This window comes from Protopterus annectens, chromosome 3.part0, assembly GCF_019279795.1.
Source record: "Protopterus annectens isolate FY-2018-M chromosome 3.part0, PAN1.0, whole genome shotgun sequence".
NCBI classification, from domain to species: domain Eukaryota; kingdom Metazoa; phylum Chordata; order Ceratodontiformes; family Protopteridae; genus Protopterus; species Protopterus annectens.
The window spans coordinates 2,128,797-2,200,885 of NC_056731.1; positions in this window are offsets into that span (position 1 = coordinate 2,128,797).

A 72,089-nucleotide genomic window follows, 5' to 3' on the forward strand; every position below is an offset into this window, starting at 1 on the left:
GATGTGGTATCGAGGTGGTAGAGGGGTGCTGTCGCTACTACTGTATTATTATCTTCTTTGTCTCGATGATGCTTTCGCATTTTTAGTGTTCTGTTCCCTTCAGTTCACTACCTCAATCCACCTATGTGCTTGAGGGATACCCAATTGTCGCTGTTTTTTAGCCTGCACATCTTAGGGTTGCCACCTTTTCAAATGCACAAAGTGGGACATTAGTGTTAGGAACGTGGGATTTTGCAGGGCAAAACATACCCACGGCCAGTACAAAGGACAGCAAATCGCTTTTGCCAGAATAGCAACCTATTCTTGTAGCATTTGAGTTGCTTATTCTGTTTATTATGATATTTTGGTGTTTCAGATACAAAATAACTGTTTTATGCTACCATTAAAGAAGATATAGGAAATATTTTTGTCCTAAGATATCAGGACATTTGCCATTTGTTCAGTTTGTTTGCAGGACACAACTGGCCAAGGAGGGAGTGTCCCTCGCAAAGTGGGACAGGTGGTTACCCTAGAACATCTGCGTCACATTTTAAGTGATTCCAATGTTTCACTAACGATATTTTGTCTAATATACCATCTATGTCATATTTATTACCCCATTTTGCAGAATATCTCACATTATGTGCTCTCTGCAATTGCATATACTTCACATCACCCGTCAAATGCGGATCTCACGATCTCTTAGTGCACTAATCTCCCATGTCTTCTACACGACTGTTACGTAACCCTTCTCTCGTACCACATGACATCTCCTTCCCTGTATCCACTGTAGTGTCTACAATGACTATTTACTCTACTCTGTGTTCTCTGATCTATGTCCAAATTTAAAACTACTTGGATTGGTCTTCGACCTGATATCACAACTGTTAACAGAAACACAATGTAGCCTGGTCCATGATCTACAATAGAGACAAAGAGGCAAACTCTCCTTACCTGAGCCTCCTGTTTATGACTGCACGTTTTCTTCTTGGGATCCAGTTTTCCGCTTTTCAGCCACAGATCAGACAGTGGACAGCCTCTTTCCACACAACAATTCAGTCGGAGGTCTTTTCACTCAAGAAGAACCATTTAGGCAAATTCTCCTGCGCAGATGTCTAACCACCCATGCACTCTGACCTGTGGCTTACCATGGGAATTCCGGCTAAGAAGGACCACAATGTCAAATAAGTTGTTAAAACCAGACTGTAGAAATCAGTAGGCTTTTCTAAGTGACAGTCAATAACACAGGAAGCTAGGGTTCACAAAGTTTTAGTAGTGGACACAGGCAGGCAAAGAACTATACAGTCCAAGTATGAGAGTTTTGTCTGACTCTATACAGTAAGCAATTTCTTTATATAGTGTTTACAATCATCATTTGCCCACCTTACTGACGTGGTCAGTCACAGGGCATTTCCATCACTATGGTCCGCAATATTCTATTCATACGAGGGTGCTGAGGTCATGCTTTTAAAATGTTTTCCCATGAGAATAACACAGCCTTGCAAGGCACCTGGTCAATTACAGTGTCCTTCTGTGAATGTTGCTGTTTCAAGGACCCTGGACTGTTCCGATACAATACTCAGTTAATTTCTTAATACGTTCCTTTGTCTCTCTGGTAAGGAGTTGTACTCTATCTTCGATAGAGCTCACAAGGCCATCCTCCTCAGTGGAAGGGAGGATGTTATACATGTACATACATTTATTTTTCTGTAACCCAGCAGATAATTAATGCTGAGAGACATGAGCCTGCTGAACTGGTTACTGCCAGGGTCAGAGTTTGATCACACTGCAGCTAAGCTTCACCAATTACATGCATGATCATTTCTACTGCCATATTGTACAGTACAATTCAATGCATTCTAGAGTATTTTGCTTCTAAACTGGCACTTCATATGTGTTTCTATATATATTTTTCTAACAACATCCATCCGGCCATATGCATGTTGTTCCGTCCTTTACCTTCACCGTGGGTGTTTGGCCGCCCAGCAACGCTACTCTCCACATGTGATGTCCCACCTTCCCCTTCTGTGCCTGTGGCACCCTGTTAGGACGTCCTGTTTGGTAGGCACATGTTCCGCTATATGTGTTTGACCTGTCTGCATAGCTAATCATCGGTGCGGTGGTTCAACATCCCGACTTGTCCACATGTGTACAGTTATGTGCACCGTGGCGTGTGCAAACCTATAGGGTTTGGACGGGTACATACCACATGCAGGATGTACACATTCTGCAGACACATTCACATGCATCCATTTCCATATCTGTACCTGAGGTGGTTTGGTGACATGTGGGGTACATATTTGCCCGCGTGGCACTGCCTAAAACAATACTTCTTACCACATTTCAGGTATGCCCATTGTGTGTAGGTGTGTAGCTGCACAACACTGCTAGCTGGTTTGGGTGCACAGGCGTACATGGGTGGGACTTACATGCTACAATGGGGCTATTGTGTATTACATATGCATGCATGGGTTCTGCTTCTGGATATTACGCTTAGACATACCGTCCTGTGTATGCAAACACGTTGCTGGGTGTGGGACATGTTGCTATGCACATGTTTGCCTGTGTTTAGGGTATCTTGGTTCCTTCCTGTTGTTATGTCGACACGGCTACCCGGCTGTGTACTCTCACTACTGCTTGTGACCATTATGGTTGCCACCTTTTCCAATGCCCATAGTGGAACATCTTTTGTGGAAACATCGGATTTTGCAGGACAACACATACCCACAGCAAGTAGAGATGACAGAACTTCACATTTTTGCCATAATATACACTTATTCTTGTAGCATTTGGGTTCCTTATTCGGTTTCTTATGCCATGTATGTGTTTCATATACAAAATATATGTTTTATGCTACTACTACAGGTATATTGAGGGAATATTTTTGCCCGAAAATCTCAGGTCATTTGCCATTTTTCGATATTTGGCGGGACACAACTGTCACATGAGGGACTGTCCATAGCAATGTGGGACAGCTGGTAACCCTGGTGACCATGTCCATGTCGCTACTAGGGTTGCCACCTTTTCCAATAGCCAAGGTGGGACATTTTCGGGACTCACATCAGATTCTACAGGCCGACACATACCCACGGTCAGTACATAGCATAGAACTTCAACTTGTTTGCCTAGATAAAAGCTTATTCTTGTAGCAGTTTGGTTGCTTATTCTGTTTCTTGTGACATTTGGGTATTTTAGTTGCGGAAATAACTATTTTATGCGACCATTACATAAAATACGGGATATAATTATGTCCTACAATCTTAGCACATTTGCCGTTTTAATATTTTTATCGGGACACAACTGCCCATAGAGGACTGCCCCTCAAAGTGGGACAGGTGGTAACCTTAGTCGCTACTCCTATGTCGGTGCGGCGCGCTGACATGCTGCGGTACATCTTCTCTGGGTATGCCCACTGACGGTGCATTGTGGGACGAACACGGTGTTACGCGTATCCTTTGTTCCTTGGACGGGTACACTTAGGGCTTCGTGGGTTGTGTTTGCTTCTCCTTTTGTTGGGCCGGGTACTATGTTGCATACTCTGCGTGCGTTTCATTCTGCACGGGCCCTGGCTGGTGACATTACTATTATGGGTGGACTGTGGCAGTCAGCACTTTAGGTTGCTCATCGCCTTCCGGTTTAGCCACGCCTCCGGACGCATCCTACTTGGGCTCGCTCACGTACACTACGCACGTGTCTGTGGTTGCGGCGCGCACTCATTACTATGCATATGGCGCTACTACGCCGACTATTCACTGCACCGCCGGCGCAGGCCTTACACCTGCCTTACGCAGAGCTTCATGAATCCCGGGGCATGTTTTAAAAAATTGGGTTCAGGATAGCTGCTAAATTGAAATGCATGAATAGCAAACAGTCTGTGTAAATACATACTGTACAGAATACATTGTAATAAGTTTAAAAGTAATTTGTCAAGTTGTAATATCACTGGTTTTACCCCAGTAAAAGAACTGCTTTCAAATATTTATTATATAAGCCCAGTTCAGTACTTTACCAAGATGTTAATGGGCAGTTCAAAGACATGACCGCAATGTTATGGTTAAAATGACATTGAAACTGTATATTTTCAGTAGTGTATAAATGCTTGCAGTAGCACATGTTTTTTGTCTCTTATAGATATTAGTCTATCTCTAATCTTTTGATATAAAATAATCAATAAAAGTAAAGATTTAATTCAACAAGTTGCAAAGAGTTAATGAAACAGTTCTAAGTCATAAATTAAATTCTGTAATTGCAAAGGAATAAATTAATCAAGTTAAACTAAAGCAGACACAGCTCATAACTGATAAAATATTTTCACAGAATGGTCTGCAAAAGAAAAAGTTGTTAAATACATTCAGTTTGTTAGTAATACTTTATCAATAGACTATATAATGTGATAAAAAAATACATATCAGTATAAAATGTTTTGAGTATGTTTAAAAACAGAGGGAATAGTTAGATATTATGAATTTAAATTAATTATGTTGTAAATATGCTGAAAGAAAAAGTTTGCTTAAATACAGAAACAGAGTTTAGTAATATGTGATCAGCAACCATACTAAATGACTGTGGCTTAAAAAAATAAGGAACTTGCTTATGAGTGTATTACACACACACACACACACATCAAGAAAGCTGAACTTCTTACAGACATGCCAAGAATGTAATCTGCTTTCACTGGACAACAGGACATGCTTTTCTAAGAAAGTTTAAAAATGTGCTTTTCTAATCCACAAGGCGTTTTCTTGAAGACAGTTTACTTATCAGCATTTGAACAAGAACAGATGTGTTAGCATTTGCGTCATCAAGGCAGTATCTTTCCAAAACCAAGAGGGTGTGAGTTTAACTAAAATATGTATAAAAAGTCTGTATTAAATCTAGTTGTTAGGGCTATGGTAGGGACACATTTGGTGTTCTGAGGTAAATGTTATATCTCTCACATCATCTGTACTATATGAGAAGTAAAGTTGGAACAGTACTTTTAAGCTGTAACGTTTGTCCAGTTTGGTTTATTATAAAAGTTATTGGTTACTGCTCTTAAAGACAGGTGCTGCAAAGTATATTCTCTCATCAGTGTATATTCTGCAAATTTCTGTATGCGACAAACTGTGAATGCAAATATAACCAGACTTTGAATTTTAGCAGAATCCAGCCAGCAAGACTAGTGTCTTAAGAAGACTTCAAATCCCACAGCAGTAAGAAGCAGTAAGCAGCAGTAAGCAGACAGCTCAATATATTTTTTCAATCATTGGAACTGCTTGAGTATCCTTCTTCCACATTACTCTGGTTTTAGCCTGTAAATCCTGGTATTTTATGACTTCAGTGTCTTACATACAGAGAGAAACAAAGACATAAAATACCAGGACTTACAAGCAGAAACCGGAGTAATGTGGAAGAAAGATGTCCAGGCAGTTCCAATAGTAGTAGGAGCAATAAATCTTATAAAAAAGAATTTACAATCATACTTGACAGTATGTTACCAATACATGTAACTCAATATGAATTGCAGAAGGAGTCAATTCTGGGCACATTGTGGGTGAAGAGCAGTTCTCGCTAACATCAAAGATTAAAACAATTCTAATTTCATGAACTTTAAGCATCCTTTGACTTAGGATAAATTAAACCTACAGAAAAAAATGAATCAAATGCGGAGTGCACAAACACGGGTCAATGTAAATGAGAAATACTTTTTCATGCCTGTAGGGACCCAGAGAAAGGCTCTGTTGGGATTCAGAATAGCCAGAGAGTTTAGGAATGTTGTCAAACAGTCATACGCAGCACAGGTTTGTAGAATGTCAAATGTGTCTGTGTGACTATGCACTGCACATGAACACAGGAAATACAACCAGAATTCCTTTATTTGTCAAATTATATGCACGTCCTGGCTATACAACAACAGCTGTATTTATTAGATTCTCCTGGCCCTGTTTGAATAAAACCCACTAATTTGAGTCTGGTCCAGCAAACATGCTCAAAACTGCAAAATTTATAACCTACCTTATGAAGCTCCCTGCAATGGGGTTTGGGAAGAGGGGATGGTATGCCTACATATGTTTTGCTGGGTATTCCAGTTTCCTCCCATGTAATGTGAGTAGAGGCATTGGTAATTTTCCAAACTACCAATAGGTTTGTGCCCCCATATGTATTTTTTGTCCACTCAAGCCTCATTACTACTGGCCCAGCTACTAGTCTTCCACTTTCACACTGGTACTACCAGCCATTGTTTTACCCCTTTACTTACTCTGGTGCTCAAGGGGCTGGTCATCGATCTTAAGGGTGTCCTAGAGGCTCAGCCGTTTGTGCTTTCTTCCATATTTTCTGTGTGAGTGTGTGTGTGCGTGCGTGTAACTCTGTTATATCTGCTCTACCGAATTTCCCTTTCCATGCTCCCCACACTCATTGGTCACATCTGGGGTCATCTCCCTTCTTTGGGACACACCTCCCCGTAGGGAGAGTCATCAATAAGCACCCCTGCACTGGAATGGGCAGGCCCATCCTTCACTCACTCTCTGCCTCTCCAGCAGTTGCCTGAGCTACTAATCAAATCTGGGTCGGCTGGACCATAGTTAGGGCTTTATCCCCTATGCCACCATAGAGGCCAAGCTCCAAATATATATATATATATATATATATATATATATATATATATATATATATATATATACACACACACTATATATATATATATATATATATATATATATATATATATACACACACACACACATACACACACATATATATGCGTATGTGGGTAAGCATATCTTGCAGTCAGCTAGCATCCCATTAAAGACTGGTCTCCAGATTGCACTTGTCAGTTGGCAGGACAGGTTTTGTCACCCTTGTGACTCTGAAGTGGATAAAGCAGGTGTTAGAAAATGAATGAATGTTAGATATTAATGGGAAGCCAGCTACATCAAGTTCTGTGGTATTGTGTTTTTGCAAATGTTTAACAAGCTCTGAAGCCAAAGCAGAGATGCAGCCAATATATTTTCAATAATACTTGACTTCACTTTTGCTCACTTTACAATTTAATTTGAAAAACATTACTAAAAAAGCAATAATTAAGCAGTATGACCTCTCTATAAATCGTTCCGTTGTTCGCTCCGTTATCTGTCTTTGCAGTGTGTGTCCATACCTCTCAACCTCTTAGAGCAAGAAATCTGGATAAAGCCATATGTAAAAGTGGGACAAAGGCCCAAAAATAAGGACAATTTTTAAATATTGTTCTTACAAACTTAGAAAGTTGATAGAATAACAGGTTTTACATTAGCATGAATTTTCTGAAGGGTATGAAGTCTGAAACTCAAATGTCTGTCTATTTTCTGACTTCAATCTTTAATGAATTGCCACTAATTTGTCAGAAAACCACAATTTTATGAAAAATGGACCAAAAATTTGAGGAAAAAATTGGACATTCTGCAAAAAACTGTATGTGTGTGTCTTATATTTATTCAGTGTAACATTCAGTGATAGAAGTAATCTCATCTGAAAATGGAAAAAAATGTTTTAAACAAAGCAGGGCTACCAGGAGGGATGAAGCTAGGTACGCACCATGCAGGTCATGTGTACAAATTCATTTATGAGGGGCAACATTTTGTCCTGGTTTAAAGGGCAACTATTTTCTCATTTTTAAACAAATACATTAAACAAAAAAAATAAAAAGTGAGTCTGCAAAGCAGACAAGTTTGTCCCCTGACAAGCGCAGTGTTCGAGATGTAATACTGGCTTCATCGGAATTATTGAGCAAAGAAGTTCAGAACATAAGTTATGAGTCCATTCAACAAAATGCTTCTTTAAAGGCGTGACCTAAGAGCCATGTCTCTTTAAAGTTACTTAGAGTTACGGAGCAGATAAGTGGGCAAGTAACCAGGCAGTGCAGAAAGGGAGTTGGCATACAATTCCAAACATGCAGCTACTAGCACGGTGGTAATGTAACTCGTTTAGTTGATGCTCTTGCCCATTATTTTAATTATAGACTCAGTTGTGAATGTCATACTTCATCAGTTTACACAACGCCGGGTGGTCTGTGCTATAAAGAATGAAATTACTACGTTTAAATTTAGCCTCATCTAGCGCGCGTCAGACATCTCGTTAAGTACTGAAAAATAAGATCACATTCGTTCAGTTTTCTGGTCAGAGATAATGTAAATATACTTACGTTCAATTTTCCTTATAAGATGTTCAGCTGTACGCCACATTGACGAGGTGAAACGTTCACAAAAATGCCTTGGTGCCACACAGACTGTTCTGTCAGAGGTTTCAGGAAACTCGAACACTGTGTGGAAAGAAACCCCTAGTGTTTTCTGGTACTGCCCTTACTCCTTTCCGCTGGACTGGGTGGCAACCTTTACTCCCTTTTTCTTTCCCAAAATGAAGGTAGTAATATCCTGGTGTACTTCACACTCAATAATAGACCACAGCCAAGACAGAGAGGGACTTTCATAACAAAAGAACTTCCGAACCAGTAACTCCAGGACGTTTTCTAGTTCAAGGCTTTACACTGAGGAAACTTAAGCTGCGTTTATCGCGGTTGTAGAAACGTGATCAATTCCACAAACATGGTTATCCCTGGCTATAGAATATATAGAAAAGGAAAAAAATATGAAAATGTTATGGGAGACCTATGCCACTACCTTAATAAGATCCCCCGAACATTTAAATATGAAAACTGTAACTACTGTAAATATATAGCAACAAGAACTAACGTTAAAGTGAATAACAGAACTTTTAAAATAGAAGGGACATACAACTGTAATTCGAAGCCAGTTTATTTTGCTCAGTGTAAGGTGTGCCCTGCGTTTTACATAGGAAAAACTGATAGAAAATTAAGAGAGAGAATATATGAACATATATATATAACATTAGAAGTAATAGAAATGAAAATGCACTAGCCAAACATTGTGGATATTTTCCAGCACACTCCTTTGTGTCCCAGGTATTGGATCAAGTTGTGGTGGATTGGAAGGGGGGTCCATTTTCACTCTTGATGGAGCAACAGGAACTTCTTTGGCAGTTGAGACTACTAGATTCTAGTAGAGATCCTGGTCTTAACGAAACAGTATCTCTTACTTGTATTTTGAAACAAAAAAACCTGGGTAGATAAACTAGAAACATAACCCTTTTTGTTCTAGTGTGAGTTTTTTTGGACTTTTAACTTAAAAAAAAACTACTACAGCTTGAGTTTTTAAATAACAGAAGTACTGTATGAACATTCACAGTTTATATGTAATTAAGTGTGGACAAATAGTTTTAGTTTTATATGTTGGTGAATATAAAAATCTTACACAATTTACAAACTGAGTAATATTGCTGCTCTTGGTCAGTAGGTTCTATTAGTATGCTTTATTATATGTTTTATTATCAGTTAAGCTTTTAAACTTAAAAAAAAGTTTTTATTTTAGTTTGGTACTGGTTTTTACAGTTTGACTAATTAATCAATTTATTAATTAATTTATTTATTAACCTGTATTTATAGAGTGGTTTTGGTGCACGTTGTTTGTCTGAGGAAGTCTGGGTATTATCCCAGGCGAAAAGCACTTTACAATAAACTTTGAGTTGTTCGAGTGTATCCAGCTGTCTTCTTTTGGATAGTTCATCGGGTATGGCAGAACTAGGTGGAGCGCACGTGCGTGAAATTGGCAGGATTAGAAATGCAGCGGCGTTCAGAGTCCTATGTTACTTGATAGAAAGGGTTGCCATCTTTTCAAATGCCCACAGTAGGGTATTTTTTATAGAAATGTGAGATTTTGCAGGAGAAAACGTACGCACGGCAAGTACAAAAGACAGAACTTCATATTTCTACAAAAATAAAAATATATTATTGAAGCTTTTGAGCTGCTTGTACTATTCCATGTAATATTTTAGACGTTTAATTTACAAAATAACTGTTTTTGCAACTATTGAAGAAAACTTGGGAAATATTTTTTGTCCTAAAATCTCAGGACATCTGCCATTTTTTAATATTTTCCCCGCAGGACACAACTGCCCAAAGAGGGACTGTCCTTCCCATACAGGGACATGTGGTAACCTTACTTGAAAGAAGATTACGATTACAGAGGCTCCTAGAGTGGCTAAACATAGTCTCTGAGGAATTTGTTAAAATTGTGCAAAACATGAGTGCAAAGTGCTAATGGTAAATATCAGTGACCGTGTACAGTGTTTGCAAAACATAATGAACTCTAACTATGTTTTGTATCCGGGATTTATTCAGTAGTCAAAGTTTTAAGTTCCAGATGACATACCTGTGGAAGCATGGAGTGTTTAGGTGAAATGGCAGTGGAGTTTTTAACTAGATTGTTTAATGAAATCTTGGAAAGTTAGAGGATGCCTGAGAAATGGAGAAAAAGTGTTTTGGTACCAATTTTTAAAATAAGGGTGATGTGCAGGACTATATAACTACAGGGGGATTAAATTGATCAGTCACAGCATGAAGTTATGGGAAAGAGTAGTGGAAGCTAGGTTAAGAAGGGAGGTGATGATTAGCAATCAGCAGTATGGTTTCATGCCAGGAAAGAGCACTACAGATGCGATGTTTGCTCTGAGACTGTTGATGAAGAAGTACAGAGAAGGTCAGAAGAAGTTGCATTGTGTCTTTGTGGTCTTAGAGAAAGCATATGACAGGGTGCCTAGAGAGGAGTTGTGATATTGTATGAGGAAGTCGGGAATGTCAGAGAAGTATGTAAGAGTGGTACAGGATATTTACAAGGGTAGTGTGACAGCGGTGAGGTCTGCGGTGGGAGTGACGGATGCGTTTAAGGTGGAGGTGGGATTACATCAAAGATCAGCTGTGAGCCCTTTCTTATATGCAATAGTGATGGACAGGTTGACAGATGAGATCAGACAGGAGTCCCCGTGGACTATGATGTTTGCAGATGACATTGTGATCTGTTGTGAGAGTAGGGAACAGGTGGAGGAGACCCTGGAGAGGTGGAAATATACTCTAGAGAGAAGAGGAATGAAGGTCAGGAGGACCAAGACAGAATATATGTGTGTGAATGAGAGGGAGGATAGAGGAATGGTGAGGATGCAGGGAGTAGAGGTGGCGAAGGTGGATGAGTTTAAAATACTTGGGATCAACAGTTCAGAGTAATGGTGATCATGGAAGTGAGATGAGGAAGAGAGTACAGACAGGATGGAGTGGGTGGAGAAGAGTGTCAGGAGTGATTTGTGACAGACGAGTACCAGTAAAAGTGAAAGGTAAGGTCTGCAAAAGGGTAGTGAGACCAGCTATGTTATATGGGTTGGAAACAGTGGCATTGACAAAAAGGTAGGAGTCAGAGCTGGACGTGGCAGAGTTAAAGATAAGTTTTGCACTGGGTATGATGAGGGTGGACAGGATTAGGAATAAGTACATTAGAGGGTCAGCCCAGGTTGGAAGGTTTAGAGACAAAGCCAGAGGGGCAAGATTACATTGGTTTGGACATGTGCTGAGGAAGGATGCAGAGTATATTGGGAAAAAGATGCTAAGGATGAAGCTGCCAGGTAACCAGAAAAGTGGAAGGCCTAAGATAAGGTTTATGGATGTGGTAAGAGAGGACATGCAGGTGGTTGTTTGTGACAGAGCAGGATGCAGAGGACAGGAAGAAATAGAAACAGATGATCCACTGTGGTGACCCCTAACGGGAGCATCCGAAAGAAGAAGATATGCCTCTCAACCTCATAGAGCAAGAAATCTGGACAAAGCCATAAATAAAAGTGGGACAAAGACCCAAAATAGGGACAACTTTTAAATATTGGTCTTACAAATTAGAAAGTTGATTGTATAACAGGTTATGCATTAACATGAATTTTCTGAAGGGCATGAAGTCCGAAACTCAAATGCCTGTCTTTATTTTCTAACTTTAATATTTATGATTTATCACCAATTTGCCAGAAAAACACAAGTTTATGAAAACAAGGCCAAAAATATGAGGCAAAATTCCAGACATTCTGTGAAAATCTGTACAGTTGAGAGGTACTGGTGATGGTTGGGGAGGGGTGAAAAAAAAGCAATGATGACGCTTCACTGAAACACCCAAAGCATCAGCACGGTTTCCTAAGTATTACAAGCATGTAAAAACATGCTTCTTTAATCTCATTGAACACTGAAACTCTCAAGCACCTCCCTTTACCCATATTGCCTTAGTCACTTATACCTAAGATCTTGTTTGCTGCTATAGCATTCTGACGTGGTCGCTGTAAACTTCAAGTGAGCTTTCACTGTGTTTTTTGTGAGTTAAATTTCAGATTATAATCTTCTATATATCTTTGCACTTTCCTCCCTTTTAAAATTCTTAGGAAGTTATTTCTTAATCCCTTTCTACCCCTTTTTTTACATTACTGTTCAGAGTATTCCTTAATACCATCATTGGTAATCTGTCTCTTACAGTCCTTTGTTAGTACTCTTTTTAATTACCATCATTGGTAATTCTCTGATTTTTTGCTATCTATATAAAAGAAATTCTCAATTACTCTACATTTGCCTGCATTATGTCTGATAAACCTTCAGGTTTTAAAAAATGTGTGGCCTGAGGCCACAAAATTCCCAACTCGATGCACATTCAAAGTGCAAATAATGTTTAGGGCCTACTTACCTTGATGCCGACTGTGATATCTGTAAGGGGTTTAATACCCATGCCTTGATTGTTAGAAAAAAACAAGTTAATTCTTAGGTGCTTGCTGCCCTCTAAACCTGCTTCTGCAGCCTCTGGGGCTCAAACCCCCAAAAGAGTAGACAAAAAAGGAAATTCTCAGACTAGTGAGTCTCATAAAAGATCTCTGGAGCTGACAAAGTCTTCTGTTTTGGCTCCATCATCAGAACCTACTTTTAAGCATGCCAAAAAGTCAGACCCAACAGCTTCAGATTTAAAACCTAGACCAGCTAAATCTCCACAGATCCACTCACCTCATATATTGTCAGATCCAATCACATTCCAGGGAGGTCCAGTGGCACAGCAGGTACATTCTCCTACCTCATGAATAGTCTCTCAACAAGAAAGTGGCAGAAATGATATTTCGTCAATGGGGCCAGCCTTGCTGCAATCATTTTGTTTCTCCTCTGAACAACAAATGCAGTAGTTACTCTGCCCTAATCCCCCCAAAGGGGGAATCACTGAGGGAATGCTCCACTTCAAAATTGGCCTCACAATCTACTTTATGCCTACCTGCCGATTCCATTAATTTGAAATTTCGGCAGAAAGCTTTCAAGTTGAAGGGCAAAGTCATCCTCATTGTACCTTACTGGCCTTAACAGGTTTGGTTCCCCTTCCTATGGCCTCAAATACTTTACCAACTGTAGATTCTGGATCTGATTCCAGACCTCCTTTCCCACCTGACAGGCATGATACACTCAGACATCTCAAACCTCAAGTTTATGGCCTGGTTTCTCCAATTTCGTTAATAGCCAAACAACCAATGCTGTCTTCTCCTGTCTGCCATATCCTTTTATCTTCCCATAAACCCTCAACACAAAAGCATTATTCAAGTACATGGAAATGATTTATTTGCTGGGCCCAATGAAATCATATTGATCCCCTTTCAGCTCTGATACATAGCATACTTGAATTTTTGACTTTACTTTTTAAAGAAGGGGCTAGTTCCTCTACCATTTAGGTTCCATTAGCAGCAGCACTATCTAATTTCCGTATTGGATTTGAAGGTTCTTCAGTAGCCTCTGCTAAACTGTGCAGAGGATTCCTAAGAGGAACTCTTCTTTTGAGACCTCTGTTTGAAGACCCTACTCCACCATGGGACCTGAACTTGCCACTGCAGGCATTAATACATTCCTCCTTTGAACCACCGGCTAAATGTGAATTTAAATGTTTAACTTGGAAAAATGTCCTTCTAGTAGCCATTGCTTCAGCTAGAAAAATTTCAGAAATTCAAGCCTTGTCTTCAAAATCTCCCTTCTTGATTTTTCATAAGGATAGAGTTATGCTACAAACAAATGCTTATTTCCTTCCTAAGTTGGTGTCCAAATTCAATTAATTTGCCGGTATTCTTTTCTAAATTCACAAATAAGGGTGAATACACGTTGCATTTATTAGATATTCACAGGCAATTAGGCTTTTACTTCCATAGGACAAACAAAATCAGAAAAAACAGACTAGTTGTTTATTTCCTACTTTGCAAATTTGAAATTGGGTGAACCAGTTGCAAAAGTAACATTAGCCAGATGGTTAACTGATTGTATTTATTTTATCTATAACAAAATGTGTCTTACCTTACCAAAACCTGTTAAAGCCCATTCGACTAGGTGCATGGCAGCTTCTTCAGTCTTTCTATCCAGAGCTTCCATGGATGACATATGTGCAGCAGCAACTTGGGCTACTCTTTATACCTTTATAACTCATTACAAATTAGATCTGGCCAAGAGGGGTACATCATCATTTGGTTCAAATGTGCTCAGGAATATCCTCCCTTTGAGTCCATCCAGGATTTTACATAGCTGGGACTGTGTCCTAACAGCTGAGGATAAAATGAAAGTTGACAACATCAGATAAATAATTTATGTACTCAACATAATGTTCCATCTGTGTTGTCCATTTTCATTCTTCCTCAACTTCCTGCCTGCCAACCCCGTCTGCAAACCTCTAGATGAATGAGATATTATAAGGACACCACTGTCCTTTATATTGACCTCCTGATATAGTTTCCTCTATAGGGCACATATGTTTTTATGTATCTTTTATTTATGCATGTTAGTACATACTACTTCTGGTAAAATCAGCAAACAAGATCTGAGGTATGTTAGGGTTTGGTGCATTATGGATAAGGGAGAAGCTTGAGAGCTTTTTGGTTACCACGAGCTTTAGTAACAGCCAAGATGGATCTGAAGATTGGATCTGAATCCAACAGTTGAGGAAGAATGAAAACAGGCAACACAGATGGAACATTATGGTGAGTACATAACTTCTTTTTATTATCCAGTAGTATTTAGAGAGCAACTATCCATAGCTTCTTATGTTTATTAACAATGAGAAGAAAATTAAAAAGTTCTGCAGTTTGAAAGGTTGGTATGTTAGTTTTGAGGGGAGAGAAAGTTACAGTATACAATTACAGTACCTCCCCCATTTCAGTTCAGTCTATTACATCGAATTATATTATTGCCAGGAGATGGCATTTCAGAATCTTGTATATGGGGTTTTAGCCATGTTTCAGTATAGTATTGAAGAAACCATGCTTGCAGGTATCTGACGTTGTTTAGAATACTGCAAATGTAAAATGAGGTAAGGAGAAGTTTTATATATGTTGTGCAGGAGTTAGGGGCAAAGGAGGGAGAAATAGATGAGTCTGAGGGGACGGGGTTGGGGTAAATGTCATCATAAAGAGTTATTTCAGAGAAGAGCAGATTGGGATTACTTAGGTTTTTTATAAAGCTTATGAATTTATTCCAGGTTTTGTCAAAGTGATCAGAACATATAGATGTTTTATATTTCAGAGGGTGAATAGATTGAACATTAGGCAAATTTGAGGAAATAGGTATGAAGGAGGATTTAATCTGAGTATAAGTAGGGTGGCTGGCAGCGTGTGAGTGTGAATAAACTGTGAGAGTACCATGGTAGGTAGAAAGGTGACATAAAATGAACAGTAGAGATGTGAAGATACACAAGTATAACATTGTAGATAGACAGGACTAAGGAGTAGGTAAGGGGAAAATATATTTGAATGAAAAAGGGAAGATGTTAAAGGGGGGGAACCTGAGTGGAAATGGTTTGCTGGAGATTCCAGTCAGGGAATGGAGAAAGGTAATTTTTTATACAGTATACTCAGTTAGAAATATGTAGAATAAACTATGGTGTAGTGGTGTGACATTTTGAATTAGAGGAAATATTAAGAAGAGAATAATTAAGTGAGTGACGTGTATAATAACAGGTTTGTGGGTATTATGTTTTGGGTCAGTATTCTGAAAGGAAGGATAATATTAAAGGACTTCCAAGGGAGGAAGAGATAAATATTGTAAATGAGAGAAGGAAAATAAAAAGTATAGATTGCAATGTTATAACAACAGAAAAGAGTAAATTAACAGGAGAGAAGAATAAGTGTAAAGGTAAGGTGACATAAGATTGTAAAGTGCTGGGGTGAATGATGTTGGATAATGAGATAGTAACAGGGATTGGTTAGAAATGCATAAAGGAAGGCAATATATGCAGTATAAATTTAGCTAAGTAGGGGATGGGTGGGAACTGGTAGTAGGGTAGGAAAGTGTAGTGAGCCAGAGCATAGCGAGGGTGAATGGGGTGGGATGGAACTTCTTTCAAATGGAGGAATAAGCCCAAGTAAAACAAACAGTGGCAATGGAGAAGGGGAAGGTTTAAAAAGCAGTGTCAGTGCTTTGGCTAATATAATGGGAGTAACTCAAGAGGACAGCAGAGCAGGGAAAGTTTTAAAAAAAGGTGCTCATGGGTCAGAAAGCCATACATTACAGCCAGGACAACTAAGAAAGCCATACATATCAAGATATAATGGCTTTAAAAGCCTGATGTACACTAACACATGAAGTGTCAGTTTCCTTTAGCAGTAGCAGTAGCCACAAGCTCAGTGGTACAGCAGGTTTTAGCAGCTTACCTAGTGGCACACAAAGTTGTCAGTCTATATTTTGTTTACACTGAAAAATATTTTTTGCAGACTGCAAATCCACCTAGTGGGAGAAAGTTAATTTTATTTATTTATTTATTTCCAGTATGATGACCAGGGAAGTTCACTGGACCAAGCAGAGCCCATTTTCAGTGGAGACCTGGGGAGAAAAGCTCCAAAAGCAGTTAACAGAATATTACATAATCAGAGAGTATATATTTAAAAACACAAATGTTAAAATATAGATAAAGTCAAAACTAATACAGATAATATAATTAAAAGTACAAGTCATAAAGTGTTAATAGAAGCTTAGTGTTTGTTGTAACAATAATGTTAGTGATCAGAGGTGGTAGTAGATGAGATTGAAGGGAGGTTTGAAAGAGGCGACAGTGTAATTTAGGTGGGAAAGGAGCAGGAACAGTTCCAGTTTGAGGTAAGGTAAGGATGGATGAGAAAATTGAAATTAGAGTGGTTGCGAGTACAGTGGAGGGAGGGGGGAGAGAATTCCATAGTTTAGCTAAGGAGTACAATAGAAGTAATTGACCAGGAGGGCATAGGGTTTATAGATTTTAATGAGGTTTTGATTTTCAGATCTAAGAGTACACTCGGGGGATAAGGGGTTAAGATAGATGAAAGATAGGGGCAGATGGAGGGTTGGAATATGAGTTTGTGAGCAGTGGTGAGTTGTATGAATTTCAGGTAATTAGGAAGTTCAAGCCAATTTAGGGAGTGGAGGGAATGGCAATGATGTGCGGAGTATTTGGACCCTGTGGCAAATTTACAGACTTTGTTATAGCAGGCTTCCAGTTTGCTTTTTAGCCTAAGTTGGAGCTGTGTAAGTAGAGGGACACCATACATAAGAGAGGGGAGCAGGTAGGAGGAGGCTAGAGTATGTCTGGTAGACATGGCTAGATATCAATTTTATCTATACAGCAGACCTAGTTTTTGGTGGGGTTTTTTTATATTATTTTGGATGTGGATATCAAATTTTAAATGTTCATCAGTGGTGACTCCGAGTAGTTTGGTGTGAGGTACAGTACTGATTAGAGTGTTATTGTGGCTTTTTATTTTAAAAGAGCTTTTGTCTATGGTGAAATTTCTCGTAGAAGAGACTATCATGATTTTTGTTTTGTTAGCATTGAGAGTGAGACAGTTGTTTAGCATTCAAGTTTCGGTATTGGAGAAGGCTGTTTGGGTTTTTGAAGGCGTTCAGATGGAGAGTTTCCTGTACAGACGATTGTGGAATCATCAACATACTGGATCAGTGTAGCATTATCTATGGATTTGTGGAAGTTATTCATGAAAATATTGAAAAGTAAGGGGCCAAGAATAGAGCCTTGGAAATGCCAGAGGGATTGTTGAGAAAGGATGAAGTGGAATTTTTTCCATTTAACAGCTTGTTGTCTAATGGAGAGATAGCTTGTAAACCAGGCTATGAAGGATGGAGAGAAATTGAGGGAGGAAAGTTGAGATAAGAGTAGAGGATGTCAGACAGTGTCAAAGGTTTTAGAGAGATCTAAATAAAGAGTGGATACGATTTTCCCAGAGTTGCAAGCATGATTAATGGTGTCAAGGAAGGACAGTGGAGCAGTGGTAGTGCTGTGGTCAGGCCTGAAACCATGTTGTGTTGGGGTAAGAAGATGGCTGTGTGTTAGGTATGGCAAGAGTTGATGATGAATGCACTTTTCAAGGATTTTAGAAAGAGGTGAGAGAATCGCTATAGGACAGAAGTTAGTAGTGTCTGTGTTACTGCCACCTTTGTGGGGAGGGGTGACAAAAGCTTTCTTCCAGAGTGAGAGGACATAAGCTTCTTGGATGGACCTGTTGATAAGAATGGAAATGGAGAGGGCAGTGCTGCCTGCAGCCATCTTAAGGAAGGATTGAGGCAGATTATCAGGAGTGTAGGAACAAGGTTTTAGTTTAAGGAGGAGATTTTTTAATGCTGCTGGTGGGGATAGGTTTAAGACTGAAAGGTGGAGAGGGAAAAGCAGTGTATGGGCGACTAAGAGAGGGAGAAAAGATGGGAAAGTTTACAGTTAGTTTGGCTATACAGTCAACAAAACATGTGTTGAAATTAGATGAATTTCATGGTCCGGGGAGTTTGGGTTAGGGCATGGATTGTCTTTTCTACTAAGGTTTAGAAGGGAGGAAATGCAATTCCAGAACATTTTGGGGTTAGAGTTATGTTCTGATTGGAGTTTGGAGTAATAAGTCTTATGGTCTTTAGTTATAAGTTTCTTCACTGAGTTGCAGAGTTTTTTGAATTCGATTAGAGAGTTTGTTAACTTGTTTTTTTATATTGAGTCCAACATTTGTCTCTGAGGTGCATTAGTTTTGTGGTTTCATTAGACAGCCAGATAATGATTTTGACTTTAATTCATTTTGTTCTAAGAGGGGCTAGACTGTTTTGTAAGTCTAGGAAGGTTTTGTTGAACTGAGTAGCTGCACTGTCCAGAGACAGAGTCTTTAAGGGGGTCCAGTTCATTTTTTCAGACACCCTGAGAATGTCTGTGGATTGAAGTTGGTGAGATTATGAGTTTGAATGTATTGATGTTGTATTTGGACAGAAGTGGCACACCAGTGGGCATAGGCTGGTAGGTGGTCACAAAGGGGATCAAGTATAATTCTACTGTTTGAGATTGAGTTGGGATGAGTTGCTAAGATCCAATCTAGTGCAGTGCCAGAGGAGCTGTCTTTACTGGGTCTGGTAGGGTAGTTTATTAGCTGGGAGAAGTTAAAGAGATTAATTGTTTGGCTCAGAGATTGTCAGGAGATAGTGGCCCAGTTGATGTCCACATTGCCAAGGATGAATGTTTCCTTACTGATGTTGGAAGAGAACAATGAGAGAATGTCTTCAAGGATGGGGATGTTATCACCTGGGAGAATGTAGATGGCAGCTATACATAAAGATTTATGTTTGTTGATTTTTCAGAAGGCTATGGATAGTTCAGCAGGAGAGAAGTTAGAAATGAGGTTAGTGTATGGATAACTATTAGAGAAGAGGAGTAAATTATGGCTACTCCACCTCCTTTCTTATTAGGTCTGTCATTCCATATGATTTGGCAGTTAGGGGGAAAAATGTCAGTATCTTTCATATGACGTTTAAGGCAGATTTCAGAGACAGTTAATATGCTGGGATGATTATGTGACAGCCAGGCGTGTAAGTTGTGCATTTTATTACAGATACATTGGGTACTGATTTGTAGCTAGGTGGATGGTTTTAGGGGAGGACGATTGTAGTGATGTAAAGGAACAGATGTTGGTGGAGACAGTGGGGCCAGGATTGGGATGGATGTCAGCAGAAATAGAGAGAGAGAGAGAGAGAGAGAGAGAGACTGGATGTAAAAGATGGTGATCAGGTTCAATGGGGAGGGTAAGTTAGGAGTGTAGTTGAGGAAAGATCTACTATTGTCAGTGAAGTGGGTTAGCAGAGAGAGGTACAAGAGGAAGCTTAAATTTATGGAAGAGAGTTGTATTTCAAGGGTAGAGTTCATGGGATATGGAAGAGAAGGAATGAGGGGTGATTGTTCGAGAGGAAGAAGTTATATGTAGTGGTAAAAAGTGTGAGAAGCCAGGGAGGATAGTAAGGTATAAGAGGGGGCAAAGGAGGGATATGAGGAAGGCTGAAGCGAGAAAACAGATTGGGAGATGGAGCATGATGTAGCATGAGAGATGTGTAGAGGTAAATGAGAGGTGGAGTGGTAGAGATTAGTAGGCTGAGGTAGAAGTGTGGGCAGTGGGAGTAATGAGAGAAAGATGGGGAGAATAGCTAGAGATCAGGAAGTAAATGGGTTGGGGAGGGACACTTGTTAGTGATTACTGGAGGTGGGGAGTGTAGTGTGTCTGAGTAAGGGAGAGATTAGGAAATTTAAGAGAATTAGAATGTTGGGGGGGAGTGGGTTGATTGGATGAAAGTGGGTGTGGGTGGGAGGGAGCCAGGGAGGGGAGTGGAGTGAGAAGAATGATGCAGAAAGACAAGGAAATTGGCAACTTTTGATACTGAGTGGAAGGGGAAATCTTGCAGGAGGTATGGGCACATGGAAGGTGCCCTGAAGCTTTGTAAGTTGACTGGCTGTTATAACCTATTTAGCTTAGGCTACAACAGCAGTGATCATTGCACACCTATTGTTATGTTATGCTTACATACACAACTGTATTTTCCATAGAACTGCAAGTTTTGATTATTTTGTTTTGTTTTGTGAAACCAGTAGAAGTCAAACATCAATTAAGTAGTGATACTGAGAAGCATCACAGTATGAGTGTTTAATGTCATGTTCTTTAGTTGTCTTTTAAGAACACATTTCAAGTATATTGTAACATCTGTAATTTATTAATAAACTACTATAGAAGAATAAATAAAATGATAGAATTAATACAGTCTCCATATACTACTGTTGTGGGGTAGAATTAATGCAGATTTTAACTGGCAAACTGATTTTACCCACATTGATATAAATTTTTTTTGCACTTTATAATCCATGAAAAAGTTACATACAATGTTTTAAAATTCTGGAAGGAGAACAACATGCAGCTGTGTACTCCTGAACTGAAACAAACAAACAAACAAACAAACAAACAAACAAACAAACAAACAAACAAACAAACAAACAAACAAAAACTTAGTAAAGTTTTAGATTGCAAGACTGACCTCCTGCTCACCACTGTTCTCAAGATCATTAATATTAATGGTGCACAGCTCTTTTTGGTGGCACATCATTTTGATGTTTTATTAATGTGTGTGCCAGACGTTCAACAAACACTTAATGACATAGGGGTAGTAGTGCCCTGCTACCCTTCTTCTGGTAGTTTACCAAAGCTCATAGTCCCTCCTACTTCCTGTCTGTGGGTATGCCGAACCAATCACCTGTCAGTACAGGGGCTGCCTTTCAGACCCACAAACAGGAAGGACCCTTTTAGTTTTCTAGTGCTATAGTAAGAGAAGGATCTCTTTTAAGACTTTCCTTACTCTGGATCTCTTCAGCTGCTGAGCTCAAATAAGAAACCATTTTCAGATTTATTTACTCCCCCTGCCTTTTTCTATTAGTGCTTGAGTAATGTATTCTTCTGATTTGCTTGTTTTTCTGATTGAAAACTGTAAGCACTTGGGGTTTTACTTTATCTGCAGTATAAAATTTAAACTTTTTTTATTTTAATCTAAGTCTTGGTTTTTCTATGATTTTAATCCTCATCATGTGTTTTATGGCCATTGGTGAATGTTTACCTGCATTTCTGTACTAAAGCCATTTTAATACAGTTCCTCTCATTTCCTTGTGCTTCCAGAGCCGCAAGTTAATTGAGTCTGTTATTTCAATTGATTAAAAGCGTCATTTGAAAGTTTTGACAGGAAAACTTGCTGTTTTTATTTTTTTGTTTGGGGGGGTTATGATTATTTGATGTGTTTGAGTAGCTTTGTACCTTTTACATTATTGTTTGTTTAAATCATGATTTTAGTGCTAGTTTGGCTGTGAAACATTTCTGAATTTTTCAAGCATTTATACTTTATTTCTTTTCTAAGGATGTTTTATGCTGTTTGTAATCATTTTGGGCTGAAACTAGCCTTTGTTTAGTAATATTGGGGGACATGTATTTTGTGCTTTGAACTGTGTTACTGAAATTGCCATCATTTTACTCAGTGCAGTATTCCGAATAGTATCTCTGCAGAAATAGACTTCAGATTGGTATTTAGATGTAGAGTAGTGGGGACCTGACATGAAACATTCACCACATCTGCCTTGCTCTGATGAAGTAAGTTTCTAGGGAACAGTACAATTCTCTTGGAATTAGTCAGGAATATAGCAAACCTTAGTTTAGATAGTTTTTCTTTATGTATTTGAGACTGTCCTGCAATGTTGTTTTCAATATTTCCTGTGATTTTGAACTCTGATGTCCCAGTGAACATATAGTGTATATTTTCTTGTTCTTTTATTATTTATTATTAAATATATTTAAACCTTTCATTGTGGCTGATAAGTGTAGAGATATTTAAGTTTTAAGAGTACTTGCATATTTATTTGGTGACACTGTGTGGGACACTCCTAATAGCCTTGCTCTTGGTCAAACTACCATTTGTATAAATATTAATATTACACATTAAGATTGGACACCCCTTGTTAAGGGCCTTAAATAGCTGATAAGGACTTGGCTGGTGGCAGTGATAACTACCTTAGAGTCTGGGCAAAAGGGGACATAGCTAGCAAACCAGTGCCAGCCTTTTCCAGTGTACTTGGGTCAGGACACGAAGCACTGGTTGGACAGAGAGGGTGCTGGAGTTCATGACTTGGCTACTCAGCTGAGATCTCAACTCTATAGCTGTGCCAGTGGGGAGAATCTGGACAAAGAGGGAGAAACCAGCCCTGGACAGAGAGCTGCATCTGGAAATCCTGTGTCTGAACCTGTTATCCTCCCAGTGGTAAGGATTGAGGCTCCTTGATTACTGGTCCAGTGGCAGGTCGTCACATATTTATTGATGGCAGTGATGGGATCACTACATCACATACTGGGATTCAGTGGTGTGGATATTGAACTCCTGTAGCCTATAAACAGTGGTCACTAAAGAAGAAATTTGTACTTTCAAGCGACCACACAGTGAACATTCAAAGTTTCATATCACAATAGTTTTATTTATTTTTTGTTAATTTAGTTAGTCAGGGAGAGAAGGCAAGTATGTCAGTAGAGGATTTTGGTAAGCTGACAAGGAGCCAGTTGGCTGACATGTGCCAAGCCAAAGGACTAGTGCATGCCAACCTGACTAAAGCAAAAATGATTGCAGCCTTAGTCACAACTGCATCACAGACCAGCAACCAGAAGGACAATTAGATTTGCTTTAGGGATGTACAACTCTCAGAAAATGGACAGTTCAACTTTGCCTCAGAGGACTTAAAAATATATCTCAAGTTAAAGAGACTTGAACTGGAGACCAAACAGTTGGAACTAGAATCTGTAGAGAGACTGCGGCATTTGGAGGCTGAAGAAAAGGAGCAAAGAATAGAATTTGAAGCAGCACAGAGACTGAGATGTCTGGAAGCTGAAGAAAATGAGAGGCAGAGGCAACATGAAAAAGAGATGCTGACTCCTTGCCAGGGTCATGGAAGTAATGGGGAAGGGCATAATCGAACCCCGGAAGTAGTAAAGGTCAGTAAATTTCTTCCACAATTTACAGAGGGTGATAATTTTGATAGTTTTATTCATATGTTTGAAAGGGTTTGTAAACAGTTTGATTGCTTAAATTATAATACAGATAAAAATTGAGTTTTTAAAGTTAACACCTGAAGCTTATAGAAAACATTTTGTGAGCATAGACGCAAGGCAGGTGAAAGTGTATGTAGATATATTGCTGAATTAAGCACTTATTTTCATAGGTGGGTAAGTGGATGTCAGGTCACCACTTTTGAAGGGCTGGCAGACTTTTGGGGAGGGAACAAGCCCTTAGCACTTTGCCTGAAGACATGAGAATCTGGTTGGCAGATAGATAATGTAATTCTGCAGATGAGTTGTGGAAAAAGGGAGACCTATACCTAACAAGCAGGGCATCACTGCACATGAAAGGGATGCCCAGTGCTGCACATAGGTCTAAGGGAACCCATAGTAGGCAGGCTAAAACTCCACAACAGAGTCTGCCAGTAAGAGGGGAAGCCACTAGCTCAGGTACACTGCTAGGATCAAGGGTTAAATGTTTTAAATGTAACCATTGGGACCATGTAGGCTATAGATGTCCACAGAGGCAAGGTGAGGAACAAAAGGTGGGAGAGCCAGTAAGTGGTAATTACAGAATGCCAACAGTAAGTTGTCTGGAGACAACAAGGGTACCAAGCTACCTCAAGAGGTTATATCCTGTCTTAGTAGATGGGAAACAGGCCACTGCTGAGAGAGAGAGACCCACACATCCTCTGACCTAACCATTGTGAAGCCTGCAATGGTTAAAGAGGAGCACTACTTGCTTGGGCAGTCTACTCCAGTCAGAGCTTTAGGAGGGACCATATTCCAAGTACTTTTGGCTAGGGTTCACCTTGACTGGGAGGGTGGAAAAGGAAGCAAGCAAGTAGGTGTGTTTGAGGGTATCCCTGAAGATGTCCTGATAGGGAATGATTTTTACCTTGTGTGCATGCAGTTACATGCAGTCAGGCCTAGTGAGAAGCATGTGGGTATGGTAGCTTGGGGGGGTACCTAGACAGGCCGACACTTGAAGCCAGGACAGATGAGGTGGTTATTTAAGGGAGAGAGCTACCCTGTAGCAATGAGACTGAAGGTAAGCCACAGCTGCTTGTGGGTACTGATTTTCCCTTGGACAGAGTGACAGCAAGGACAGAGGTGAGTAATAATACCCAGGCTGACAGTGAGGCACTGCTATCAGTGAATACCAGACATCCTGAGGAAGGGGAGCTGGGAAGGGTTACAAAGAGAGAGTTGAGACAGGCTCAGCTGTCAGACCCTACATTACAAGGCTTGAGGGAGGTAGCCAGCCAGGCACCTGATTTTCAAGGAAAGAGGGAATCTGTATACTGGGACAAAGGGTTACTGTATAGAGAGTGGACCAGTGAGGGAGTGTTAGAGGGTGACAGAATACAGCAGATGGTAGTGCCCAGAGCCTATCATCTGGTACTTCTGGCCATAGCCCATAACATTCCCTTTGCAGGTCATATGGACATAAAGTGTACCAAGAGGCGTAGTGAAGGAGTGTTAAAGGGTGACAGAATACAGCAGTTGGTAGTGCCCAGAGCCTATCATCTGATACTTCTGGCCATAGCCCATAACATTCCCTTTGCAGGTCATATGGACATAAAGTGTACCAAGAGGTGTATTATGCAGAACTTGTATTGGCCTGGTATTTCCAGGGATGTAGCAGGGTACTGCAAGACATGTGAGCAGTGCCAAAAGGTAGGCAAGGTAGGAGACAAGGTCAAAGCTCCTTTTGTCCCTTTGCCTGTGATTGAGGAACTATTTCAGAGGGTAGCTATGGATATTGTGGGGCCTCTGAGTACCCCAAGTTCTACAGGAAAGAAGTATGTCTTAGTGGTAGTAGATTATGCTACCTGATACCCTGAGATGGTGGCTTTGTCCTCCATCGAGGCAGGAAAAGGTGGCAAATACTTTGTTAGAGATTTTCAGCAGGGTAGGTTTCCCAAATGAAATACTGACTGATAGAGATGCCAGTTTCACATCAGATCTGCTGTTATGTCTGTGGGAATGCTGTAAGCTGAGGCACCTATAGACCACCCCCTACCACCTCCAGACTAATGGTCTGGTGTAAAGGATAAACTCTACACTAAAGACCATACTGCGGGCATTTGCAGACCAGTTTAAGAGGGAATGGGACAAATATTTGCCCCATCTGTTGTTTGCTTACGGAGAGGTACCCCAGGAATCCACAGTTTTATTTCACTTTGAGTTGGTGTATGGGCATAGGGTGAAGGGACCTCTAGATCTGATTTGCAATGAGTGGGAGAGTGAGTGTGAATCCCACAAGGAGTCTGTTATGGCATATGTCGTAAACCTCAGGACAAGGATCAGGGAACTCATGGGCCTGGCCCAGAAGAACTTGGCAGAAGCCCAACAGCAGAAAAAAGTCTGGTATGATAGGAATGCTGAAGCCAGAGAGTATGCTTTGGGACAGCAGGTTATGGTTCTCATTCCTGTCAGACACAATAAGCTGCAGGCAGCTTGGGTGAGAACCTTCAAAATGGTTTGGAAGGTCAGTGATGTTAACTACATGGTAGAATTGCTAGGCAGAAGGCAGGGGTACAAACCGTACCATGTGAACATAATGAAGATTTACCATGATACTCCCTATCTCCATGATACTCCCTGGTGCTAAGCATTTGCAGTAGAAGACAGGAGGAGCTTAAGGGGGATCTATGGCTACAGGGAACCAGCCAACAAAATCCCAAATTACTATGCTGGAGCCTAGGGTTGCAGCCAAATGATATGACAGTGCAGCACCACATTGGGGTTAGCAATGCAAATGCAGATGGACTTTCAAGACAGGGGAATACGGTAATGTATTCCCAGATAGGCTCATTCCTCTCAAGCAATGATTCTCAAGGGTCACTTGAAAAACTAACTTGAGTCTGTGAAGGGGGAAGAAGTGTCAAGAGAGGAGATATTGCCAGCACAGCTATCTGGAATTTTATAAATAAGTATATGTCATTTGTGAATGCCAACATGATCTATATAAGCTGCTTGTGGTACAACTGTATTAGAACAGTATATCATGTGTATATCAAACTGGTCTGTACAGACATGTGCTAAAAAGGTATTTTATAAAGTCCTTGTGCTTAAAATGTAAACACAGTGCGCCCTGCTGGAAGAGAACAGAAATTAACATGACTAATATAACATGTATATATTTTGACAGTGGAAAATGGAATACAGGAGGCTAACTTAAGAAAAATAGCTGACATTAAATTACATTATGGCTACTCAGTAAAAGATGGTATCTTTTCGTTTTCAGTGCAAAAAGAAACACAGAGTCTGTGCTGAGAAGCTTTCTGTATTGCGTTCAGAGTGAAATATCTACTACCTCTGAAAGTATGAAGGAATGCAATTGTTTTATGACTTCTAGCATCTGCCAAAAATCTGAGGCCTATGTATTTTCACAGGTAGATGCTAAATACTGCCAAGCTTCCAGCAGTGGGGGTTTCACCTGTGACAGAGTCAAATGACAAGAAATTATATCATTTTGCAAGCTATCCCATCAGTAACATTTGAGATATTAATTTGAGGAATCAGTGAGACAGAGCATTCTGTGTTCTCTCTTGGAACTGACAAGAACCATTCACCTCATCTGTCTTCCTCTGATGAAGTAAGCTTCTAGGGAACAGTACAATTCTCTTGCATATAGTCAAAAATATATGAAATTATATATTTGAGATTGTCCTGCAATGTTGTTTTAAATATTTCCTGTGATTTTGAACTCTAATGTCACTGTGAATGTACACTGTGTACTTTCTTGCTCTTTTATTATTTATTATTACATATATTTAAAATTTTCATTGTGGCTGATCTGTCTAGAGATATTTAAATTTTGAGAGTACTTGCATATTTATTTGGTGACACTATGTGGGACACTCCTAATAGCTTTGCTCTTGGTCAAACTACCATTTGTATTAATATTAATATTACACAGTAAGATTGGGCACCATTTGTTAAGGACCTAAAGTAGATGATAAGGAGTTTGCTGGTGGCAGTGACAACTACCTTATAGTATGAGCAAAAGGGAGCATAGCTAGTAAACCTGTGTCAGCCTTTCCCAGGTGTGTGTGTGTGTGTGTGTGTGTGTGTGTGTGTGTGTGTGTGTGTGTGTGTGTGTGTGTAAATCAAACCTGAAGTTAATCAAACCTCAAAGAGTGTGTGTGTCAGCTACTTGGGCTGGGACATGAAGCACTGATTGGACAGGGAGGGTGCTGGAGGTCTTGGCCACTTAGCTGAGATCTGAACTCTATAGCTGTGCCAGCGGGGAGTCTTACTGGGGATCTAGAGAAAGAGAGAGAAACCAGCACTGGACTGACTGTGTCTCTGTGTGCTCTTAAAGGAAATTGCACTTGATGCAGAGAGCTGCATCTGGAAATACTGTGCGCATAACCTGTTATCCTCCCAGTGTACCCCCCCCACTGGTTCAAATGATGAGGATCGAGGCCCCTTTATTACTGGTTCAGTGGTGGGTCATCACAAATGGTATTAGAAAAGAGCAATTACCACAGACCTCCTGACACTCTGGATTTGCTCACACAGTCTTAGGAGTGGCCGGTGCACTCCACTTTGGAGCAACTACAACTAAAGCTTGGATGATTCAGTCTAAACTTAGGTATTTGCTTCATGAGGATGTGCAGCATCATACATCTTATCAGAATTAAATGTTGTGGCAGTGAGACTAAGCAGATCCTAGGCAGGACAGCATGAGTGGCAGCTCAAGGCAGTGGTGTTCCATGATCTAGTCCACTTGTATGGAGTACCCAAATAGATCTGTTCACCTTCTCTCAAAACAGACAACTGGAGAAATTATGTTCCAGACATCCTTGCAGCCTTGCTTGGAGAACATATGCTTTTTCATTCCCTTGGATGGGAATGTTCCTGTATGCATTTCCACTGTTAACACTGATTCTCAAGATACCACTGAAGGTTAAGAAAGAAAATACAGTTGTGTAAGTTGAACTTACCATAATAGTAAATGCACAAATGATCACTGCTGCAGTTGCCTTAGCTATTTGCATTATATCCTGCCAATTCTATAACAACTGGGCAACTTCCAAATCTTCAGGGCACCTTCCACTCGCCCAAACAGTCAAGCAGCTTGAGCTGAGCTGACTAAAAGAGAAGTTTACGCATGAAGCCCTTCAGAGATTTTCTGTCAGTAGGAAGAGGGAGGCTGAGTCCTGATAGGGCAATGCCAGGAACAACACAAAAATGTATGTCCACATCCTGGCATAGAAAACATGCAAAAATCAAGGGGGATGGAGGGAGGAGGTGGCTACTGCAGCAGTGATCAACTAACGATAAGTTCACCTTATACAGCTGTACTATGTTCTTCGTATTGAACACTGCTGCAGTGGCATTAGCCAGCTGGAGAGATTAGCATGCCTAACTATATCTGGGAAGTGGAAGGAGAAGGGTCCACAAGCCCCTGGAGAGAATGGCCATGACAAGCTTCATCTAGACCTAGAGAAGGGATCAAGTTTATAATGCTTGAAAAATTAAAGTAGAAGACCAAGTAGTGGTTTCTAGAATATGTCTAGAATCCATTCCTTTCAAAAAAGCCATAGATGTAACCAAGGCCCTGGTAGAATATGCCTTGTACCTGTCTGGAGTAGATTTCTTATGGTGGGTATAACAAAAGAAAACAGCCTTAGACAACCATTTGGAAATAGTCTGTTATGACACAGGTTGTCCCTTCTTCTTAGCTTCACAAGCAATGAACAATTGATTTGAAGATCTGGAAGATTTAGTTCTTTCAAGGTAGTACCTGAGTTGCCTGTGGTCATATAAGGTAAGGAGAATCCTTTCTGCCTCATTTTAGGTTCAGGAAAGGAAACAGGGAGCTGGATAGTATGGATTAAAGTAAATTTGGATACCACTTTAAGCATAAAAGAAGAATTAGTTTTCAGAGATCCAGTCCCTGTGGAAAATGAGATATGGTTAACTCAGTATAAGAGCTTGCAACTCTGATACCCTTCTTGAAGAGGTCAGAGAAATCAGTAAAAGTGTTTTTCATATTAAGTTAAGAACTTCAAGTCAACAAGATTAGGCATTTCAAATGGAGTAAGTGTTAGCTTCTCTAGTGCTAAATTAAGATCCCAAGGAGGGGCCACCAGTTTTCTAGGAGACATTTTATGCAAAACCCTTTCAAGAACATTTTGACATGAAGCTGCATTGAAAGAGGATAATCCATGGGCAGACATACTGAAATGGCTGATAAATTAACTTTGACAGAGGAATAATAAAGGCTATAAGATAGTAGCTCACACAAATATTGTAAGATCAGAGATTATCTAGCCCTGAATGGATGCTGGTTCTGTCGTTTGCACCAACTAGAAAACCTTTTCCATTTGCTCATATAAGATTTTCTAGTAGCAGGCTTTCTTGCCTACATTAGTAACAACAGTATGCTCTCAGAAAACAAGTGCCTAAAAGTAATTAAGACCCTGTCATCTAGGCAGTCAGCTGAAGATGATTTATATCAGGCTGTACCAAACACTGCTGGTCTTGTGTGAGTAAATCCAGTCTTCGAAGAAGCTTGTGGTAATTACCCTTTGCCATTTCCAGAAGAAGGGAAAAGCACGGTTGATTGGGCCAGAAGGAATTTACTATACTGATCTTATGAGGGATCCCTTCTGAATCTTCAGATGTACCCTGAATATTAATGAAAAGGGTGGAAAGGCACTCAGGAACATTCCTGCCCAAAGGAAAGAAAAGGCATCTGTATTCCAGGCCTTCTTCCATGGAGTCCTGGAACAGAATTCTGCCAGTTGAGAGTCCAAAGAGGAAGTAGAGGAGTCTAATTGAGAAAATCCCCACAGGTGGATCAAATCTTGGAAGACCCCTTGATCCATTTTCCATTCATGAGGGTCTGCCCGCTCCTACTCAGCTTGTTTGCCACACAGTTTTGCTCTGATGGAACGTAGGATGCCTGTACAGTGAGATTGTGCTTTGAAGATATATCCCAAGCTAACATGGCTAGTCTGTAAAGGGGGTATGACTTGGTTCCCCCTTGCCTGATGATGTACCGCATGACTGTGGTGTTGTCTATAATCACTTGAAGCAGTCCTGGAGACCAAAGATGGTAAAAAAAGTTGAGTACCTTGATCAGGGCAAGCATCTCCTTGATATTTATGGGCTTGCATCTGCCCTTGGTATCCCACACCCCTTGTATTTTTTTCTTACCCAGGTTGGGTAAGCTTTGGAAATCTGCCTATATGCCAGTAAGGCAGTGTGTTTGTTGAACATAGTACAGTTGCATAAGTCCTACTGACCTGTTACAATAGAAGTTTGTAAGACACACTGTTTCCAGCAGAACCCACCATCCCCCTTTTTTGGATGTACATAGTTTGGTGTTGGTGTTGCCATTGAGTTATGCTCAGAGGTCTTTATTGTTGTTTGTGTGGCGTTTGGTTTAGAACAGTAGGTGTTCACAAAGCTAGCATTTTCATCTTCTCTTTTCTTCCTACTGAACTCTAGAGAAATGAAAGGGTCTTGTCTGTGGGTCTGAAAGGCAGCTGTACTGCCAGGTGATTGATCCATCACACCCAAAGAGATGCACTGGGAGGGCCTCTGAACTTTTGTAGACTGGCAGAGGAAGGGTAGCAGGACACTATTACCCATATGCCAGTAAGGCAGAGTGTTCTATGAACATCGTCTGCTACAGATAAGTGGCATTTATGCAACTGTACTTTTGTTATTATTTGCTGAATTATGTATTACCCTCTTGACATATCTGTTCTGACCAAAACAATTTCTTCTGCTTGCACAAGAACAAAAGCTAACACAGAAATCAAATTTTCATTGTGTATTTATTGGACAGAAAAGTTACTATGAAACTCATAAGGTGTTAAGTAAACTCCAGAAAACTTGTATTGTAGTGGTAGATAAATGGTAGTTGTTTGTTATATATTTTTATGTGGGATGGGATTGACAGGTATATAAAATGGTTATGTTGCCCAGAGTGCCAGACTGCTTTACTACAGCTCTACAAGAGGATGCAGGACATGAACTGTAGAATAATGAGGTATTTTCTTTCTGTAGAATGTTTTAAGTTTAGCATTTAAGAAATAAATCATATTTCCCCAGTTCTTTATGTAGGTTGAAACACCACATAATTTGATGAATATAACAATCCACCAAATAGCTAGATTTTCTGTACAACTGTGATGTGCGATGTTTGTTAAGTATGATTCCTGAAAATGAAAGGTTATTGCCTGACTCTGGAGAGATACTTTTGCAACTGTTCTGGAAAGTTTGCTGCTATCAAGCAATTACAGAGGTTGAAAGATCTGCATTTGCTCTATCTTTAGGCAAAAACTTGAACTAAACACATTTTTTAAAGGATTTTTAGGTCAGTGAAGGCCGTATTAGAATAACAAAAATTTAGAAGAGGTATTGTCCATACTGATCAACTTTAAGACTCAGGAAATTGTGAGAAAATGTATATACTGGAAGGTGTGAATAAGCATTCTACATATCCCATGTAGCCCATCCAAGCTTGAGGGCGTACAAAAAGTAGACTTTAAAGCTGACATCCACTTTTTTGTTGTGATTAACATACTTTTTTTGTCAAGTTTGAAGAGCATAATACAAGCTTCCATGTTTTTTGTAATAACATTTTGTTCCACTTTGGTGGTCTGGTAACCAGTATATTTTCTATAACTGCTGTAAAACAAATGGTCATATTTCAGTACCAGGTAAGCCAGGAAGTTTTCTACATCCAAATGACTGTTTTATAGTAAACAGAAATCCGTCCATCTGCTCAAAAGACAAGAAATGAGCAAATAAGACAATGCAATACTTACTCAAAAGATGAAAAGTAGTTATACAGGAGGATTAAATGATCTTCCAGCTGTGCCTTTAAATTTGCCATTCAATTTAATAAACGGGAAGTATTTTAACTTTCTTAGAAAATTACAGCAAATTATTACAGGTGAGTTTTTTTTAAAGACTATACCACAGATTTTCCCTATTTCTAATACCAGATGAATGCACCAGATATATTGGTCACAATGCCTAATCATTCTGATTATGCTAGTCACCCACCTGCAGCTAAGGCAAACCGCTAGCCTGCTGTGGTGTCAAAGCCTGTTTGCTTGATTATTTCTTTTTGTGTCTGGAAGAACTGACTGTGGGACCATAAGTCTGCTCCATGGTCAAGCTGGAATGGTGCCTCTTTCCCATGGAAAATAAGCACCAGTAACATTTGAAAATTTTTAGAAGTCACTTTTTTCACACAGAATATAATAAAACACTTGAAAACACTAAGCCAGCCCCCAAAAGTAAAATAAACACAAATTCTTCATAAAAATGGTTTTCAATTACTTTGCACAACTTTGTGCACTCTGATTTTAAAAGTACACAAATTTTGTGACATTCAATTAAAACACAAACCCCTTATCTTAAAAATAACTTTGCTAAACAGAAAAGTACAATAAAACAACAATTTTTAAAAGTGGAAGATTTTCCCCAAAGGGAACTTGTTTGCCCAGCAATGGAAGAGCATAAGCAGACCACCAATCCTCTAAAACCTGCAGAGAAGCACTCTGGTGGTATTAAAAGTTCTGCTGGGCTTGGCTCCCAAACCTCTCTTTTGAGTCGTCTCGGCTCGAGCTGACAGTTTGGGCACATGGAATATGCTGTAAAGCTTTGGAAGCTGACTGGCTGTTATATCATTGGCAGGATGTAACCTATATAACTAAAGCTACTGCAGAAATGGGAAGTTTACTCGCATAACTGTATTTTAATTTTTGTCCACCATTTTACTGTGATTCTGAAACTGTGGTATCCTAGAAGTGCATTGATGTTTGTGACCGTTTCTTTTACTACTTTTTTCTTTGAGCCAAGTGGAATTATTTTTCCATTCACCTTTGACTCCCTCCACTCACTCACAACACACACACACACACACACACACACACACACACACACACACACACACACACACACACACACACACACACACACACAACACTCATGTTTCACTTTCATGGGATTACTTTGTTCCTTTCTGGAGATACAGCAAGTGTTTCTCTGCCATCATACCTATCAACTGTCCAGATTTTTGCCTCATAGTTTTGGTCTGTTCCTCATAAAATGTTGGTTTTGTGGCAAATCATTGAGGACTGAAGTAAAAAAAATGATAGACATTTGAGTTTCAGACTTCATACCCTTCAGAACATTCATGCTAATGCAAATCCTGTTATTCTGTCAACTTTCTACGCTTGTCAGAATAATATTAAAAACTGTCCCTATTTTTGGGCGTTTGTCCCCCCCCCCATTAATTATAGATTTGTCCAGATTGCTTGCTATAAGAAGTTGATAGGCATGTCTGCCACACCATTGAACTGATAACAGTAAGTCACAACTCTTGGTTATCAAATGTTGCAGTGCATTACAGTATCTCTTCATTATTTATTTATTTATTTATTTATTGTGCTTGCTTATGTTTTTTTCACACTGACTGAGGCTGATTGCTACAGTTATGTTTTTATAATTATATTCATTAGCAATGAATCATGTATCTGACATCAACAAGAGAAGCAAAAGAAAATGTAGTGCCAGTGTCAGTCTTCCGATTACACTGGTCTTTTGTCCTATGACAGTAATTGGAGGGATGGACTGCCAGGTGGTTAATCTAAAGTTAGTTTAGGGTTGAATAGCCTACTGAAAACTTAGCAACCATAACTGACTTGCACTTTGAGGTCAAGTGGCGTGAAACTTCAGTATTAACAATACTAGACCAGACGCTAGTGTACTGCATGACAGGAGATCTATATAGTTATGTATATTATACAGTCTGCTCTACTAAGACCTCAGTATCAGGATCAGGAGGTGGGGGAAACACTAGACACTAGGGATTATGCTATCTCCAAGACTCATCGGAATTGTGGAAGCAAGGCTACAAGTAGGAAAATGCCTTGTACTTTTCTGTAATATTTCTCAGGCAAGTGTTATGAGCTATATAAGGCAGAATGACCTTGTTATAGACTAGTGCTGGGCAGCCTGTGGGAGTGGGGCCCTATTAAGCCAAGTGAGTCCAATTGGCCTAATGCTGGCCCTTATAGGAAGTTATAAAATCTAAGCATTCAGAAACAAGGAGGTGGTATGAAAGAGGAAAGGGTATGTTTATCAGAGAGGAGAAGTTTCTTTACTTTAGAAAGGGCTTTCACTAGCAGTAGATGTTAAACAGTGATGAAGATCAAAAACTGTTTGAAAGATTCAAGAGAAATGTAATGCAAAACAAATGTGGGGAAAGAGCAAAAATCTGAAAAGTAGGCCAGGAATTATGGATATCATAAGTAGCTGAAATACTCCTTTCTCCACTGGTACATTATTCTTTTGTTTAGCACATGCCTATTTATTTCACAGTGCAGGGCTGTGCACACATTGAAGCTATAATCAGAGGTCCTGATGTACACACACTGAAAATTCAGCAGTCCACCAACATGTGCAGGTAGTCACCTGAGTATTAGTTCATTGCTAACATAGATCCTCAAATGAAAGAAAGAAATCCTGGCTTGCATTTTGCCTGCTAGTCTTTTCAAAATCCCATATTTTACAGTTTACAGAAGACAGATCTCCAAATTTGCAAAGCAGACAGATGGAACAAATCTTGTGCCTTGTCAAATATAATAAAGAAATGGTTTAAAATAGGAGCTGATGCGAAGTACAGCTGTATATGACTTGTGTGCAATGAAGTCAATAATGAAAAGGATTAAGTAGTTAAAGTCTGTCCAGGGAATCCATTAAATAGCCAAGCTTGAGCTATGTTATAAGCACTGAAAAGTTCGTGCTCCCACAACACTGTATTTTGCAATTCAGAGACATTAGCCGCAATGAGGAAAGACCTCATTGTCAGCTAATTTGCCTATCTCTGAATCACATATATTATTTTCATGTATATTACATGTATATGTATTTATTACATGATCTTGCTAGACTTGTGACATGTTACAACAAAATTGCCAAGTTCGCTAATAACTGCACCTTCAGAACCCATCACTGTCAGGCTCTAAAGGAACTACATTGGCTAGAATTTCCCCAACTACTCAATTACCATCAACTAATCATTGCCTACAATATTGTGAGACATCCCGATAGAATCCCAGCATTAAGTCACCTACTCATGCCCTACATATCAAATTGTCCCCTTCGTTCCACTGACAAATCACTCCTTTGTAACTCTAAGGCTAACAACACTGCAGGTAAAGCACTATTCTCCCATAACGTAGCTAAATCCTGGAATAACCTTCCCCCTGCTCTATCTTCTGCCTCCTCTATTACACTGTTCAAAATCTCACTTAAATTACACTTAATGAATTCCTGGCTATATCCATGCATTACCTAACCGTCACTGTCTCTACCACCCCAGTTAGCTTTAGATCCAATTATACCTACTGTAATTTTTCTACAGTATCAGGAATTTTTATTTTCTGCTCAAGTTTTTAATAGTTATATTAGCTCATGTTAAGCTTACACTAATTAATTTCTAGTAGTCTCTGTCTGTCTTTATAGTCAGTTATAATGCTTATCTAGTGTCAATTTCTGTTTCTGTATCGAGAGTTGTATATTTTTATCTAGTGTCAATTTTTTTGTATCAAAAGTTGTATTTTTATCTTTTGTTAATTTTTTTTTTGCTTCTATATAGATGATCATGTTGTTATCATATTGTTCAAATATTTGATTTTCTGTCCTGAATATGGAGCTTTTCTCCCTGGGCCTCTGCTGTAAATGGACATGTGTCCAGTTGGACTATCCCGGTAAACAAATGTAAAATAAATAAAAATAAAATGTACAGATCACAGTAGTAAACTAATGCTTGTGTTGGCACTAGTCATGTTCACTACCATGATATGGTGGGGCTGACTGTGCTGATCTACACAGCTGATCAATTTCTTAGCTCATTTGTCATGTAGGTGCCTTATTGGAAGCAGTTCTGGGGGACAGACCACATGCCTAATTCAACACAACCAGCTCTGTGTCTTGCTGCATGTCTTTGTGCTACAGCATCATGCAGCACCATGTTAGGGCTGTTTGTGAATCCCAAAAGGTTATGTGTACATGTCACAGTATCTTCATGAATTACACATACCACTGTGTTTTTAATATTTTAAAGGGTTTATATATATGTTCTGCATTAATCTTTGCTGAATTTGCAATACCCAAAGACTGATGAGAGAAAGTTGTAGTCGGTTAGTTAAAGGAGACTGTTTAGATATTTATCAGTGTAAACAACAATCTAGTACATGTTGCTCAATGCAGATGGCCATTATTTTGAGAGAAAATACAAAATAACTTTTGAAATAAGAAAATAGAACACTGGAGCTCCTTCAAAATTCAGATGAAGTCTGATGGCATTTGTCTGTCATATCAGCAGCCTTCGAGTTCAAACAAGTTTATGTCTAAAGATCTGACTGGGTTTTTTCATGTATGTCATGGTTGGGTAAAGAAGATGAAGAAGTAACTACATCATCGTGTGTACGTTTGTGGTTGTTTTGAACTTGTGATCTATATTTTGCAGAATTCAAGCAAACAACAGTGTTAAGTAACTTGCCTCAGGTAACAGGGCAAATGCAAGCTTCAAACCTTCTTCTCCAGTTTTGCAGGCCAACCCATTAACCGATATCTTTCACTACCTATTTTGGCAACTTATTTTAAATGTTTATGAGAATGATTTGCTAAGTACTAAGATCATATTAGTTCCTTATCTGAACATTCATCAGAATTAATAACAAAATAACTAAGAAGGTAAGAAAAAATGTTATTATGTTTGTCACTGATGCATATTTTTTATCCAAACATAATTACAGTACAATTGTTTTTTTCTTCCCTCACCTTTATATTATGTTTCTCAAAGGTAAATACCTGCACCTGAGGTACATAATACCTTCATGATTATATTTTTTAACTGGGTGAGTAGGCTAGCCCAGAACCTCTTTTCACCCATGATTGCTTTAAAGGTTGTAAACCAGAATCCATTACATGCACATATAAAACTCACATATTCATGGTAATGAATGCACAGCATATGGTTTAGGGCACATTATATACATGGCTACCATGGAACTACTTTCTTATTCTTGCCTTGCTTTTATGCTTCATTCTGTACATAGCTGTGGTGCTCCAAATGAGTATAAAAGATGAATAATTATAAGATGCATTTTTCCACATCTGTTTTTTAGTGCCAACCCTACAGTCCACTATCTGCCATGTCCCAGTGTCCCTTCCTTAATCCCCACAAAAAGGCAGGCAGAAGATAGGGGCAGTACCCTTCTGATAATAAGGAAGGCTTTCCCCCTTTAGTGTATCATTAATGCCATCTTGGTGTACAGTAGCATCAGTGCAGTTCATGTCCCTGTACCTTCATGAATTCCACCCCTGTATTTTTAATATTTTAAGGGATTTGTATATGTCATGCATTAATCCTTGCCGAATTTGCAATGCTCACACACTGATTACAAAAAGTTGCAGTTGTTCAGTTAAAGGAGACTGTTTAGATATTTATCAGTGTAAACAACAATCTAGTACATGTTGTTCAATGCAGATGGCCATTATTTTGAGAGAAAATACAAAATAACTTTTGAAATAAGATAATAGAACACTGGAGCTCCTTCAAAATGCAGATGAAGTCTGATGGCATTTGTCTGTCATATCAGCAGCCTTCGAGTTCAAACAAGTTTATGTCTAAAGATCTGACTGGGTTTTTTCATGTATGTCATGGTTGGGGTAAAGAAGATGAAGAAGTAACTGGATCATCATGTGTACGTTTGTGGTTGTTTTGAACTGAACTCACCAGTGATCTGTATTTTGCAGAATTCAAGCAAACAACAGTGTTAAGTAACTTGTGTCAGGTAACAATGCATATGCAAGCTTCAAACCTTCTTGTCCAATTTTAGAGGACAATGCATTAACCAACATCTTTTACTACCTATTTTGGCAAATTATTTTTAAATGTTTCATGGACTGATTAGCTGAGTACTAAGATTATATTAATTGCTTTTTTGAAGATTCATCACAATTAATAAGAAAATAAGCAAGTAAGAGAAAATTATTATTGCGATTGTCACTGATGCATATATTTATCCAAACATAATTATAGTAGAATTCTATTTTTTCTTCCCTCATCTTTATCTTATGTTTCCCAAAGATAAATGCCTTCAACCAATGTGCATAATAATTATTTTTTTAATTGGGTGAGTGGGCTATCCCAAAACCTCTTTTCAGCCATGATTGCCTTATAGGTTACAAATCAGAATCCCATTACATGCACATGTAAAAGGTCACATATTCATGATGAATGCAAAGCATATCGTTTAGAGTACTTTATATACATGGCTACAATGGAACTACTTTCTTATTCTTAATAAACAACCAAAGTCCAGATGGAATAAACTTCACAAGAGTCTTTAAAAAGCACATAAAAAGCACAGGTTTATTCTAGCACCTCGGTGTGAAACACCTTCATGGAATACAAGATCAATTACAAATGCCATTTAAATACACATTTTAATAATAATTAAACAATAAAATAAAATTTGTTCATGATTTATGGAACACATTAGAGACATTAAAAATGGAAGGAAAGAAAAAATTATTGCCGCTCATTTTATAGAATCACATAATAGTGACTATTCATTATTAAAAGGATGTGTTTTGTAACAAATTGTTTCTTTTTATGGAGATGGCAACATTTTAAAAGACAAAATTTTATATAAAGAAAGCATTTGTTTGTTTGTCTTTCGGCTTTTTCCCGGTAAGGGGTCGCCACAGCAGAACTCCGGTCCACTAATGATTGGCAGTAGATTTTTATGAAATGCCGAGGTGGCAGCTCAACGCCCAACCTTCAACGAAGGCATGCCCATATACACACACATGTCTTTCGAACACTATCCAACCACGGGGAGGACATGCAGACTCCACACAGAAGGCACTCCCAAGCCAAGCCGAGAATTGAACGGGAGAACATCTTGCTGTGAGGTAACAACACTACCGCCGTACCACCGTGGCATTCATATAAAGAAAATATTTACATTTCTTAAAGCAAACATCTCCAATTAATTTCCCCATTAAGTCCTTTAGGGGTCAGGGTATTAAATTTCAAGATATAAATGAATTGGAGATGTTTGCTTTAAGAAATAATTAAGTTCACTTGATTATTTTATTGTTTAATTATTATTAAAAAGTATATTTAAACAGCATTTGTAATTGATCTTGTATTCCATGAAGGTGTTTCACACCGAGGCGCTAGAATAAACCTGTGCTTTTATGTGCTTTTTAAAGACTCTTGTGAAGTTTATTCCATTCTGACTTTGGTTGTTTAATATATGTAAGATTTTTGGTGGTTGTGGTATACTTTCTTATTCTTGCCTTGCTTTTGTGCTTCATTCTGTACATAGCTGTGGTGCTCCAAATGAGTATAAAGATGAGTAATTATAAATCACACTTTTCCACATCTGTTTTTATTGCCACCCCCTTCGATCCATTATCTGCCATGTCCCAGTGCCCCCTCCTCAATCCTCACAAGAAGGTAGACAAAAAATATGGGCATGCTCATGCAGTACCATCCTGATAACAAGGGAGGCTTTTCCCCTTTACTGTACCATTAATGCCACCTTGTTTGCATGGTGTGCAGTAGCATCAATGAAGTTCATGTCCCTGTGCATAATCCAGAACCCCCTAAGTCATGGACAATCTGACTGTAATTCCAACTCATGTTTGTGTGCCTGAACCAGGACTTAGAGTTTCCACCAGGGTTTGTAGGAAAACCAGGAAACCCATGTCCCTTGTCTCCAAAAGGGGGACTGAGTCATCAGTTCAACCACTCATTCAGCCACTGGAAATGTTTCTTGAATTCACACAAAAGTTAATTTACACTTATTTCCAGTGAGAAGTGATGGATGTCTTAATGTTGTTTCACCAATGAACTCTGTAAACATTTTTATAAAGATTTACATATACATACATGTTTAAACTGTTTTTAATTTTTGCGTATTATAATAAAGGACTTCAGCCAAACCCTTAAAATGAGCAGTCTCAATCAGTGTATATATTGAGGCACTTGATATCTTAAGTGCTATGATTCATACTTCCCACTATAAAATCTATTTTATATGGGGGGTCTTCTTAAATGTTTGTGTTAAGCCTTGACTACATGATTTTAATTTACCCCTTGGTGATGTCAGTGTAGGGACAGCATAGGAATACAGCCATAGACTTTAGTGGAGATAACCCTTTGCACATGTGGGGGTACATAAAGACTATGGATGCATCACAGCACTTACCTTTCTCTGATGTCAGCAAGGGCAAAATTTAACATAAAAGTTACAGTGATGTCAGTATAGGAAAACTGAATTTTGTAGAGCAATGGAATGTTAAAATGGGCTGGATTTATTTTCAGTGATGAGGAAAGGAATGCAACATTGACATGGATGTACCTCAGTCTTAGGTGCAAAAAGTAAATAAAAAATGTGACTGTGCACTTCAGTTACTACTGAACGTGGTAGTCACTGACTGCTTAGCACTGACTAATAGGTTAATAACAGCTGAAACTGCTGATATGATTTTGCATAGTGAGATTTATTTTGCTAAATGAGTTTTGACTAGTTATTTAGAGTAAAATAACTTTACGGCCTGCTTCATCAAATATCATTTTCATAAACGTTTTCTTTTCATTCTTGCCACCCAGTTAACATGAAGTGGCCATGATTCTTTCCACCCAGTTAACATGAGGTGGCCATGCTTTTCCAATAGCCTCTGTCTGTGTTCATTCCATACCATGGGCTTTTGATAAGAGCCAAGATAGCAGAGGCCAGGCAATCTGCCGTCATATATAGGCCTGCAAAAATCAGACAACTGCATACCCAACAGCTAATTAATATTTTAACTTGCTAGGTCCTCCATTATCTGAGACTATGAATATGCATTGCTGTACAAATGATAAGCCGCGGTGGTACAGCGGTTGCATTGTTGCCTCACAGCAAGAGGTTTTCCTGTTCGATTCTCGGCTGGAGTGCCTTCTGTGTGGAGTCTGCAGGTCCTCCCCGCCATCAAATGGCCTCCAAAAGGCATGCGTGAATGGACGTACCTTCGCTGAAGGTTGGGCATTGGGCTGGCAACTCTGCACCATAAAAATTTACTGCCAATCATTAGCGGACTGGAGTTCCACTGTGACGACCCCTAACTGGGAAAAGCCAAAAAGACAAACAATTGCTGTACAAATGATAGCCTGCTAGTATGGCAAACTCTTATTCCATTACAAACTGCCCTACCTGTACTGACCCTTAGCCACTGCTGTGTAGCACTGATGTTCACAAGTTTGATTGTCAAATTTGTAACTCACTGACCTTCAAGAAGTTTGAATGTTGTAAACTATTGTTGATATTTTCTACTTCCTTTACATTTGTAAACCAAAGGGTAAAAAGGGCACACAGACAAACCATTTAGCAAAAACTTCAAGAAAAACTTAGCCAAGTAGAGTTTTCATTGTGAGATACTTTAAACCTCTTCTAATGGAGGCCCATGGCATATATGCAAATTAACCCTTAAGAGCATCAAGTGTTTCAGTTACATGGCTTCTGAATGTCCATTATTCTTTTTACTTTTAAGTCTTTATGGTAATTTTCAGGCCAACAAAGTAAAAACCCAGTAGCTGTGGGCATGCCTTTTATTGAAATTTATATTTATGACTATGGGTCTATGCTGTTTGGTCAAGTCATGATCCATCGATCATAATCCTTCAAATCCTAATTTGTAGTTTGCAGAGAGAACAGTGTTTTGACCTGTCCCAGCTCCTTCAGGACCCATGTTTGTGCCCATTCTGTCACAGGCATACAGACAGATGATTTGTGATGCACAGCATCACCATCAGAGTGGCATTTCCAAGCGAACACTTTCTCAAAACATCTCCAAAGTTCAGCATGACTTGGAACAAACTGATGTAGAGTAAAGAAAAGACTTCATATTTTTAGTCTGTAACCTTAAGAATACAACCAAAATTCTGCCATTGTATTATACCTCATATATCTGTAAAGTATTTGGTTTTACTTCCTATATAAAGGTCTGCTTTTTTAAAGCAAATCTTTATCATTTACCACATTTTCATTTTTAGATACTGTACATGGTGCACTTGTTATTTTGCCACTGATTGCTGATGCAATCATGTTTATTTGCATGTTTATACAATACTAATAAACAAGCCTCATATCAGACAATCAGTGCTTTCATTTTAACTTTCAATAACATCCATATATACATAGTGTGGTCAATAATTTTAGTATATAAATAATATGAGAAACAATTATTAAGCATACAATAGTGAGGAAACAAAAACATTAACAAGATGCATATGAATATTCAGCATACAAGCATATTACAATCATTATACAGCAATATAATTATATGAAAAATTATTCAAAGGTAGGTCAGAATGAGTGTTTATGCAACATTTAGAATTATATTATTTTATAATAGTAGGACAGTGGTAAAGTGACATTTCATGACAATGAGAAGTTGAGAGTATAGTACATACAGTGTATGTGGCCAGGAACATGTAATTGTACAGGTAAGACAGAATATTACTGGCCAAGTAGTTGTTTGAGAGCAGAATAGAACAGAGTGGATAAGGATGGTTTAGGGGGATTAGCCAGGTGTGGTGCATGAGCAAAGTCGTGAGACCTTTAGGTGTGGTTTCAACAGTAGGTGGAAGGATTTCAGGTTGTTAGTTTGTCTGAGTGAGAGGGAAATGGAATTCCAGACTTTAGAGATGTGAGAAGAATACAGTGTGTTATCTGCAGTATTATTAAATTTAATTGGGTGCAGTAAGTATTTGTCCATGGAGTGCAGAGTCCTAGATGAGGAATTAGGCTGGATAAAATGTTTTAGTGTTTTGCATTTTTCCGGTTAGAAAATGAGACTGTGAATAACTTTTAGTAGTGTGACTTTTAGATAATGAGGGAATTCTAACAAATTAATTTGTTATAGTGCAGTGCACTGATGGAATCTATGGCATATCAGCTGCAAATGTAGCTATTTTTGTTGTAGCATTTATCTAGCATGGTTATCTGGGTAGCTCGCAGGTTGACAAATACAGGAACAACATGTAGGAAGGTAGGTAACATAGAGTAGAGGCAGTAGTTTGCCAGCTCGCTCAGTCAGGTAAGGTCTGGCTTGATATAGGGTGCCAACATTTTTCTACAAATTGCTGATGACTTACTTTATGTAATGATAACATTTCATGACATCATCTATGAAGATACCTCTCCTTTAGCTTAGTATGATTTACAAGTTCAATTTTATTTTGATCAGAAGGAGTAATAGACAAGAGAGGTTTGCTGTATTGTTTAGATGTGAACACAATAAATTTGTCTTCTTAGGGTTTAATACTAACTGAGAGTTACTGAGCCATGGGGTTGAAGAATTCTTGCATTTGGCTATCAATTTGTATTTTTTTTTACTCTGAAAAATGGTATTGTTCTTTTTCATGAAGAGATAATAAATATTCAGTTATTATAATAATATAATGATAATGATAAAAGAATAAATACACAAAGGATGACCATACTCAAACTATGTAGAATATATACAAGGCCTGAACTCAATATGTGACAGTATTAAAGTTCCAAAATAAGATTCTTCTTTTCTTTTTTGTTAATTATCAGAGGCAAGATTTTGTTGATAAAAGTCAATAAAAGATATCACTTTTGTCCAAGGATTATTATTTAATGGTTTAGGATGAATCCTGAGTTCTTTTACTTTGGTCCCTCTTAAGGTAATTTCTTCTAAGAAGGATAAGAAGTATTGAAAAAGTGGTGAAGTAGCTGATTTCCATTTTCTGGTAATATTTTCCTTGCTACCGCAAGAACAGTACATACAGAAAGAGATTATCTTTTTTCAGCTCATGTCCATCATTTACATAAAGTAAGATTGAAGACATAGATAATGAAAACATGTCACAGAATAAAGCTTTCAAAAAATCATGAATATTTCACCAAAATTGACTTAGAGAAGGACAATTAAAAACATGTATCAATCGGCGTTACATTCTTGCCAATGTCTCCAACAGTATATGCCATTGTTTCTATTAATTTTAGACATTTTGTTTAGAGTTAGGAAAATTTCCATGTAAATATGTGCCAATAATGAGACTAAGATGAATGTTTAATGGATAATAATACTTGAGATTTATTCTAAGAGGTTAAAAAATAGGTGCGACCCAGTGTGATATGGTTCCAAAAATTAACATTTACATTTATCTTGTATTCTATAAATATCTGACAAAGTTTTGAAATTAACTTTTCACTTTTTGTTTTATTATATATAATTTCATAAAAGAAATGCATCGATTTTGGGATTTTCTTTAAATTGTGAGTGAGTGAGAGACAAACATGGTTCTTATATTTGTATTGTCACACTTTGCAATAATAACTAATAATGTTGTTGTTGTTGTTTGTCTTTCGGCCTTTCCCAGTAAGGGGTCACCACAGCGAAACTCCGTTCAGCTAATGATTGGCAGTAGATTTTTACGAAATGCCGAGGTGCCAGCTCGATGCCCAACCTTCAGCAAAAACACTCCCATTTATGCACGCATGTCTTTCAAACGCTACCCAACCACGGGGAGGACATGCAGACTCCACACAGAAGACACTCCCAAGCCAAGCCGAGAATCGAACGGGAATACCTCTTGCTGTGAGGTAACAACGCTACCGCCGTACCACCGCGGCAATAATATGGGTTTAAATCATTTCTATAATAAATTACTGGATATCTTTGACTTTTACTTTTTTAAAGAAATGTTGTCAACAAACAAAATTATTTGATTCCCAAATAGTGAGTGTATGACTGTGTTTTGTTTAAAACATTTCTGGTGATGCTAAAGAGAATTAAAGAATCAAACCAGATTTTAACATCTATACTAGAGAGAATTGTATTTTTGGATGTCTTCAGTGTAAAGCTAAAATATGTAGAACTTGTAGGAGGGGAAATGTTATACTGTATGAAATTCCAAAGATAATGCCAAAAGAAATTTTCTTGATTAGTTGAATTAAAGTTACCCAATTTGTTTTTATTATTTTTAAGAAGAGTTAAGTATAATGTTTTAAAATTAGAATTATAGCTTGCATCCACCCAGATTAAAATAACTTTAAAAATTGATGCTTTAATATAAGTATCAGTATCTGGAAAATGAACTCCCCAAAGAACCCATGGTTTGATATGATGAGATAGTGCTATTCTAGATTTATTAGGAAACCAAAGGAATTTTTATAATTGTTTATCTTATTAATGTGATGATTTGTCTGGGAAAAGAGACAAGGTTTGACATATAAAACTCTAGGTAAAATAATCATCTTTATTAACTGGAGTGTATCTTCAAAAGAAATAAAATTGCTCCATTTAGAAATAATAATATCTAATATATTTATGATATTGTCATAATTGACAAGTATTATTTCATCTATGGACTTCAGTAAAGTGATATCTAAGTGTTCAAATGAAGAGATTTGTTTACAAATAATTAGATTATTATGTATTTAATTTCTTTTCTTTTTATTTAGTGTTATGAATTTTGACTTAGATTGACTGAAGTGAAGACCATTAATAGATTGGAATAACTTTATTGTGGATTCTAGCTCTAAACGAGTTGATCTTGAATTAAGAAGAGTTAATAATATATTATCTGCAAATGGGTCTATATTAATTCATCGAAGGATCGGATCATTGAATTGCATTTCACCAGAAATTCCATTCATCAAACCCCCCACATCCCCTGCTAATTATATATACCAACTCCAACATTGCACTATAGTGGGAAAGGACAAATCTCCTAATCCATACTGTAATTTGCTCTCAGTCAGAATGGTTCAGTGAATAGCATGTTCGATAAAATGCCATTCAAAATGCAGCTAGATGAGCCAATGTTTCAATGAATTAATAGGGACCCTCTGCAAACAGCGTAATTTAAGAAGACTAATGATTAAAAAATATATATGCCAGTAATATTCGAATTTGTTCAAATTAAAATAGCAAAAATTCCAATGGCTAAGGCAAATAGAATTGGAGGTAATGGACAACCCTGTTTTATACCTTTAGTTAAACGGATGTATTCAGAAGTAAAGGGGCCGATTTTAACATAAGCAGTATTATTTTTATAAATATTCTTTAAAAATGAAATACAACTTGTAGGAAAATCAAATAATTCCAGAATTCTAAATAAATAGTTCCATTTCAAAGAATCAAAGGCTTTTTCACTGTCTAGACTAATTAAGAAAGTTACTTTATCTCTTCTATTCACAAAGTCTATAAGGGTTAGTATATACCTTATATTATCATGAGTTTGCCTTTGGTGAATAAAACCTGTTTGATCAAAATTGATTATATGAGCTATAGGTTATTTTATTCAATCAGTAATAATAGACATGAAGATCGTATAATCATTATTTAGAAGTGAGATGGGTCTATAAGAGGAGCAAAGTTGAGGATTTTTGTTTTCTTTTAATATAGGAGCAATTAAAGAATATTTCCAGGCTGGAGAGATCTTTTCTTGAGACTGAACTTCAATTAAAGTTTTATGAAAAATGAAATAATAGAAGGAGGAAATAGTTTATACCTTTCTATTATTATTCTATCCATGCCTGGGGCTGTATTCAATATTCATCTTTTAATTTTATCTATAACTTCTTTATGACAGATTTGTTTCTGTAAATAGACTTTTAATTCTTTTCAGATATTTGTACTATTAAGCGTGTCAACATTTATTATTGAGTTCTTAACATCAGAATTAAGATCTTGGTTTTGAGAAGTATAATGGAATCTAAAAGCAAGTATGGCTCCAGTATCAGTAGTGTTTTTCTTATTTCCTTCATGCCTAACTTCTAGAATATTATTAATTTTAATTGCATTTCAACTCTTTTTGATAAATTATGGATATGTTTGGGTGATAATGAGTAGGAAGTAATTTTAATCTTTATAGAGCCAAATGTGATTTATAAGATAGAATGTCAAAATATTGTTTATTTTATGTTTCTACTTCTTTTAAATTAGATTTATTATTTTTAGTAAATGTAGATTTAGCCACTTAGAGCTGTGATTGAATGTTTTGAAGATCTGAATCCCTTTCCTTAATTTTGTTTTTGCAACAGGTTACATTTTTACTATATATATATATATATATATATATATATATATATGGATCTAGGACTATCTACTGAACGCCCACAACACTAAAACCAAAATGGCTGAACATACCTTCGCGAAAGTGATTTTCACTGAAAAAGCACCTTCACTAAAGTGTACAAAAAACCCCTAAAATAAAAAAAAAAAAACACAGAACTCATGTTTACGCAGGGGGCAAGCCCCCCCACCCCTACTTTTATATTCTCACTCTGAGATCACACTAAGTTTGTCTCTTTTTTTTAGCACACTTTCACGAAAGTGTGCTCAGCCATTTCACTTTCGGTGAAACAGTCTTTCGGCAGACAGTACGGATCCCATATATATATATGTATATATATATATATATATATATATATATATATATATATATATATATATAGATTCACTTTAGAATTTTGAAATACTGAAATACCGAACGTCCATAATCCCAACAGCACCCAATCGCAAAACACACAATCACAAACACATAAACACCATACACCACACAACACAGACATCGTCCAACCCACACTACAACAAACAAAACACACAAAAACACAAACAAACCTACACTACATGTAAGCAGCTGAACTATTTTATAGCCTGACTGAAATATTTTTTATATTTTCTGGCACTGTTTTCTGCTTCTCATCTGTCCTGAAACTAGCTCCCCCCTATTCCTGAGGTGGAGTTTATAAAACTGGTCTAACTGCTTAGTGTTATCTGAGAGCTTCAAGGCTTGCTGATTTAAAAATAGTTTATGTTGTAAATTCCTTTATACACTGTTGGAAACTGCTGGTGTGTGATCCCTAAACAATGTGGGACTATATCCCTGAATGATAAGTATATTTTCTTTGCATTTTAACCTTTCAGAGTTCTGCATTGTATTAATTTGGCCTGACTGAACTATTTTATAGCCTGACTGAAATATTTTATATATTTTCTGGAACTGTTTTCTGCTTCTCATCTGTCCTGAAACTGATTTTTCCCCTTTCCACCACCTTATTCTTGTGGTGGTGTTATAGTTGGTGGCTTGGTAGTTGCCCGCCCCTACTGTAAATTTGATCAGGGTATACCCCTCCCAGTCTAGTGTTCACTCTACGTAATCCAGAGAGAACATTTGGGAAGGCCAACCCACTTAGGTTTTTAACCTTGAATTATTTTCTGCCCCTCCTTTCTCTCTCCTTGCACTTTACTAACAAAAAAATGCACTTTATTCATTTGCTTTTAGTAGGTGAAGAGAGTGTCTGATAGAGTGATGCTTATGAAGCTTGAAATAGATGGAATAATGATGAATGTTGTTAGTGCATATGCTCCACAAATTCGGTGTGCGATGGATGAGAAAGAAAAATTTTGGAGTGAGTTGGATGAAGTGGTGGTGAGTGTACCCAAGGGTGAGAAACTAGTGATTGGAGCGGACTTCAATGGGCATGTTGGTGAAGTGAACAGAGGGGATGAGGAAGTGATGGGTAGGTATGGTGTTAAGGAGAGGACTGCAGAAGGTCAGGTGATTGTGGATTTTGCGAAAAGGATGGACATGGCTGTGGTGAATACTTGTTTTAAGAAGAGGGAGGAGCATATGGTGACAAACAAGAGTGGGGGAAGATGCACACAAGTGGATTATATCCTATGTAGGAGGGCCAGTCTGAAGGAGATTGGAGACTGTAAAGTGGTGACTGGGGAAAGTGTAGTTAAGCAGCATAGAATGGTGGTCTGCAAGATGATGTTGGTGATCAAGAAGTGGAGGAGGAGTGTGAAAGCAGTGCCAAGGATTAAATGGTGTAAGTTAAAAAAGGGTGATTGTGAGGTGGAGTTCAGGGAAGAGTTAAGACAGGCACTAGGAGGCAATGAAGAGTTACCGAATAGCTGGGTAACTACAGCAGAGCTAGTAAGGGAGACTGCTAGGAAGGTGCTTGGTGTGACATCTGGACAGAGGAAGGAGGACAAGGAGACATGGTGGTGGAATGAGGAAGCACAGGAGAGTGTACAGAGGAAGAGGCTGGTGAAGAAGTGGGATTGTCAAAGAGATAAAGAAAGTAGACATGAGTATAAGGAGATGAGGCGCATGGCAAAGAGATAGGTGGTGAAGGCTAAGGATAAGGCATATAGAGAGTTGTATGAGAGATTAGACACTAAAGAGGGAGAAAAGGACCTGTACCAATTGGCTAGACAGAGGGACAGAGCTGGGAAAGATGTGCAGCAGGTAAGGGTGATAAAGGACAGTGAGGGAAATGTACTCACAAGTGAGGATAGTGTGTTGAGCAGATGGAAAGAGTACTTTGAAGGGCTGATGAATGAAGAGAATGAGAGAGAGAGAAGGTTGGATGATGTGGGGATAGTGAATCAGGAAGTGAAGCAGATTAGCAAGCAGGAAGTAAGGACAACTATGAAGAGGATGAAGAATGGAAAGGCTGTTGGCCCAGATGACATACCAGTGGAAGCATGGAGGTGCTTAGGAGAAATGGCAGTGGAATTTTTAACCAGATTGTTTAATGAAATTTTGGAAAGTCAGAGGATGCCTGAGGAGTGTAGAAAAAGTGTTTTGGTACCTATCTTTAAGAATAATGGTGATGTGCAGAGCTGCAGTAACTACAGAGGGATAAAATTGATCAGTCACAGCTTGAAGTTATGGGAAAGAGTAGTGGAAGCTAGGTTAAGAAGGGAGGTGATGATTAGTGATCAGCAGTATGGTTTCATGCCAGGAAAGAGCACTACAGATGCAATATTTGCTCTGAGAGTGCTGTTGGAGAAATACAGAGAAGGTCAGAAGGAGTTGCATTGTATCTTTGTGGACTTAGAGACAGCATATGACAGGGTGCCTAGAGAGGAGTTGTGGTACTGTATGAGGAAGTCGGGAGTGGCAGAGAAGTATGTAAGAGTGGTACAGGATATGTACAAGGGTAGTGTGACATTGGTGCGGACTGCAGTGGGAGTGACAGATATGTTTAAGGTGAAGGTGGGATTACATCAAGGATAAGCTCTGAGCCCTTTTTTATTTGCAGTGGTGATGGACAGGTTGACAGATGAGATTAGACAGGAGGCCCCACGGACTATGATGTTTGCAGATGACATTGTGATGTGTAGTGAGAGTTGGGACTAGGTTGAGGAGACACTGGAGAGGGGGAGATATGCTTTAGAGAGGAGAGGAATGAAGGTTAGCAGGGCTAAAACAGAATATATGTGTGTAAATGAGAGGGAGGGTAGAGGAATGGTGAGGATGCAGGGAGTAGAGTTGGCACTATTTGGGTTGTCTGCTGTGGTTCCGCTGTGTGCTGAGTTTAAGGACTTGGGATCAACAGTTCAGAGTAATGGTGAGTGTGGAAGAGAGGTGAATAAGAGAGTACAGGCAGGGTGGAATGGGTGGAGAAGAGTGTCAGGAGTGATTTGTGATAGATGGGTACCAATAAGAGTGAAAGGGAATGTCTACAAGAGGGTAGTGAGACCAGCTATGTTATATGGGTTGGAGACGGTAGCATTGACAAAAAGGCAGGAGTCAGAGCTGGATGTGGCAGAGTTAAAGATGTTAAGATTTGCACTGGGTGTGACTAGGATGGACAGGATTAGGAATCACTATATTAGGGGGTGAACTCAGGTTGGACAGTTTGGAGACAAAGCAAGAGAGGCAAGATTGCGTTGGTTTGGACATGTGCTGAGGAGGGATGCTGGGTATATTGGGAAAGGATGCTAAGGATAGAGCTGCCAGGTAAGAGGAAAAGAGGAAGGCCTAAGATAAGGTTTATGGATGTGGTGAGAGAGGACATGCAGGTGGTTGGTGTGGAAGAGCATGATGCAGAGGACAGGAAGAAATGGAAACAGATGATCCGCTGTTGCGACCCCTAACGGGAACAGCCAAAAGAAGATGATGATGATGATTCATTTGCTTCTACTGTATTTGTGTTTCTTCTTACTTTATTACATTATTTTGTTTTGCCTCTTCTTAAATGTACTCAGTTGTATTTATTCTACTGCATTTATCACTGCTTGGTAGTAGCCTGATTAAATTTTAACTGTTATTCTAAGGCTTTTGGTTAAGCACTTGGGCTTCAGACCAGTTGTTTTACTTTAAGAAGGTTTGTGGTCTGCACTGTTGTGGCAGGACAGGTAGCTTACATCCTTTTAAGTTTGGAATTGCTGATTGAAGGCCCAGTGTCTGTTATTCTAAAAGTGTATTGTTCATAGTTTAAGCACTTTGGCTTCAGGCCAGTTATTTTACATTAAGAACGTTTGTGGTCTGCACTCTTGTGGGAGGAGAGGCTAGATTCTGCCCTCCTGAGCTGGGGATTTCTGGTTAAAGGCTTACTGTGCCTACTTATTTGAACTGCTTATTTCTGAAATTGGTATGCCTTGTCTGCTGTAGCCTACACTAGATTCAGACCTGCTGAATCTAGTTTTATTTGTATAACTTGAACACTAATTCAGGCCATCTTTTTTCAGAGAAGGATCCCCTGCACCCTAGTGGCAGGAGTGTGCAGTTAGAACTTGACTGATCGAAAACATATTCATTTTTCATTCCAGTGGACACTTCAGTAGGACTGACTGTCCTTTTGATTTGAGAGGCTTATGTCAGTGGCCAGATTTTCGGTATAGGCATGTTAGTGTTCATAAAACTGTATATTTCCTCATTTTGCTTTTGAGACACCTTTTAATAGCCAGAATAGTCTGTTAGGTGGGAAGATAGTACCATTGAACTGGAATCATGCAGAAAACTTAATTTCAAGCCCTAGTAAACCATTACAGTCCATTCTGCCAGATGTTGGACAACAAAGTCATGTGGATGATCCTGAAATATGTGGATCCAAAGTAATAAAAATTTCAGCACAGTCCGCCCATGCTTTGTCCACAGCTGAGTTTGGCCATAGTATGGAAGAGCTTGAGGGAATTACCCGATCGACTGAAGCAGTGAAAAGTGAAGTAAAATACAATCAAAAGAAAGTTGATTACCATTTTTACTGCAGAATAACCCAAGCACTACATTTATCGCTAAAAAAACTGAATAGGTTGCTCCAGGGCAAGATAAAGATTTTGAAAAAAATTTGCCATTTTCACTATCTGATTCCAACAGTATGACTCGTTCTTCACTGTCGAGAAAATATATTTTCTAACACAGCATAACATTGACTGACTTAAAAATGAGAAAGCAGTTTGCTACAATTTAAAATGACAAAGATTTTTTTTGCTCCTTAACTTAAATTTAAAGGGGAGTCACTGGGTGCAATAATAGCTAGCTACATCTCTGACTGACTTGTATTATTAGCAGCAACATGATTAGTATATTTCAGCTATTCAAGCCAGAAAATATAGGATAAGGTATGCACCGAAAAAAATGTACATTATATAAATTATTTTATAAATAGATAGGTGGACATATAATGAAAGGTTCTTCTTTAACAATGCCCTTTGCGTCCAAGTTTGTGCAACTGATGGTTTACGTCTTCACAGAAGATGTTTGGACAGGGGAAGAAGGTACAAGTGAGGAGTAGGTGTGTGTGTGTGTGTGTGTGTGTGTGTGTGTGTGTGTGTGTGTGTGTGTGTGTGTGTGTGTGTGTGTGTGTGTGTTTAAGAGGTGTGTGTGTGTGTGTAAGACATAGGTAGGGGTATTTATATGTAAGAAGTAGGTAGGTAAAGGTAGTATGTGTGTGTGTGTGTGTGTGTGTGTGTGTGTGTGTGTGTGTGTGTGTGTGTGTGTGTGTGTGTGTGTGTGTGTGTGTGTGTGTGTGTGTGTGTGTGTGTGTGTGTGTGTGTGTGTGTGTGTGTGTGTGTGTGTGTGTGTGTAAGTAAGAGGGGGGTAGGAGTGTGTGTAAGGGGGTCATACCTCACAATTATCTAAATTTTTGCCTCATATTTTTGGTTTGTTTCTCATAAAAGTGTGTTATTTCTGGCAAATCACTGAGGACTGAAGTCAGACATTTGAGTTTTACACTTCATATACTCAGAAAATGCATACTAATGCAAACATTGTTGTTCTAGCCACTTTTTAAGGAGGTAGGGGGATGTGTGTGTGTGTGTGTGTCATACCTCTCATCTGTACAGATTTGCACAGAATGTCCAGATTTTTACCTTATATTTTTCGTCTGTTCCTCAGAAAAAATCATTTTTTTTGACAAATCTCTGGGATGAGCTAAGGATTAAAATTACTAAATAATGGCATATTTGAGTTTCAGGCTTCATATCCACCCATTCTCTATTGCAATATACCAGCTTACCATTTTTTTAATGTAACATAGGCAATTTATTTTTTAAGGGCAGCAGACACTGAATTTGTAGCTGAAACACAGAAATATAACATTGTTTCTAGCAACAACCTCTCCATTAGTTTCAAATCTCTTTAATGTGAAATTATTTAGAGGACTTTTGCTTCAGCAGAGATTGTGCATATTGACTGATATTGGTGGATTGTAATGATAGAAGTTTGAGTGGCCTTTTATGATAGAAATGTTCTGAATTGGGCAGTTTGTCATTATAGGTTCATATGTTTTGTTGTATTGGTTACTGGAAAAATGTTCAAAACTATAAAATTAAAACACATTCTAACAAATGGTGCTGTATTATACTGGTGATATAATTCAATTATATTTTTTAACTAATTCAATCAGGAAGGTGAATCAAAGAATGTTTGCATGGTCCTAAAAATGTGTGCAAGGGGCCTATGATTTGAAAACAGCCCAAAGGTAAGCTTAACCTGCCACTGACCAGCTGCATTTTCTTTGAATGTGGGTTTCAATGCTGTTTGAGTAAATGTGAGTTTCAAAGGTAGAGAAGTTTTAATGCTGTCTGTTTTCATTGTAAGACTATTGCTTTGCTTAGCAAATGTCTATCAGTGTTTTGTGCTACAAATTTCAAATAAAAGTTATAAATTAGATCCAAATAGCTGTAATCATTGTAGAAGTAAGCATAAAACAGTATACACACAGAGTTTTGAACAGTGTTTATCAGTGTTTATGGCAACTGGGGAGAAATAGCCATGTAATTGGACATTGGAATGGCTGCTTGGGGGGGGGGGCTGTGTAGGAGTAGAGTGGGGGTGGCTCTAGGTTTACACCCCCCTGCAAAACAATCCTGTGGGCTTTCATGACATTGGCTCTCTATTGAAATCTTGGCAAGTGAAATGTCAAATGCAGACAAGCCGGAAAAAAAGATTGAAAGCACAAGAGAAGAGCAAATTTCAAAAATCACTGTTCAGCTTTAGATTTCTTTTTGATGGAGCCCCCCCCCCTACCTTATACCAAATCTGAGATCACCATACCTTAGAGAAAAGTGAATATTCCAAAAAAATTGCATCTTGGACATAGTGTATGTAAGTCTGTTCTTTCAGCCATTCAGTTTCTGTATTTCTGGACTCACTGTAATGGTTACATGTTACATCTTTCTTCCTTATTTATTTATTTCTTCCCACTTGTTTAAAGTCTCTCTATCCCAGATATACAGTCTGTGCTCTTGGATTTTTTTTTATCCCAATTACTTATTTTTCACAGGTCATTTATCTCCTCTGCATAGTGCAAAACTCACTTGCACAAGTATTTTTCTGTCATCTCAGATCAGTGCAGTTAAACTGTAGTTTCTTTAAGAATTCAAAACCAATACATTAGATGAGCAGAAAGCTTATTGTTGCTTGCAGGCAGCAGCACAGACTATGGGAAACTTTAATTTATGAAGCTTATTACTTGTTCTAGAGGTGCAGTAGCTGCGCACAAGCCTGACTTAGTAATTGCGTTTGTCCAAGCAAACCAGCAGATGGCAGCAAAGGCCCATAATTGATTCAAATTCAACAACAATGCTTTGCTGTTTTCATTACATGAATGCTAAATACGTAAAGCTCTATTCTTTTCCTAATATATTATCTAATTATGAAATGATTTATTAACTTCTACACCTCGTAATCCATTTATTTTGTGTACTACTAAAATTATCGTCCATTATATAGCTTATATATTTTAGCTGAATCCTGCCAGGGAATAGGAGGCTTAATGTTTAAAGTGTGTACTTTGCAACTCAGAAGTACAAGCTTCAGTATTTATTTACTGTCCCCATCTTTATACAGTATGCATGATCTGTCAGTGTATGTATGGGGTTGTCTGCCATATAATTATAATCTCCTAACTTAACACTTCACCTTTCCCATAACTTCAAAATTCTTCTGAACTTGAGCCATTTTTGTATACATGTGCATTTTAGGATGGGATTGGGGTTGTCTGCCATATAATTATAATCTCCTAACTTAACACTTCACCTTTCCCATAACTTCAAAATTCTTCTGAACTTTAGCCATTTTTGTATTTATGTGCATTTTAGGATGTGTTAAACAAGTGTGCTGATCCACAGACCCATATCAGCCATAATCCAGGCCACAAGGGCATTGATAAATACAGCATATATGGACAGCGTCAAGCAGCATGTTTTAGGGAGGTGAGAAGAAAGTGGCGTATCCAGGGAAAACCCACTCAGACACAGGGACAATATGCAAACTCCACACAAACAGGGACAAGATGCCAGGACTGAATTGTAAATGTTGGAGCTGTAAACCCAGACCTTTATACGGAGCTACTGTTCTGCCTAAGCTGCCCAGTGCTATAGATGGACAATTATTTTCTGTTAAGCCTTGTACCTTTAGGAAAGTTTTCAGAACATTATCAGTTTTAAATGGTAGTTGTAATTTTTTATATACTGAATAAAATCCAGTACGGAGTTTGAAACACAGCCAGTCTTTATTAAAATAAAAAACAAGTAGTTGAGCGCTTTCACGAGTGAAATACCCACTTCATCAGACTTTAATACAACATTTTTTCTAAGTGTGTCTTATGTAAGACTTTTAAAACTGCAAGAACCAATGACAGTAAGTAAAACACATTACATCATTCAATTACTTAACGTCTTAAAAGGGCCATTACAAAATACACTTGTTAAAAGGGCAACGTCATCCCAAAATATGTGTGTCTCATACTACATCAATTAAAACTAAATATATGTATATACATATAAATAATCAATATAAAAAACATAAATTTATATGTGGCTACATATATAAAAAGGTGTAGATGATAAAAATGGGTAAATTTTAAAACATTGATGTATACATGTTTTCATTTAAATAATGGTCTGGCTTTTAAAATGAGCTTGAGCGACAAGTGTCTAGTCAGACCCATTTTGCCATCTGCCCTAAGTGTAATAATCCATTTTATTTCTTGAGCTTCTGTATAATTAGAAAGATCTCCCTTGCATTCACTGTCTTTGATCTTTTCTATGACCATAAAACTAAAATGATGCTCAGAAGAGCTATTAGCTATGTGTTTGGCAACTGCATTGTTCACACTGTGAGTGGTAATACTATAAAGCTGTTCTCTAATGCGATCTTTCTTAGTTTTCTATTGGTCTTTCCAACATAGAAGACTTGGCAAACTTTACACTGAGTAAATATCAGTGCTGTTACAATCCGCATGCAAATAAAATTTAAACTGCTTATTAGTAACCAGGTGGACAAAATGTCCACTATTATTAATATATGAACAGTACAAGCTTTACAAGATCTTGTACAAAATTCACTCACACTAATCTTATTAATTTTCTGGTCATAGTTTCTATTACCACATAACATTCTCTTAATATTTTTCTTGTTCTTGTATCTAAAATTTGTCTGCATACTTACTATATTGCTAATCCTACTATCTGTTGTAAGAATCTGCCAGTGTCTACTAATAATCTCTCTAATATATTTATTATCATTACTGTAAAAAATGGAGTACTTCAAATGCTGTTTCTCTGATTTAGTGGACTTTCTATTTGGTAACTCATCACTGTTGCTAGAATAAAAGGGACGAAACTTATCATCTCTATCAAGTTTTACATCTTCCAAAATATGACTGATGTATGATTGTTTATAACCTCTGGATATAAATCTATGATTGAGCTCCTTTAATTCATCCACAAATCTTTTATCTGTGGCATTAAGCCTAGATGCTCGAATGGCTTGCCCTCTCACTACACTGGGAAACACACGGGTGGGGGGTGCATACTATTACGGTGAAACAACTTATTGCATGTACAAGGCTTCCTAAAAATTCCATTGGTAACATTGTCCATATCATCCTTATTAATTCTGACATCCAAAAAATCTATACTATATGGATCATGTTTTATGTCAAACTTCAAAAATACATCAATATTTTCAATGTACCCACAAAATTGTTGAAAAACATCAGCATCTCCAATTCATACAAAAAAGATGTCATCCACGAAACAACGATAGAATGGAATGTACTTACTATACAACTCATTGTCCAATATATGTTTGGTTTCCCAAGCTGCCGTAAATATGTTGGCGTAGCTATTGGCACACACAGTGCCCACAGCTGTGCCATCAAGCTGAAGGTAATACCTCAAAATGAACATAGAACATATTATTACTTAATACCGCAGACATAAAGGTGGTAATAACTTCTAAATCATCCTCTTGACATTCATTATGTTTAACAAGATATTCCCTCAGAGCCGTAATACCCTGCTCATTGGGAATTTTAGTGAATAGTGAACACACATTCATTGTCACAAACTGGATGCTATTAACCTTATTACATGTGGAAATAAACTCATAAAGATCTGACAAAAAATTTCTGGTGTCATTAAGAATGTTCTTGTTCACAGATACAATAGGATGTAAACTCTTATCCAATATGATAGAAAAAGGTTTAGTTAACCAACCCTCACCAGACACTATAGCTCTTAAAGGGGGTTGTGTAGGATGCTTATGGATTTTTGGAATGCCCTGTATGCAAGGGATCTTAGGATGTTCAACCTGACAATATTTAAATATATCATTAGTAATAAGTTGACTATAGTACAAATTTAATAACATGCCATCTACATGTATTTTCATCTGGTATATTGTCAACATATCTACCACACTATATGTGGTCCGATCTCCTAACATCTCATACATTTTATCAACATAGTAAACAGTGTTCATAATTACTTTTGGTCCACCTTTGTCAGTGGGCTTTATAATTATGTCATTACTATTTTGTAGGCTTTTTAAAGCTCAGTCCAAACCACAAAAAAAAAAAAATGCCAAAAAAGATGATAGCAGCCAGGAAAGTCCACCACAAGGTTTTTTATTCAATTTCCAAATAAAATTGAGCGCTTTCGTTTCCCAATCGAAACTTCATCAGAATAAATGCAACCTCACCTATATTTATACCCACTCAAATTCAATGACATCATATCCTAAACTAATTACATAAAATGTCTTTCCATTCAAATGTCAGTACAGCCCATTAATAATTACATGTGACCAAAAACAATACATATATCTAAATGCTTGTTGGTCATTGAATAGATGAATAAATAGTATACTATAAAATACCTGTGTGTTTTCATTAACATAATAAATGCATGTATTTACCAAAATAAAAATATAAATATATGTATATTTGAAAGCCATAAAGACAACATCAAGTACATATATATTGTTGATTGATGCAAGTAGCTAAGAACCATCAATTGTTAATTAATTGTTAAGGGATCATTAATGATCTCTTAGAGCTAAAAGAATTGAGATGGCAACTAAGAACTAATGCTTCTGAGGCACCTGGATTAAATAGTGCCATCTCAATTAGCTCAATTTTAAGGTTAAAAGCACAATTTTTATGTAATTTTTTATGTAATTTTTTTGTGTAATTCTTTATGAATTATGTACGTGCATACACTTTTGTACATTCTCTCAAATTATATAATATATATCAGGTTCATGACAATCTTTAGTTATGTATTGTAGGGAGTATTTAGAATCAATTAATAGTTTAGTTTCTTTTTAATTAAAAATTGATGGTTCTTAGTTACTTGCATCAACAATATATATGTACTTGATGTTGTCTTTATGACTTTTAAATAGACATATATTTATATTTTTATTTTGGTAAATACATGCATTGAGTATGTTAATGAAAACACGCAGGTATTTTATAGTATACTATTTATTCATCTATTCAATGAACAACAAGCATTTCGATATATGTATTGTTTTTGGTCACATAATTATTAATGGGCTGTAATGGCATTTGAATGGAAAGACATTTTATGTAATTAGTTTAGGATATGATGTCATTGAATTTGGGTGGGTATAAATATAGATGAAGTTGCATTTGTACTTTATTCTGATGAAGTTCCGATTGGGAAACGAAAGCGCTCAATTTTATTTGGAAATTGAATAAAAAACCTTGTGGTGGACTTTCCTGGCTGCTATCATCTTTTTTGGAGGTTTTTAAAGCTCTATATTCATGCCCATTGATATTATAAAAAGTCTCTTTCTATTTGAGCCTTCAAACAGAGTGTAAATATCATCTGTACATAATTTACTAAATGCCTCCACTAATGGATGATTGGGGGGCATATATGTACTGGGTTTTATAAAATTACAATTGTTGTTGACAATACCTGTATCAGTACTTGGAAACTGCATCTTCAACATGATGTCACATGTGAACATTTTTAAGTCCAGCCTAGTCTCTGTCATATCTGCTGGTTGAGACGGAATAAAGTTGAGTCCTTTCTCGAGGACCATTTTATTCAGCATATTTATGTTTGGTTTGTATGGAGTTTGTTAATCCTACTAGGAGGTGCATTGTGCTGTTTTATAATTTTTTTATGTAGTATGAATCTATATATATATATATATATATATATATATATATATATGTGTGTGTGTGTGTGTGTGTCTGTATTTATACACACACACATATATTTTATATATACACACACACACACACACACACACACACACACACACACACACACACACACTCATACATGTGTATATATATATATATATATATATATATATATATATATATATATGTATATATAGTTGGAAGCCCTGTCATTTGGTAGATGGAGCCACAAAGAGTTGGACGATCTGCCATGTAATGAAATGGCTTGTAGATGGAGCCAATGGACACACATAAAGAAAATGGAAGATGGAAATGAGAGCTGTTTGCCTCTCACAATAAAATAGACTACAGAGAGATGGGGGACTGTTCCCTAGGAGCTAAGCAGGCAGGAGCCTGATACACATGCAAGGGCCCATGCAAAAGAGTTGTACAGATAGGAGCTTGATATCCAGGTTAGAGCTTGTTCAAGAGAGGAACTTCACAGACTTACAAGGGAAAAATGACTCAGGCAGGGTGAGGCTGGAATATCAGAGAGGACAGGGACCTGAAGGAAGGCAGCCTGTAAAAGCAAGGCCAGGGGCCACCAAGGAAGACCATTATATTCATTATAAATTACACTGAAGAGAACTACAAGTTACTAAATATTAATAAATTATTTATGTTCTGTCATTTATTTAAGTCTGAAAATTATATATCTGAAAATATTTGAGAGTTATCAAACATGCATATTGACATTACAAGTTTCCTTGAGTAAAAACATGATTTAATTTATAAATACAGCCTTTTGTGTGAAAGTCAAAGATCTGTAATGAATGTGTTGCACCCAGTAAAATGAAAATAGAAGTTGGAAAATGCATGTCATATTAGTGAAATTCTCCAGCATGTGCCACCACATTGTGTGTGTGTGTGTGTGTGTGTGTGTGTGTGTGTGTGTGTGTGTGTGTGTGTGTGTGTGTGTGTGTGTGTGTGTGTGTGTGTGTGTGTGTGCGTATGTAGGGTACATGACAACTTATTGAACAGTGGTATAGTGAAAGTATTAATAATGAATGCAAAATCCGGAAATATCACAATATTGAAACATTATAAGGCTAAACTCAAAATTCCTCCCCTGATTAGTGACACTTGATAACAAGTGCTAACAAAGGTCCTATAGGGGAGATAAGTCCAAATCTGTAAATATCTAGGGAGTAGGTAATTTAGTTTCAACATTTTAAAATTTCAGCATTTTAACATTTCAGTATTATGTTTGATATTATGACTTCACTATATTTTGTAAGCTGACATAGACACCCCCAAACACACCCAACACACATCTATATATATATATATATATATATATATATATATATATATATATATATATATACTCACGCATGCAGGCGCACATACGCACGCACACACACAAACACGCACACACGCATGCATACACATATATGTGCATGTGTGTGTATTAGTCTATACATATACTATATGCATATATATATATATATATATATATATATATATATATATATATATATATATATATTTTAGGCACACATGCACACACATATATAGATATAGACATAGGTACATGTTTGTGTGTCTGTGTACATCCAGAATCTTGGTTGTTGGTGAAAGATTTGGTCAGATGAATAAAGTACACAAATGATGGTGGTTCTTGACCAAGAACTCTCACTTTAGGATCAGGAGTCAGGTCATTCAAGGAACACCTACAGCATTAACCATCTTTTTCCTGAAGGACACCCTAGGGAGTTGTTCATTCCCTTGTATCACAATGACTTGAATACTGTAATGTCCTGTACCTGGGACTGCTGTTGGTGACTTGTGATAGCTGCATCTGATACAAAATGGCACAGACAGTATACTGCCTCTACTCTTGTATCCCATATTATGCCTCTTCTGTGGTCTTTGCTCTGGCTTCCAGGCATGTTTCAGCTTCAGAGCTGAGGTGTTAACATACTGTGTACTACATGATTTGGGGAGGAACCTGTAAATCCATTTTAATTATTTAGAGTTCTTTACTGCTCATTCAGAGTGCTACCAGTGGTTGCAGTGGTTCACTTCACCTCATCTGGGCCCCAAAACCATTGTAATGTGTGCTCCAATCCTGTGGAACTGTTTACTGCAGTGATTATGAGATAGCTCTAGTAAAATGACCTTCTCTTCACCACTGAAAGAATTTTGTGTCAGCTTTATGCAGCCAAATTGTATCATACTGTATACAATTCCTGTCTCATATAAGTGCTGGGTATAGTCTTATGATGTTTATTTCATTGGTTTATGTGCTCATTGTTTAACTACTGTTTTATGCTCTGAGATATTTGAAAATGTGCAATATAAAAATATCGATTAATTACTTGACTGGCTTATTGATTCACGTTTCTGTGCTGAGTCTGTATGTCCTCCCTGCATCCAAGTGGGTTAATTCCAGATGCTCTTGTATCTTCCCACCTCTCAAAAGTCATGCCATAGATGAAACGGTGTCTTCCAAAACTGCCTGTTGATGTATATGTGTTGTAAGAGTGAGTGAAGGAGTCTATTCTGCAATAGACATATCCAGTCCAAAACTGGCTTCACGATAGGCTCTGGCTTCCCCCATTGCAAACAAGCAGAAAATGAGCACAACACTTATAATAAACTTATGTGCAACTTTTAGGATAGCATGAGCGTAGCTCTTATGGAAACAAATGCATAATTACTTTGATAGCATATGCATAGTTCTTATAAAAAATGCATTAACTATCATGATAAGATATACATAACGCTTATGTTAACAAATGCATAATCTTATGACGTAGCTCTTATGATAACACATGCACAACTCATATGATAACACACATAGCCCTTATGATAACAAATGCATGGATCATATAAAAATGCATACATACTTATGTAATAACACATGCATAGCACAACTCATATGGTAACACACATAGCCCTTATGATAACAAATGCATGGATCATATAAAAATGCATACATACACACATGCATAGCACAACTCATATGGTAACACACATAGCCCTTATGATAACAAATGCATGGATCATATAAAAATGCATACATACTTATGTGATAACACATGCATAGCTCTTATGATAACGCTGGAGTATTACATGCCCATGCACCACCTTCCCTGCATGCACAAAGTACACATTATCACTGAGTACATGTCCATCTCAGTATCAAGGACATTTTAGTAAATGCATACAGCTGACACATTTAATAAGTTTAGTGTAAACTAACAAACATAAAATACTGAACAATGTTTCCAGAGGATATAAAATGTTACAAATTATATCAAAGACAATAAATACTATAATTTCCAAAATGCCATGTAACCCTAAATAATTATGCATGGAAATAAGCAGCAACAGCCCTATATGTGATCCGTGCAAAGTGACCATGACCATTAAACCAACCAAATGCAGCAAACAAGCATTCTGGTCACTGCATGTGTATAAATCCAGTTATATGATGTTGCAGAACTACAATATATATGCACAAGGGACAGGACCATCTACATGTTTAAGGAGCATGAATGTGGTCTGCATTCAGTAGAAAACTGGTAGTTAGTTAATTAATATTTAAATTAGAACAAAACAGTGCAACATGGTTAGTAATGAAGACATTCTGCAGTTCAATATATGACAATAATATCAATGTCAAGCCCAGGCTATAGTACGCCGGAATCCAACCAGTAGTTTTAGCAGTTGACAAAAATGTTAGGGTTGTCTGTTTCTCATCTCTTTAGCACAAACATTTGAAAGGTGCATATATAGATAGACAGGCAGAAAAGTTTAACTTAGTGCAGATAGAATACATTGGTGTTGTTTACAGACATATCCCTGAACTTGTATGTCTGCAACAAACACCAGTTAACAACACATCTTTGAAACGGGACCTTGTAACTGCTATAGTGTAAAAACTAATGCACATCTACAGAGTTGTTCAAAGAAATGAAAGCTTCCTAAATCTTTTTTGCTTTGCTTGTTGCTTTCTAAATTCCATCTGCAAAGTTTAGCTGAGCATCTCCTGTCTGCTAATGACTGTTCAGAATGAGTGCACTTGCCCTGGGATTCATGAAGCTTGCGCCATGCGCCAGAGTAGCGTTGGCGATCTAGCACCAAATATGGCCGTCGAGCGATTCAGGTATGAGCTGTTTCCACATGCACTACCAGCGTATGCCTGAGCTGCGCAGCTCCCGGCACATGTATGCTAATTACCCCATGCACAGCAGTGTAGCATGCAAATGAAGGTATATAGCGATTCATGAAGTTGTGCAGGCATAGCGTAAGCATGTAGAATAACCAAAAAAAAAAAAAAAAAAACGGTTTACATTTTGTCAAACATAAAATCGGAGCCATGAAAGTGGACCAAACTTACGTATTATAAAGTTAATATATGCCAATGGCTAAATGTATCGCCAATGGCATAAAACAACATGCACAACATATAAAAAATAACATTTAATGTCATGGCCACAACAACGCAAAGTAAAACCGCAGTGCATCGGTGCGCAAACGGGATCACAAGGAAAATATATTTAGATGTTATAAAACTGTAATGTAACGCAATTCATGCTATCCCCATAATAGTCAATGGCAGGCATGCTACACCACAAACATGGTGCAAGGGTTGCTAAGGGTCTGTGACAGTGTTCCGTGCGGTAACTAGGAATTAGCAGTCAATACCATGCAAATGAGTCAAGTAATATTGCATTGCAAATGCCCCGCCGGCATAAGGATGTACCACACGGTGTAGCGTTACAACACCAAGGAGTAGCCTGGAGGTAAACATGACATCAAGAGAGGGGTGCGCCACCGTAGCTGTAAGCACATTGGATCATTGCTAATCCGTGTTGCATGTTGCTAAGCAAAGCCGCAGGATAGGGGTGTGGAAGTGGCCATAGCTTTGCTTCGCTGAGAGCACACAAGGTAACTGAAAGTTCATGTGAATGTGGATGAAAACACGCACAAAACCCGGTAAACGGTTGTGCACGGCACGCACCACAGCTGAAACAGGAAGTATACGGGAAGACAATAAGGAAATGCTGCAGCATGGTAATTGGAGTACAAATAAGTAATTAACGCCTAGAAACTCACAGTGGGCTATAGATAACAGCTAACAAGACTGCTGGCAGCTACCTGCAGAACACAAAAGGGGAGGTGCCGTACAGCAAAGAAAAGAGAACTGTCACAGCAGAACAAAGCAAACTTGCAGTAGATCAGCTACATAACACATTTCCCAACACAATCCTGGATTGTGGAAGCACAAAACAAGAAAGGCAGCAGCTGGATGCATGCCTGACAATGGGAGGTGAATCGGGTTGAAAATAGAAGTAAAGGGCAATAGATGAATCACAGCAGACAAGCGTAAATCAACACCACAGGCCCCACAATAGCAGTGCCTGCTGTAAAACCAATAATTAAGACACCCTGCAGCTGGAATAGCACAAACACACCCAATTACACCAGCATCATCCATTGCACAATAGTATAAGGTGTGAAAGCCCCACACACACACACCTGTGTATTCCCAGACACTCTGCACCATTAGTGTATACAGACGGGGAACTTTTAATATGTATATGTTAGGGGCTGCCATAGCTTTGATTCACCAGCATGTGTTGGAGACTGACGGTGGTGTGGAGGATGATGCTGACAACCATCTCAGGCACCGGAGGAGGAGATGAGTGTTCAGACCCAGGGTAACCTACCAGGGGCTACATGATCTGGAGATAGTAGAGCATTACAGGGTGGACAGGTACATCATACAGCAACTTGTTGAGCTGTGCCGGCCATGCCTCAGAGCCAGAAGTAACAGAGGGGAACCTATCCCAGTGGACATGAAGGTATGTGTAAGCCTGAGAATATCAGCCACAAGTACCTTCCAAAGGCCAACTGGGGATATTATGGGGATCTCACAGGCATCAGCATCCAGGGTACTCCACCAGTTCCTGGATGCCATGTTACCACATGCCAATGAGCACATATACTTCCGCTGAACGCAGGAGGAGTTGGCCAGCAATATGCATCTCTTCCACCATGTGGCAGACTACCCGGAGGTACTGGGTGCAATAGACTGCATGCACATACACATCAAGCCACCACCCGGTGAGTAGGGTATGCGCTACATAAACTGCAAGGGATTCCCCTCCATCAACTGCCAGGTCATGTGCAATGCCCAGGGCATTATCATGGATGTGTGTGCTGGCAGCCCTGGAAGCTATCATGACTCCCACATCTGGCATGCCTTACAGCTGTATCAGGTATTTGCCAGGGGGGACATCCCATATGGCCACCTGGTGGGGGATGCTGGCTATGCACTGGAACCGTGGATGACTACTCCCATCAGAAATGCACACACAGACAGGCAAGAATGCCATAATGAGGCACACGCAGAAACCAGAATCATCATAGAGTGCATGTTTGGGATGCTGAAATCACAGTTCCGTTGCTTGGACATATCTGGTGGAGCCTTGCAGTACTCTCCAGGAACGTGTGCCCACATCTTCATAGTATGTGCCATGCTACACAATATGATCCTGCGGAAACAACTGCAGCAGGGACAGACTGGTGAAGGCCCTCACAGCTCACCACCATTGCCAAGGGACCCACAGGCACAGGGGGACTCAGACCATGAACACCCTGTGCTAGCCCCAGTAGGCAGACGGAGGTGTGCCCAGTATGCCCACGCCTTGGCAAAGAGGGAAGGTATAGCACACACACTGACAGTGTAGACACTCATGGACTGACACTCTTCTCCACCTGCACACACAGCAAGCATGGATGGCACACATACACGACCACTTGTAAATTGTCATGTATAGGTGGTCTACTGTGTGCATCCTACATAGCTAGCCCTCAACTATTGTACACACAACCGCCATTGGCACAAGGTAAGTCAATACCTGAACAGTAAATTAAGCTATCAGCATGTGTCCATACTGTATGTACAGGTTCATAGATACATAGGTAGGTACATGCCCAACCGCCGAGGCCACTCATAAGCATAGGCAAAACGTATCTGCAGTCACCACCCCATCGATCAACTAACTGTCCCTCTATGGAGTAGAGCCACTTGTGGGATCCCTGGGGTGTAGCTACTGTTCACCACCCACTCTGCAAGGATTCCCCGGAGTGTCAGTGAGGGGTTTATTTATAATGTAATCAGGGATGTAGTTCCAAATAATGGGGAGTATCCCTGACAGGAATCTTCACAGATGTGTACATGTTACATAGTATACCTTAAACACAGCTTGCATATACAGGTAGTTCTTCACAAAATAATAAACATGTGGAACAGACAACTGCTGAAATGTGCGTTAATCACCCTTGCACTACCAGTGCACATTCATCACAATAACATACCACTAAGCTACCTGAGATGTACCAATGGCAGTCATGTATACTGACAGGATAAAACACAAAAGGTAGGAATGTGTTGAAATAGGACAAACCAGCATGTACCCAATGAAAGGTGTATGTTTTATATATATATATATATATATATATATATATATATATATATATATATATATATATATATATATATATATATATATATATATATATAGAGAGAGAGAGAGAGAGAGAGAGAGAAAGAGAAAGAGATATGTTGATATATGGAGATATACATATATATGTAGATATATAGATAGGTTAACAACATCTACATAACCATGGAGGTGCATATAAATGGGATACGTACCACATACCGACTGCTTTACATACCGATGCGCTTAATCCCGATGCTTAAGTTCTGAAAGAACACAGCACCGAAACACCAGATACGTGAGGTGTAATCTCACAATGTTAATGGACAGTTAGTCAGTGCTTCTGGTGTTGCGGTTTGGGTAGGTTACTGTGTGTACGTGTGTTTCTTAGGGCTGTAGTGTGTATAAGTGTGCATTCTGTGTGTGCTGTATGTTCTTGGGGGACTGTAATGTGTGGTTGTGGGTTAGCTTTTTGCGTCTGTTTGCGTGACCTAGGATGTAGAACATGGGGGGGGGGGGCTTGGCCACCTGCTCATGCGTAGAGTAAGATGGTTTGTTTGGATGTGTTGGGTAGCAGTGTGTCTGTGTGTGCTTGTGTGTGTTCCATGTTCGTGTTACCTTCGCAAGTTACTGTCGATGTCGGTAATGTGGGTTATGGGAGTCTGGTCCCGGTACTGTGGGCGTCGGAACACTGTGGTTTCGGGATTCCATAGGTCTCCCGTATACAGCGGTTGAAGTGTTCATATATGTGTATAACATAGACCATAGCAATCACACATTCTGCCACTACCAACCTAAATGAACAAAGGATATGGAGTGTATATGCCTATACACTATTACAAATATGTGCTATGGACATGAGCCAATGATAGTGTTACCACCTGTCCCACTTTGCGAGGGACATTCCCTCTTTGGGCGGTTGTGTCCTGACCAAATATATTAAACGTGGCAAATGTCCTGGGATTGTAGGACATAATTATGCCCCATATGTACTGTAATAGTTGCATACAATAGTTATTTCTGTATCTAAAATACCTACATGTTACAGGAAACAGGATAAGCAACTAAACTGCTACAAGAATAAGCTTATAATCAGGCAAGAATGGAAAGTTCTATCCCTTGTACTGACCATGGGTTTCTGTCGGCCTGTAAAATCAGATGTGTGTCCCGAAAAGGTCCCACTATAGCCATATGAAAAGGTGGCAACCCTAGCCAAAGAGGGTCAATCACCAACACAACTACAATGACTGCAAATACCTATGACAGATATACACAGCTATCATGTAGCAACACGTTATTACATTCAGATGTATTACTGAAGGGATTCAAGGACTAACATCACCTGCATGCTATACAGGAACCACATAACAGTGCCTTAATGAATCAGCCTGCAATTACCATTATATTAGTCCACAAAAGGATAGGTGTTCAAATAGGGAAGGAACCCTCACGCACATAGCGATTATGTATAAAAGCAGTTCCTACACACCTGCATCTGCTAAGCACACCCACCAACATCACCCCCACACCAAAACATATTACAATACAAACGTAATAACATCACAAATCATTCACACACTGCACGACATCTGCAGAAGCCTTAACATACCTTGTCAGAGACACACTAACATGGCCCTATGTGAAATAACTGCTGTTATAGAATGGAACAACTGCTGATGTAATAGGGTTTGTTTGCACTAATCCCATTACAGAGGGTTGTGCATACACCAGGATGTGTTAGCAATTAGTGAGTAACAGCACAGTATGCTACACTTGTACACCAAATCAAGGATGTCTGGTGAGCACACTGTACACCACATAACAGTTCATGCATAGCCATATGGCCTTGAGCTGGCCAAACATCCTTGCCAGACTTAAACATCTGCAGAAGTAGCAGGTACAAACAATCCCTGCATATGTAGCACTGTCCTGAAATATAACAGCTGTACTCACATGTAGAACTAAATCATCTAGCCATTACACACAGTCCACGGGAGCCATGAAGCTAATATATCTCTGTGTGTCTCCATATAGCTGTTGAAATATATCGCAATAACACATCTAGGCCATCTCCCTCGAAAGTAAGGCAAACGGACAATGCCCAAAAGGAGTACTCAGTTATACACCCCTGTTGCCATGGTATTGGCTAATTGAGTAGCTGCACAGCTGATGTGCATCCAATTAACTACTTTGGAACAGCAATTGGTGGACAGGATACCACATGTTACCGATATGTAACTAGAAAAGGATGTGTTATCACACATTCAAACCATCTGTGTATGCCAGCGGAACGTTACAAAGAACATTGAAACACAAACCGAAAAGGATTGAATCAACAGTTAACGACACCTCGGATTACTAATAAGGTATGTAGAACAGTCAGTATGTCTGTGTATGTAGTACTATTCTGTAGTATTTAAAGTGCGCGCAATCCATATAGTGGAAACAGTTATCGTGTAGTGATGTATTGTTGAGCATAGTAACGCTTGTAGTATTTGTGTGTACTGCTGTAGGTCACAAGGCAAACACCGCATACACCATAAGGATGCTATATAAGGGCTTTGAACAAAAATACTCCTCACCAGCCGATGTCAGTGGCAAGGCTGGTCCAACAAGTATGTGCTATAACAGGGGATAGTATATGTTGATATATTGTAACTGTAGCCATATGTATGGGTGTATTACAGAGAAAAACATGTGGAAGGTTGGGCCACTCTGCAAGTATGATTTGCATTGTGGGATATTGTGCCAATACCTGTGTAATGTACAGTATTGTAGGCAGATATGTATTACAAACTACATAGCATTACTGTAATGTTAGACAAACATTAGTTATGTCAGTTGGTATTTACAATACACAATAACAGGATACATATGTCTTTTAGTCAGCGGACAGTTTATCAGCATGATAGCAAAGTAAAATGGAAGAGCTATTTAACTATCCATGCACATAAGACATGTAATATGTGCAAAGGTAGGTACTAGGCTGTCTTACCAAGGGTATCTATAAGCCTAGCTACCGTGTGTTGGCTTTTGCCATCCCCATAGGTTGGTTTCCTGTGCCTCTGAATGGTAGAGCCAATAGTTCCCTGTGCCTCTGTCCAGCAGAGCCACTGCAGTGATCCCCGCGGTACATGTCTGTCTACCATCCACACGTCAAGGTTTTCCTTGAAGAGTGCTCATGAGGGGCCCTGCCTGATGTACATTGGAATCATGTTCCAAAGCATAGGGAGTGTCCAGGTCAGGAATCTATCCATCCAGCACGTCCTACTCAACGTTGTGGTTAGGTGTATATCCCTAGAGCATGTGGCTCTCAGGGGCTTCTGTTTAGGTGGAGCATATCCAGCAATACAGGGTTGGACATGGGCCTTGTATGTCAAGCAGAGATCATCTGTGAGTATGTGGTATGCAACTGAGTACAGCTGGAGTTTCTTAGGTTGGGCTGCATAGGTCATCTGTTTGAGGTCAGTAATCCTCTTGGTGTGGTACTGGTGTGGTCTTCCAAGCTGTTGCAGTTGTCTTGTAAGGTATATCCCAAATGGGATGTTGTATCCTTTAATGGGAATAATATGACATGTGTAGAGTCACAATGGCCCCTCTGATCTGGATGCAAACCCATTAGAGATTAGGGGGCCATGTAGAAGGATATTCTAACCACCTTGTCATTATGGGTATCAAAGGAGAGATTGCTATCTACTGTGGTTCCCGGATCCCGTATTACCTTTTCTGTATGTAGGGGACTAGCACCTATGTGGTAGTCCACGGATAGTTAGTTATATCCAAAGGGGATGACTATGCACTTTTAGGCATTCAGCTTGATGCCATGATATTAACACCATGTATCCGTCTCAGTGCGACCCTTCCAGAGGGTGTCTGTAACAGCTGGGGAAATAATTATGTCCCCTAGTTTGCAGTCGTCTGCAAACCTTTTCAGCCAAAGCCCTCCTGTGCTTGTCTGTACATCAGAGACGTATATACTGAACATGAGGGGTCCTAGGACTGAGCCCTGGGGGACGCCAGTTGTAACTGGTATACAGTCGGACCTAGGCTATGCAACTCCCAC